This window comes from Ranitomeya imitator, chromosome 2, assembly GCF_032444005.1.
Source record: "Ranitomeya imitator isolate aRanImi1 chromosome 2, aRanImi1.pri, whole genome shotgun sequence".
In the NCBI taxonomy this organism is placed as follows: Eukaryota; Metazoa; Chordata; class Amphibia; order Anura; family Dendrobatidae; genus Ranitomeya; species Ranitomeya imitator.
The window spans coordinates 304524975-304597063 of record NC_091283.1 but is presented as its reverse complement, the minus strand read 5'-3'; the positions used below and the strand labels follow the sequence as shown (position 1 = coordinate 304597063).

General features: G+C 44.3%; 1 protein-coding gene across 1 annotated transcript; it reads right to left on the bottom strand.

Annotated features, from left to right (window-relative positions):
* Positions 1-34760: 34760 nt before the first annotated feature.
* LOC138666949 (oocyte zinc finger protein XlCOF6-like) lies at positions 34761-69498 on the bottom strand. Its single transcript, XM_069755150.1, has 8 exons — positions 69379-69498; positions 69198-69295; positions 49064-49213; positions 48755-48934; positions 48555-48681; positions 48377-48471; positions 48083-48173; positions 34761-37335 (listed from the first exon to the last, which is right to left on the bottom strand). The coding sequence occupies exons 1-8, from the start codon at positions 69461-69463 to the stop codon at positions 35846-35848; spliced, it is 2316 nt and encodes a 771-aa protein (XP_069611251.1). The 5' UTR covers positions 69464-69498; the 3' UTR covers positions 34761-35845.
* Between the last annotated feature and the right edge of the window lie 2591 nt (positions 69499-72089).

Sequence of the window (72089 nt, the reverse complement as noted above, 5' to 3'; positions counted from 1 at the left end):
CACCATCATTAGGTAATTCCAAATCATTGTCCCAGCACAGCGTTCAGCCAGGTTTGGCAGAGCCTCTGATCAAGGTATACTGCATCAGTTCCCATTTCCGCAAGCCTGTTACAGTTGCTGCCACTCTTGCGGTGCTGCTGCAGTGAATGCAAATGCCAGCTCACCGACTGGTATACGACATTAGCACGTGCAGAAACTCCACGTGGCACATACTTGGAAGGTTTGTGAGCAGCAGAGGCCAGTTGTGCAATACTGGCTCCAACACACCCTTTGGGACAGTAGTCAGACTCTGCATGTAACCACTAAAGAATGGGCATGGATGTCTGACATTTGTGTGGTTCTCAAAGACTTTGAGGAGTCCACAAAGATGGTGAGCTGTGATGATGCCATAGTCCGTGCAACGATCCTGCTTCTGTGCCTACTAGTCGCTGCTAAAAATTAAATATGAGCTATGCATGTGGACCCAGTGGAAATGGAGGAAGACATGAGACAGGGAGATACTACCCAGCCCAGCCTCATTCCATCAGCTCAGCGCGGATTGGATAACAGAAGAGCAGGAACAGGATCTGGTTGCTAGCACAACATAGGCTAGTGCCCACACATGTTTCGTCCTGTTTCTCCTATGTGGATAGGCTGAGGAGGAAGAGAGGGAGGAGGAGATGGAGAGCAGTCATCACGGTAGTGACAGAAAAATGTTGGCTCTAGGGAGCTTGGTACAAATGGCCGATTTATGTAGCGCTGCCTTTACTTTGACCATCGCGTTATATTTACCTTGGCCAAAAAGAGTACTGGTTGTTTTCCCTGCTAGATCTACACTACAAGGAGAACTTTGCATCTCTCCTTCCTGAGGCGGAGAGGTCTTCTAAAATGCTGCTATATCAGAAGGCCATTGTGGAAAATATGTTGAAAAAATTCCCATCAGACAACGATAGCGGCAGGAGGCAAGCTTCCTTGCCCAACCAGGGAAGAGAGGCTAGGGAGACACACAACAGAGGCAAGGGTACACTGTCAAAGACCTGGTCCAATTTCATTACACCATCCTAGCATCCAGGGCCCAATGATCGAGTATTTTTGACAAGGAGGGAAATGTTTTTGAAGATGGTCAAGCAATACCTGGCTGACCAAACCAGTGTACTCCCTAATTCCTCTGCGACCTTCAACTTGCGCAAAGCCTTTATAAGTGTAGGAGTAAATCAACTACACTTTAATTTTTTTACGAGGTACTCCACTTGGTGCCTTCAAGGGTGTTTTGAAGACACAGTATTTTATCTTAATTAACCATACGTTAATTTACAGTAAGCCAGGAGGCATTTAAGGTACCGTCACACTAAGCGACGCTGCAGCGATATCGACAACGATCCGGATCGCTGCAGCGTTGCTGTTTGGTCGCTGGAGAGCTGTCACACAGACAGCTCTCCAGCGACCAACGATCCCGAGGTCCCCGGTAACCAGGGTAAACATCGGGTTACTAAGCGCAGGGCCGCGCTTAGTAACCCGATGTTTACCCTGGTTACCATCGTTAAAGTAAAAAAAACAACCACTACATACTTACCTACCGCTGTCTGTCCCCGGCGCTCTGCTTCTCTGCTCTGGCTGTGAGCGCCGGGCAGCCGGAAAGCAGAGCGGTGACGTCACCGCTCTGCTTTCCGGCCGCTGTGCTCACAGCCAGAGCAGAGAAGCAGAGCGCCGGGGACAGACAGCGGTAAGTAAGTATGTAGTGGTTGTTTTTTTTACTTTTAGGATGGTAACCAGGGTAAACATCGGGTTACTAAGCGCGGCCCTGCGCTTAGTTACCCGATGTTTACCCTGGTTACCAGCGAAGACATCGCTGAATCGGCGTCACACACGCCGATTCAGCGATGTCAGCGGGAGAGCCAGCGACGAAACAAAGTTCTGGACTTTCTTCCCCGACCAGCGATATCACAGCAGGGGCCTGATCGTTGCTGCCTGTCACACTGGACGATATCGCTAGCCAGGACGCTGCAACATCACGGATCGCTAGCGATATCGTCTAGTGTGACGTACCTTAACTGTTACGTTCAGGGTCGGACTGGGGCACCTGGACACCAGAGAATCCTCCGGTGGGCCCGCCCCAGCTCGTGCCTTCTCCATTCATGTCTGCCCTGCTTGCTAATAGCGTGTGCCAAGCGATGCACATTTTATACTATAGCCGGCATCGGCTGGCAGGCTGCACAAGTGATTTGATGTGAAGTGCAGGGGCAACGCCTTCACATCACCTGCCGCCGCTGCCGGCTTCAATTACTCTGCAAAGAGAGCTGTGTTTGCGTGGGTGCCGACCCTCACTTTAGCCAGCAGAGTCAGGTTCACTCACAGAGTCTGAGAGGAGACACGCACACACGCAACAACTGACCGGCCGCAGTCACCTGTTTCCTGTGCTGCTGCGTCTCTTGGCTCCTCTTCCACAAAGCCCTGGACAGCAGTGTAAAATGCTGATTGGCTGCAATTCAGCCAATCAGCGTTAGTTTTCATTGTGTGACCTCACAGCACAGCAAGAAGGCAAGAAGCTGTGCTGTGATTGGTCAAGGTACTGAAAAAGCAGCACAGCCATATATTGTACAGAGGATCAGAGGGAGCCTGATGGCTGCAGTCCGTGTGAGTGTAAGTAAATAAATATGATGTCTGCAGCCTGACTAGTTCTCCAGCCACTGAGGCAGCTAAGGGAGGAGCAATCACGCAATCTAAAGGTGACAGCAATCTAAAATTCTAATTTCCTGTGGGCCCCCTCCCCCATTGTGACAACCACCTCTATTTTACTGTGGGTCCCCTTACACCCTCTGAGCAGGCCCACAGGAAAATAGAGGTGAAACAGTGTGGGAGGGGACTCACAGGAAAATAGGTGACACAGTGGGGGAGGGGGCCCACAGGATATTGGTTACAAAGTGGGGGAGGGGGCCCCCAGGAAAATGGAGGTGAAGCAGTAGGGGCTCACACGATATTGGGTGATACAGTGGGGAAGGAAGGGGATCCTCATGTATTTAAGACCTTTACATGTATGGCACATGTTAAATGCCACTGTCAATCTCTGACAGCGGCATTTACCGTAACATGTGCTAAAATGCATGTGCATCATTCTCTCACTCACTGGTGCGCCCATGACGTCGCTGATGGGTTGTCATGACAGCCGGAGGTCAGCTTCCTGTGGCCTGGCTTTAAAGATGCGCGGGATTTCTGCTCTATGCAGCAATGCTGTGGCATCACTGTATATAGTAGCACATGTGATTGGATGATCGCATCTTCATGTGTCCCCAGAGGTGTAGCTAGGGTTTTGGTTCAGGGGGAGCGAAGCTTCTGAGTGGGCCCCAAACCAGGTAACCTTGATAACAACTGGGTGACGCACCCTAATAGTGGAGGAGGACCTCAGCAAATGACAGCGATGTTACTGAAATCTCTATATAAAGACCAATATTGATATTACCGCCATATGATCAGTGGTAAATACCAGTCCTACAGAACATATAACAGATCACTGCACAGTTATAGATAATGACTTACCGCTGACGTTCTTTCTGATGGAGTCGTTCATTTTTCCCGTCTTTTCCATCTGGCCCAGACCGACACGACAACTTCTTCCAGCCACGTCTCGGTTGCAGAGAAAATAACAAAAACACGTTTCGTGCCTCATATTTTCAGCCATCACCATCTATTCCCAACCTGCACAAACTCCTCATTGTGCTAATACCCCAATACTGAGCCGCTGCTGCCGTATGTGACCCTCTTACTGCACCTGATACCCCAATACTGAGCCGCTGCTACCGTATGTGTCCCTATTACTGCCCCTGATACCCCAATACTGAGCCGCTGAGGCCGTATGTCTCTCTATTACTACACCTGATACCTCAATACTGAGCCGCTGCTGCCGTATTTGTCCCTATTACTGCACCTGATACCCCAATACTGAGCCGCTGCTGCCGTATGTGTCCCTATCACTGCACCTGATACCCCAATACTGAGCCGCTGAGGCCGTATGTCTCTCTATTACTACACCTGATACCCCAATACTGAGCCACTGCTGCCGTATGTGTCCCAATTACTGCACCTGATACCCCAATACTGAGCCACTAAGGCCGTATGTGTCCCTATTACTGACCCTGATACCCCAATACTGAGCCGCTGCTGCCGTATGTGTCCCTATTACTGCACCTGATACCCCAATACTGAGCCGCTGCTGCCGTATGTGTCCCTATTACTGCACCTGCTGTGTGGTTCTCTGCCCTCTAAGGCTATGTGCACACGTTGCAGATTAGGCTTAGGAATTTCTGGTGCGGATTCTGCCTCTCCTGGCAGAAAACGCACCTTCGGATTTGTCGTGTTTTTTGTGCGGTTCCGCAGCATTTTTTTGTGCATTTTTGCTGCGGTTTTCTGGCGGATTTGCTGCGTTTTTTATCCCTGTGGTTTTCTATAATGGAATGGGTACAAAAACGCTGCAGATTCACTGAAAAGAAGTGACATGCTACTTTTAAACTGCAGCGTTTCCGCAGCGGATTTTCCGCAAAGTGTGCACAGCATTTTTTTTTCTCATTGATTTACATTGTACTGTAAATCAATTGCGGATCTGCAGCGTGTCTGCACCTCAAAAAACGCTGCGGATCCGCAGAGAATCTGCAACATGTGCACATACCCTAAATTCTAAAGCAACCCTCTATAGTATAGTAATGCCTCGTGCAAGTACCCTAGAAAACAGTGCCCATATTTTGCCCCTAGAAAGTAATAATGCCCTGTGTACCCTTTGATAGCCACAGTAACCTGAGTTCCCATATAACAATAAGTGCCCACTTAACATTGAATAATGTCCCGAATCTCCTCCCCCTTACAGCTCCCCTATACACAGTATGATGCTCTTTTATACACAGTATAATGCCCCCTCACTGTATAGTATCACCCACACAGTATACAAGCCCCTTAGTAGCCCTCAATCGGTTTCATGGCTCCAACACTGTAAGATGACCCCCTGTTATGATGCGGTGGTTTAGGAGCAACATGGAACGAGCTCTGAAGGAAGTGTTATCTATACTGACCGCAGTCCCTAAGCTCAACACAACACTGGAAGTAGCAGTGGGATGCTCCTAACTCTCCCTAGGCACCTCGTCACAGCCTAAGAGCTAACTACCCCTAAAGAGAGAAGCAGGAAAACTATCTTGCCTCAGAGAAAATCCCCAAAGGATAGATTAGCCCCCCACAAATAATGACTGTGAGTGGAGAGGGAAAAGACATACACAGAATGAAACCAGGATGAGCACAGGAGGCCAGTCTAGCTTGATAGATAGGACAGGATGGAATACTGTGCGGTCAGTATAAAACCCTACAAAAATCCACACAGAGTTTACAAAAAATCTCCACACCTGACTAAAGGCGTGGAGGGCAAATCTGCCTCCCAGAGCTTCCAGCAAGACAGAATTAATTCATACTGATAAGCTGGACAAACATAGAAAGCACAGAACGGATAAGTCCACAATCTGTGGACAGAACAGAGCAAGCAAGAACTTAGCTTTGCTGAACTGGTCAGGATAACAGGGAAATCCAAAGAGATGTGAATCCAATCAGGAACCATTTACAAGTGGCACTGGCTGAAGAAAGAGCCAGGCATAAATAGCCGAGCAGAAAAGACGATCAGTGGAAGCAGCTGCTGACAGCTAAATCCAAGGAGCAGCCATATCACTTGAAACCACAAGAGGGAGCCCAAGAGCAGAACTCACAAAAGTGCCACTTACAACCACCGGAAGAAGCCCAAGAGCGGAATTCACAACAGTACCCCCCCTTGAGGAGGGGTCACCGAACCCTCACCAGAGCCCCCAGGCCGATCAGGACGAGCCAAGTGAAAAGCACAAACCAAATCGGTGGCATGGACATCGGAGGCAACAACCCAAGAATTATCCTCCTGGCCATAACCCTTCCACTTGACAAGATACTGAAGCCTCCGCCTCGAAAAACGAGAATCCAAAATCTTCTCAACCTCATATTCCAACTCTCCCTCAACCAACACCGGGGCAGGAGGGTCAACCGAGGGAACAACGGGCACCACATATCTCTGCAACAAAGATCTATGGAAAACATTATGAATGGCAAAAGAGGCTGGAAGAGCCAAACGAAAAGACACCGGATTAATAATTTCAGAAATTTTATAAGGACCAATAAACCGAGGCTTAAACTTAGGGGAAGAAACCTTCATAGGAACATGACGAGAAGACAACCAAACCAAATCCCCCACACGAAGCCGGGGACCAACACACCGACGGCGGTTAGCAAAACGTTGAGCCCTTTCCTGAGACAACGTCAAATTGTCCACCACATGAGTCCAAATCTGCTGCAGCCTGTCCACCACAGAATCAACACCAGGACAATCAGAAGGCTCAACCTGCCCAGAAGAAAAACGAGGATGAAAACCAAAATTACAAAAGAAAGGTGAAACCAAAGTAGCCGAACTAGCCCGATTATTAAGGGCAAACTCGGCCAATGGCAAGAAAGACACCCAATCATCCTGATCAGCAGACACAAAGCATCTCAAATAGGTCTCCAAGGTCTGATTAGTTTGCTCAGTTTGGCCATTAGTCTGAGGATGAAATGCCGAAGAAAAAGACAAATCAATGCCCATCCTAGCACAAAAGGCCTGCCAAAACCTAGAGACAAACTGAGAACCTCTGTCAGACACAATATTCTCCGGAATGCCATGCAAACGAACCACATGCTGAAAAAACAATGGAACCAGATCTGAGGAGGAAGGCAACTTAGGTAAAGGTACCAGATGGACCATTTTAGAGAACCGGTCACAAACAACCCAGATAACAGACATCTTCTGGGAAACAGGAAGATCCGAAATAAAATCCATGGAAATATGCATCCATGGCCTCTCAGGGACCGGCAAAGGCAAAAGCAACCCACTAGCACGGGAACAGCAAGGCTTGGCTCGGGCGCAAGTCCCACAGGACTGCACACAAGCACGGACATCGCGCGACAAGGAAGGCCACCAAAAGGCCCTAGCAACCAAATCTCTGGTACCAAAAATCCCAGGATGACCAGCCAACACTGAACAATGAACCTCAGAAATCGCCTTACTTGTCCATCCATCAGGAACAAACAGCTTCCCCACAGGACAGCGGTCAGGCCTATCAGCCTGAAATTCCTGAAGCACCCGGCGCAAATCAGGGGAGATGGCAGAAAGAATCACCCCTTCCTTAAGAATGCCAACCGGCTCAAGGACTCCAGGAGAATCAGGCGAAAAACTCCTAGAGAGGGCATCAGCCTTAACATTCTTAGATCCCGTAAGATACGAGACCACAAAATCAAAACGGGAGAAAAACAGGGACCATCGAGCCTGTCTAGGATTCAGCCGCTTGGCCGACTCGAGGTAAATCAGATTCTTATGATCGGTCAGGACCACAACGCGGTGCTTAGCTCCCTCAAGCCAATGTCGCCACTCCTCAAACGCCCACTTCATAGCCAACAACTCCTGATTGCCGACATCATAATTGCGTTCCGCAGGCGAAAACTTTCTGGAAAAAAAAGCACACGGTTTCATCAAAGAACCATCAGACTCCCTCTGAGACAAGACGGCCCCTGCCCCAATCTCAGAAGCGTCGAGCTCAACCTGAAAAGGAAGAGAAACATCCGGCTGACGCAACACAGGGGCAGAAGTAAATCGGCGTTTAAGCTCCTGAAAGGCCTCAACAGCCGCAGAGGACCAATTCGTCACATCAGCGCCTTTCTTCGTCAAATCAGTAAGGGGCTTAACCACACTGGAAAAGTTGGCAATGAAACGGCGATAGAAATTAGCAAAGCCCAAAAATTTCTGAAGGCCCTTCACAGATGTGGGCTGAATCCAGTCATGAATAGCTTGGACCTTAACAGGATCCATTTCTATAGACGAGGGAGAAAAAATAAAACCCCAAAAAGAGACCTTCTGAACTCCGAATAGGCACTTAGACCCCTTCACAAACAAAGCATTATCACGAAGGATCTGGAACACCATCCTGACCTGCTTCACATGAGACTCCCAATCATCGGAAAAAAATCAAAATATCATCCAAATATACGACCATGAATTTATCAAGATAATTGCGGAAAATATCATGCATGAAAGACTGGAACACAGATGGAGCATTAGAGAGTAGAGTTGAGCGACCTTGACCTTTTTAGAGTCGAGCCGGGTTTTGCGAAACCCGACTATGTCCAAAGTCGGGTCGAGTGAAATCGGCCGATTATGACGTAAAGTCGGGATCGACCGAAACACGAAACCCAATGCAAGTCAATGGGGCAGCATAGTCGGCAGTGAGTGGGGGCCAGGAAAACACCTAGAGTGGCCATTTTAATGTCAAAACCATCCATTCTTCTTAATGAAGCTTGTCAAGCGTAATTTACCTTATAATAATTGGAAGGCATTTGAAATTGGGGGTCATTTGGCTAAAGTTGTGGGGGGTAGGGCTGGTTCAAGTAATTAGTGGGCCCAGGAAATCTGGACCACGTCACGGCAGTGGAGCAGGGAGAGGTAAGTATTTCAACTTTGCAAGTGCTGTGAACCTGAGCAAGCAGGGGGGGCCCACTCGTTGGCATTGGCACTGGCACAGGGCCCCTCAAAGTACAGCGGTGTGTTTGCACGGCGGGGGCGCCTCCCACCGGCAGCAACACTTTTGCGTACTATGAGAGGCCCTGTGCCAGTGACGTCGCCAACTAGTATTCCTCCCCCCACCTGATGAAGGAACCTGCACTTTCATCTGCACCTTCCTCTTTGTCCCCGTGTAAGGTGGTATGGTATGCGGGAAGAGCAACCTGACTTTCAGCAGGGTCACAATGTTGTTGTGTAGCGTGCACGGGGAATGTTGCGTTATGGGTCAATGTACCAGCAGACTCATCTATCACTGGCTGGGCAATGGGCACGATGAAGTGGAAACACAGATATAGGCCCAAAGAAGAAAGTGGGCTAAATGCAGTTCAAAATTGGTAACACAGGAATAACCAGGGGGCATTGCAGTGGAGGACAACTGGAATGAGAGGCTGACACAGAGAGTAGGGCCAAATCAGTAAGTAGTCGAAATGCAGTTCAAAATTGGCAACCGTTTTAAACAGGCGGCACAGCTTTGTTCAGTGGAGGAGAACAGCAAGGAGTGGCAGACACCGATAGTAGGCCCCAACCCAACTAGTAGGCCAAATGCAGTCTAACATTAACAACTACTTAACGAGAGGCTGAAAATGGTATTTCAGGACAGGAAACCAGGAGAACAGCAAGGAGTGGCAGACACCGATAGTAGGCCCCAAACCAACTAGTACGCCAAATGCAGTTGTTCCATTTAACCACAATTTAATGAGAGCCTGAAGATAGAAGCTCAGGAAAGGCAACCTGGGGAACACCTTGGAGGGTAACACACCATCTCTCTCCACCCCATACCCATTTTGTAGGCCTAATGCTGTGTACTTTTCTACAACTACTAAACGAGAGTCGGAAGACCGAAGCAATGGCAAGGAAACCTGGGGAACACCTTGGAGTGTAACACACCATCTCTCTCCACCCCATACCCAATTTGTAGGCCTAATGCAGCCTACTTTCCGACACCTACTAAACGAGAGCATGAAGATCGAAGCTCAGGAAAGGCAACCTGGTGAAAACCTTGGAGTGTAACACAACCTGTCTCTACACCCCATACCAAATTTGTAGGCCTAATGCAGCGTAGTTTCCACCAACTACTAAACGAGAGCCGGAAGATCGAAGCTCATGAAAGGCAACCCGGGGAACACCTTGGAGTGTAACACAACCTCTCTCTACACCACGAAAGGGCTGATTCTTAGGAAGGAAGGCTGTTGTAAATAAGCATTGCGCGTCCGAGGGTGATTATATTCTTATTCGGTATCTACTCACCCTCGGACGCGCCATGCTTCTTGATTTGTAATTAATGTTTATTTGCAATGTGCTTTTGACTTACTCAATTATTTTTTTAATTATTGATTTTATTAAATTAATAGTTTAACATCTTATTGGAAATAATTTAAAGGAGACGCGACAGGACAACACTCGGTGGATGCCATATCTGTGTTAACAACTCCAAAAAACTTTCAGTTAACTTCTTGCAGGAGAAAGAAATTGTAGCTGTTGGACCTTTGTAGTACAGTTCCAGATATTTGTTGTGTGTTTGTTTTGATTGTTAAAATGTCTGCATTTGAGATCTCAACACGATCTTATTTTTTATAATCAAATTAATTTTTTAAATATTTTATTAGGTTGGTTCAAGGGGTACACGGGCCGCAGTAGACAGGTCAGTGGAGGCCTAGTGGAAGGAGGGACCGCAGATGCGCCACTGTTTCACCCATACACAATTAGTAGGCCTAATGCAGCGTAGTTTCCAACAGCTACTAAACGAGAGCCGGAAGATCGAAGCTCAGGAAAGGCAACCTGGGGAACACCTTGGAGTGTAACACAACCTCTCTCTACACCACGGAAGGGCTGATTCTTAGGAAGGAAGGCTGTTGTAAATAAGCATTGCGCGTCCGAGGGTGATTATATTCTTATTCGGTATCTACTCACCCTCGGACGCGCCATGCTTCTTGATTTGTAATTAATGTTTATTTGCAATGTGCTTTTGACTTACTCAATTATTTTTTTAATTATTGATTTTATTAAATTAATAGTTTAACATCTTATTGGAAATAATTTAAAGGAGACGCGACAGGACAACACTCGGTGGATGCCATATCTGTGTTAACAACTCCAAAAAACTTTCAGTTAACTTCTTGCAGGAGAAAGAAATTGTAGCTGTTGGACCTTTGTAGTACAGTTCCAGATATTTGTTGTGTGTTTGTTTTGATTGTTAAAATGTCTGCATTTGAGATCTCAACACGATCTTATTTTTTATAATCAAATTAATTTTTTAAATATTTTATTAGGTTGGTTCAAGGGGTACACGGGCAGCAATAGACAGGTCAGTGGAGGCCTAGTGGAAGGAGTGACGGCAGACAGGCATCAAAGGCCTAACATTGGGCTGGCTGTAGGCAAGTTAAAATTGGTTCCAGGGGAACACGGCCATCAGTGGCCTGGTCAGTGTAGTTGTAGTTGAAAGAACGGGACGCAGACAGGCTTCGAAGGCCTAACATAATAACATAGGGCTGGCTGTAGGCAAGTTAAAATTGGTTCCAAGGGAACACGGCCATCAGTGGCCTGGTCAGTGTAGTTGTAGTTGAAAGAACGGGACGCAGACAGGCTTCGAAGGCCTAACATAACAAACTTGGGCTGGCTGTAGGCACTTTTAAATTTGTTCCAGGGGTACATGGGCAGCAGTGTATGATCAGTGGAAGTCTAGTGGAAGGAGTGACCGCAGACAGGCTTCCAAGGCCTAACATAACAAACTTGGGCTGGCTGTAGGCACTTTTAAATTGGTTCCAGGGGTACACGGGCAGCAGTGGTCTGGTCAGTGGAAGTCTAGTGGAAGGAGTGACCGCAGACAGGCTTCCAAGGCCTAACATAACAAACTTGGGCTGGCTGTAGGCACTTTTAAATTGGTTCCAGGGGTACACGGGCAGCAGTGGTCTGGTCTGTGGAAGTCTAGTGGAAGGAGTGACCGCAGACAGGCTTCGAAGGCCTAACATAACAAACTTGGGCTGGCTGTAGGCACTTTTAAATTGGTTCCAGGGGTACACGGGCAGCAGTGGTCTGGTCAGTGGAAGTCTAGTGGAAGGAGTGACCGCAGACAGGCTTCCAAGGCCTAACATAACAAACTTGGGCTGGCTGTAGGCACTTTTAAATTGGTTCCAGGGGTACACGGGCAGCAGTGGTCTGGTCAGTGGAAGTCTAGTGGAAGGAGTGACCGCAGACAGGCTTCCAAGGCCTAACATAACAAACTTGGGCTGGCTGTAGGCACTTTTAAATTGGTTCCAGGGGTACACGGGCAGCAGTGGTCTGGTCAGTGGAAGTCTAGTGGAAGGAGTGACCGCAGACAGGCTTCCAAGGCCTAACATAACAAACTTGGGCTGGCTGTAGGCACTTTTAAATTGGTTCCAGGGGTACACGGGCAGCAGTGGTCTGGTCTGTGGAAGTCTAGTGGAAGGAGTGACCGCAGACAGGCTTCGAAGGCCTAACATAACAAACTTGGGCTGGCTGTAGGCACTTTTAAATTGGTTCCAGGGGTACACGGGCAGCAGTGGTCTGGTCAGTGGAAGTCTAGTGGAAGGAGTGACCGCAGACAGGCTTCCAAGGCCTAACATAACAAACTTGGGCTGGCTGTAGGCACTTTTAAATTGGTTCCAGGGGTACACGGGCAGCAGTGGTCTGGTCAGTGGAAGTCTAGTGGAAGGAGTGACCGCAGACAGGCTTCCAAGGCCTAACATAACAAACTTGGGCTGGCTGTAGGCACTTTTAAATTGGTTCCAGGGGTACACGGGCAGCAGTGGTCTGGTCAGTGGAAGTCTAGTGGAAGGAGTGACCGCAGACAGGCTTCGAAGGCCTAACATAACAAACTTGGGCTGGCTGTAGGCACTTTTAAATTGGTTGCAGGGGTACACGGGCAGCAGTGGTCTGGTCAGTGGAAGTCTAGTGGAAGGAGTGACCGCAGACAGGCTTCCAAGGCCTAACATAACAAACTTGGGCTGGCTGTAGGCACTTTAAATTGGTTCCAGGGGTACATGGGCAGCAGTGTATGGTCAGTGGAAGTCTAGTGGAAGGAGTGACGGCAGACAGTCTTCGAAGGCCTAACATAACAAAATTGGGCTGACTGTAGGCACTTTTAAATTGGTTCCAGGGTAACACGGCCAGCAGTGGCCTGGTCAGTGTAGTAGTTGTAGAAAGAAGGGACCGCAGACAGGCTTCGAAGGCCTAACATAACAAAAATGTCAAAACAATGGTATTGTCAGTGCCAGGCATTGAAGGATGTCAGCGCCTAGACTACACATTGGTGAAGCTGTGAGAGATAATTTTGCTAGTGGTAGAGCACTGTTTGAGCTGGGGGGGGGAACTGTCTTGTGGCCGGCGGTACAGGCACAGGGCCCCTCATATTACAACGGTGTGTCTGACGTTGGGTGCGCACCACCACCGCCAGAGACACTTTATTGTACTATGAGGGACCCAGTGGCAGTGCCGTCGACCAAAAGCGGCCACACCCACCTCTTCAGACAAACAGCACTCTCAAGGGTCCAAGCGCAAAGTGGCGATAGCACGGCCCCGTGTGGGGAGTTTGGCCATTTCGTGAGGTGGAAACATGTCGTATGCTGGACAATCAGGTGAAGAAAATTACGAGATTGGAAAAGTCATTCAGAATAGTCCACAGGCAAGACCTTTTCATAGGAAAGCTAGGTGTCAGCCGGGCAGGGTGGGGCAAAAGATTTTGAAATCCAGTTGTGGTTCATTTTAATGAAGGTTAGATCATCTACATTTTGGGTAGCCAGACGAGTCCTTTTTTCTGTTAGTATTGAACCTGCAGCACTGAATACTCTTTCTGATAGGACACTAGCTAGGCAAGCAAGCTCCTGCAATGCATATTCTGCCAATTCTGGCCAGGTGTCTAATTTGGATGCCCAGTAATCAAATGGGAATGACGGTTGAGGGAGAACGTCGATAAGGGATGAAAAATAGTTTGTAACCATACTGGACAAATGTTGTCTCCTGTCACTTTGAATTGATGCTGCAGTACCTGTCCTGTCTGCGGTCATAGAAAAATCACTCCACAACCTGGTCAGAAAACCCCTCTGGCCAACGCCACTTCTGATTTCTGCCCCTCTAACACCTCTGGTCTGCTGGCCCCTGGAGCTCGTGTGAGAACGATCACGGGCGCTGTGTGCAGGGAATGCCAGAAGCAAACGGTCAACAAGAGTTGATTGTTTTGTTGCTAATATTAGTTCCAAGTTCTCATGTGGCATAATATTTTGCAATTTGCCTTTATAGCGAGGATCAAGGAGGCAGGCCAACCAGTAATCGTCATCGTTCATCATTTTTGTAATGCGTGTGTCCCTTTTGAGGATACGCAAGGCATAATCCGCCATGTGGGCCAAAGTTCCCGTTGTCAAATCTGCGGTTGTGCTTGGTTGAGGGGCAGTTGCAGGCAAATCTACGTCACTTGTGTCCCTCAAAAAACCAGAACCCGGCCTTGCCACGCCACCAATTTCCCGTGCCCCCGGGAAAGCTTCCTCATTAAAAATATACTCATCCCCATCATCCTCCTCATCCTCCACCTCCTCTTCGCCCGGTACCTCGTCATGTACACTGCCCTGACCAGACAATCGCTGACTGTCATCAAGGCTTTCCTCTTCCTCTGGTGCAGACGCCTGATCCTTTATGTGCGTCAAACTTTGCATCAGCAGACGCATTAGGGGGATGCTCATGCTTATTATGGCGTTGTCTGCACTAACCAGCCGTGTGCATTCCTCAAAACACTGAAGGACTTGACACATGTCTTGAATCTTCGACCACTGCACACCTGACAACTCCATGTCTGCCATCCTACTGCCTGCCCGTGTATGTGTATCCTCCCACAAAAACATAACAGCCCGCCTCTGTTCGCACAGTCTCTGAAGCATGTGCAGTGTTGAGTTCCACCTTGTTGCAACGTCTATGATTAGGCGATGCTGGGGAAGGTTCAAAGAACGCTGATAGGTCTGCATACGGCTGGAGTGTACAGGCGAACGGCGGATATGTGCGCAAAGTCCACGCACTTTGAGGAGCAGGTCGGATAACCCCGGATAACTTTTCAGGAAGCACTGCACCACCAGGTTTAAGGTGTGAGCCAGGCAAGGAATGTGTTTCAGTTGGGAAAGGGAGATGGCAGCCATGAAATTCCTTCCGTTATCACTCACTACCTTGCCTGCCTCAAGATCTACAGTGCCCAGCCACGACTGCGTTTCTTGCTGCAAGAACTCGGACAGAACTTCCGCGGTGTGTCTATTGTCGCCCAAACACTTCATAGCCAATACAGCCTGCTGACGTATGCCAGTAGCTGCCCCATAATGGGAGACCTGGTGTGCAACAGTGGCAGGTGCGGATGGAGTGTTTGTGCGACTGCGGTCTGTGGACGAGCTCTTGCTTCTGCAGGAGGACGAGGAGGAGGAGGAGGAGGAGGGGGTGCGAACGGCTACAGACAACTGTTTACTAGACCGTGGGCTAGGCAGAACTGTCCCAAACTTGCTGTCCCCTGTGGACCCTGAATCCACCACATTTACCCAGTGTGCCGTGATGGACACGTAACGTCCCTGGCCATGCCTACTGGTCCATGCATCTGTTGTCAGGTGCACCTTTGTGCTCACAGATTGCCTGAGTGCATGGACGATGCGCTCTTTAACATGCTGGTGGAGGGCTGGGATGGCTTTTCTGGAAAAAAAGTGTCGACTGGGTAGCTCGTAGCGTGGTACAGCGTAGTCCATCAGGTCTTTGAAAGCTTCGCTTTCAACTAACCGGTAGGGCATCATCTCTAACGAGATTAGTCTAGCTATGTGGGCGTTCAAACCCTGTGTACGCGGATGCGAGGCTAAGTATTTCCTTTTTCTAACCATAGTCTCATGTAGGGTGAGCTGGACTGGAGAGCTGGAGATCGTGGAACTAGCGGGGGTGCCGGTGGACATGGCAGACTGAGAGACGGTGGGAGATGGTATTGTTGCCGCCGGTGCCCTAGATGCAGTGTTTCCTACTACGAAACTGGTGATTCCCTGACCCTGACTGCTTTGGCCTGGCAAAGATACCTGCACAGATACAGCAGGTGGTGCGCTAAATGGTGGTCCTACACTGCCGGAAGGGATGTTGCGTTGATGACTAGCTTCATTGGCCGAGGGTGCAACAACCTTAAGGGACGTTTGGTAGTTAGTCCAAGCTTTCAAATGCATGGTGGTTAAATGTCTATGCATGCAACTAGTATTGAGACTTTTCAGATTCTGACCTCTGCTTAAGGAAGTAGAACATTTTTGACAGATGACTTTGCGCTGATCAATTGGATGTTGTTTAAAAAAATGCCAGACTGCACTCTTTCTAGCATCGGATACCTTTTCAGGCATTGCAGACTGAGCTTTAACCGGATGGCCACGCTGTCCTCCACCAGGTTTTGGCTTTGCCACGCGTTTTGGGCAAGATACGGGCCCGGCAGATGGAACCTGTGGCGATGTTGATGCCTGCTGCGGCCCCTCCTCCTCCTCTGCTTCAGAACTGCTGCCGCCTGCACCCTGTTCCCCCAATGGCTGCCAATCGGGGTCAAGAACTGGGTCATCTAATAACTCTTCTTGTACCTCCTGCGCAACTTCGTCTGTGTCACCGTGTCGTTCGGTGGTATAGCGTTCGTGATGGGGCAACATAGTCTCATCAGGGTCTGATTCTTGATCAGCACCCTGCGAGGGCAATGTTGTGGTCTGAGTCAAAGGACCAGCATAGTAGTCTGGCTGTGGCTGTGCGTCAGTGCACTCCATGTCAGATTCAATTTGTAATGGGCATGGACTGTTAACTGCTTCACTTTCTAAGCCAGGGACGGTATGTGTAAAGAGCTCCATGGAGTAACCCGTTGTGTCGCCTGCTGCATTCTTCTCTGTTGTTGTTTTTGCTGAAGAGGACAAGGAAGTGACTTGTCCCTGACCGTGAACATCCACTAACGACGCGCTGCTTTTACTTTTACCAGTTTCACGAGAGGAGGCAAAAGAGCTAGAGGCTGAGTCAGCAAGATAAGCCAAAACTTGCTCTTGCTGCTCCGGCTTTAAAAGCGGTTTTCCTAATCCCAGAAAAGGGAGCGTTCGAGGCCTTGTGTAGCCGGACGACGAACCTGGCTCCACAGCTCCAGACTTAGGTGCAATATTTTTTTCCCCACGACCACCTGATGCTCCACCACTACCACTACCCTCATTACCAGCTGACAATGAACGCCCCCGGCCACGACCTCTTCCACTAGACTTCCTCATTGTTTTAAAAACGTAACCAAACTAACGTTATTTGTTGCAGTCACACAACTTACACGGTGAGCTATAACTTCAGTATGATTTAGCTACCCCTTTACAGGTTGGTGAGACCACAGCGAAAATCAGGCCCAATGTTACACACTCTTTTTTTGGTGGCTGCAAATTAGAGAGATGCCCCACACGCAGGACTGTCACTGAAGCACAAATGTTAATATTAATGTCACACTATTATTTTTTTTTTATTTTTATTTTTTTCAGGAACACTTTAGAAACCCCCCAAAAAAAAAAAAATAGATTTTTGCAGGGAGAATTTAGAAAACAAATGTAACAAACTATATGCTTTCTATGGGCCACTGAGTGAGAGATGACGCACACAGGAATCAGGAGTGGCACACAAGCCCAGAGGCCAATATTTTTCTACCAATGATTGATGGAGTTATTTTCTCTGGTAGATTTTGGAACCCAAATCAAGGAAAAAAAATATAGGCTTTCTATGGACCACAATTGGAGAGAGAGAGAGAGATGGCACACCCAGGAGTCAAGACTGGCACACAAGCAGAAAGGCCAATATTAATCTCCCACTGTTTTTTTTGTTTGTTTTTTTTTTTTTTTTTTCAGGGAGACTTTAGAAAAAAAAATAATAAAAAAAATATGATTTTATCAGGAAGAATTTAGAAACCAAATAAAATAAAATGATTTTTTCAGGGAGAATTTATAAAACAAATAAAAACAAAAATAGGCGTTCTATGGCCCACTGACTGAGAGATGACGCACACAGGAGTCAGGAGTGGCACACAAGCCCAGAGGCCAATATTTTTCTACCAATGATTGATGTAGTTATTTTCTCTGGTAGATTTTAGAACCCAAATCAAGGAAAAAAAATATAGGCTTTCTATGGACCACAATTGGAGAGAGAGAGAGAGAGAGAGAGAGAGAGAGAGATGGCACACCCAGGAGTCAAGACTGGCACACAAGCAGAAAGGCCAATATTAATCTCCCACTGTTTTTTTTGGTTGTTTTTTTTTTTTTTTTTTCAGGGAGACTTTAGAAAAAAAAATAATAAAAAAAATATGATTTTATCAGGAAGAATTTAGAAACCAAATAAAATAAAATGATTTTTTCAGGGAGAATTTATAAAACAAATAAAAACAAAAATAGGCGTTCTATGGCCCACTGACTGAGAGATGACGCACACAGGAGTCAGGAGTGGCACACAAGCCCAGAGGCCAATATTTTTCTACCAATGATTGATGTAGTTATTTTCTCTGGTAGATTTTGGAACCCAAATCAAGGAAAAAAAATATAGGCTTTCTATGGACCACAATTGGAGAGAGAGAGAGAGAGAGAGAGAGAGAGAGATGGCACACCCAGGAGTCAAGACTGGCACACAAGCAGAAAGGCCAATATTAATCTCCCACTGTTTTTTTTGGTTGTTTTTTTTTTTTTTTTTCAGGGAGACTTTAGAAAAAAAAATAATAAAAAAAATATGATTTTATCAGGAAGAATTTAGAAACCAAATAAAATAAAATGATTTTTTCAGGGAGAATTTATAAAACAAATAAAACCAAAAATAGGCGTTCTATGGCCCACTGACTGAGAGATGACGCACCCAGGAGTCAAGACTGGCACACAAGCAGAAAGGCCAATATTAATCTCCCACTGTTTTTTTTTTTTTTTTTTTTTTTTCAGGGAGACTTTAGAAAAAAAAATAATAAAAAAAATATGATTTTATCAGGAAGAATTTAGAAACCAAATAAAATAAAATGATTTTTTCAGGGAGAATTTAGAAAACAAATAAAACCAAAAATAGGCGTTCTATGGCCCACTGACTGAGAGAGAGAGAGAGATGGAACGCTTAGTACTGGCACACAAGCCCAAAGGGCAATATTAATCTCCCTTTTTTTTTCCAGGGAGAATTTCTAAAACCCAAAAAAAAAAAAAAATAGGCTTTCTATGGCCCACTATTTGTGAGAGAGATGGGACGCTCAGGACTGGCACAGATGGCACGCTCAGGACTGGCACAGAAGCCCAGAGGCCAATATTAATCTCCCTTTTTTTCTGGGAGAATTTATAAAACCAAAAAAATATTTAAATAGGCTTTCTATGGCCCACTATTTGTGAGAGAGATGGCACGCTCAGGACTGGCACAGATGGCACGCTCACAACTGGCACACAAGCCCAGAGGCCAATATTAATCTCCCTTTTTTCAGGGAAAATTTATAAAACCAAAAAAAAAATTAAATAGGCTTTCTATGGCCCACTATTTGTGAGAGAGATGGCACGCTCAGGACTGGCACAGATGGCACGCTCACAACTGGCACACAAGCCCAGAGGCCAATATTAATCTCCCTTTTTTCAGGGAAAATTTATAAAACAAAAAAAAAAATTAAATAGGCTTTCTATGGCCCACTATTTGTGAGAGAGATGGCACGCTCAGGACTGGCACAGATGGCACGCTCACAACTGGCACACAAGCCCAGAGGCCAATATTAATCTCCCTTTTTTTCAGGGAGAATTTATAAAACCAAAAAAAAAATTAAATAGGCTTTCTATGGCCCACTATTTGTGAGAGAGATGGCACGCTCAGGGCTGGCACAGATGGCACGCTCAGGACTGGCACACAAGCCCAGAGGCCAATATTAATCTCCCTTTTTTTCAGGGAGAATTTATAAAACCCAAAAAAAAATAAAATAGGCTTTCTATGGCCCACTATTTGTGAGAGAGATGGCACACTCAGGACTGGCACACAAGCCCAAAGGCCAATATTAATCTCCCACTGTATTTTTATCAGGGAGAATTTATACACCCCACAAAAAAAAAAACAGAAAAATGAAAAGGCTTTCTATGGCCCACTATGTGAGAGAGATGGCACACACAGGGATGGCACTCTAGCAGAAATGCCAAATTGCCAATCTTAATCTCCCACCAAAAAAAAAAAAAAAAAAAAAACAGGGAATGTCCTACAATTACTATCTCCCTGCCTGCAGTAATCTCAGCCAGGTATGGCAGGCAGCTACTATCTCCCTGCCTGCAGTAATCTCAGCCAGGTATGGCAGGCAGCAATAAGGAGTGGACTGATGCACAAATGAAATAAAAAGTGTGGACAAACAAAAAAGATAGCTGTGCAGAAAGGAAGGAACAAGAGGATTTGTGCTTTGAAAAAAGCAGTTGGTTTGCACAGCGGCGTACACACAGCAATGCAGCTATCAGGGAGCCTTCTAGGGCAGCCCAATGAGCTACAGCGCTGAGGGGAAAAAAAAAAAAAAAAAAACTTCCACTGTCCCTGCACACCGAGGGTGGTGTTGGACAGTGCAAATCGCTGCAGCACAAGCGGTTTTGTGGTTAATGGACCCTGCCTAACGCTATCCCTGCTTCTGACAAAGCGGCAGCAACCTCTCCCTAAGCTCAGATCAGCAGCAGTAAGATGGCGGTCGGCGGGAACGCCTCTTTATAGCCCCTGTGACGTCGCAGACAGCAAGCCAATCACTGCAATGCCCTTCTCTAAGATGGTGGGGACCAGGACCTATGTCATCACGCTGCCCACACTCTGCGTTTACCTTCATTGGCTGAGAAATGGCGCTTTTCGCGTCATTGAAACGCGACTTTGGCGCGAAAGTCGCGTACCGCATGGCCGACCCCGCACAGGGGTCGGATCGGGTTTCATGAAACCCCGACTTAGCCAAAAGTCGGCGACTTTTGAAAATGTTCGACCCGTTTCGCTCAACCCTATTAGAGAGCCCAAATGGCATCACAAGGTATTCAAAATGGCCTTCGGGCGTATTAAATGCAGTTTTCCATTCGTCACCCTGTTTAATACATAGATTCACTCAAACCGGCAGGCGTAGGAAAGCCCACCATAACATCTTTAAGGTCTCCAGAAAGACCTTTTTTGAAAATTGCAGCCAGAGCCTCCTCATTCCATTTAGTGAGCACAGACCATTTTCTAAATTTCTGGCAGTATAATTCTGCCGCTTCCTGACCTTGACACAAGGCCAACAGGGTTTTTTCTGCATGATCCACAGAATTAGGTTCGTCATACAATAATCCGAGCGCTTGAAAAAATGCGTCTACATTCAATAATGCCGGATCCCCTGTTTCAAGAGAAAAAGCCCAGTCTTGAGGGTCACCACGCAGCAAGGATATGATGATTTTTACTTGCCGAATGGGATCACCAGAAGAACAGGGATTCAAAGCAAAAAACAATTTGCAGTTATTTTTAAAGTTCAAAAACTTGGATCTGTCCCCAAAAAACAAATCAGGAGTAGGAATTCTAGGCTCTAAAGCAGGAATCTGGACAACATAATCTTGGATACTCTGTACTCTTGCAGCAAGTTTATCCACACGAGAAAACAAACCCTGAACATCCATGCCAGAGCATATATCCTGAACCACCCAGATATCAAGAGGAAAAAAGAGACAAACCAGAGCACAGAAAAAAAAATGGTTCAGAACATTCTTTTCCTTCTTTTGAGATGCATTTAATTCATTTTTGGCCACTTGTAGTGTTATGATGCGGTGGTTTAGGAGCAACATGGAACGAGCTCTGAAGGAAGTGGTATCTATACTGACCGCAGTCCCTAAGCTCAACGCAACACTAGAAGTAGCCGTGGGATGCTCCTAACTCTCCCTAGGCACCTCGTCACAGCCTAAGAGCTAACTACCCCTAAAGAGAGAAGCAGGAAAACTATCTTGCCTCAGAGAAAATCCCCAAAGGATAGATTAGCCCCCCACAAATAATGACTGTGAGTGGAGAGGGAAAAGACATACACAGAATGAAACCAGGATGAGCACAGGAGGCCAGTCTAGCTTGATAGATAGGACAGGATGGAATACTGTGCGGTCAGTATAAAACCCTACAAAAATCCACGCAGAGTTTACAAAAAATCTCCACACCTGACTAAAGGCGTGGAGGGCAAATCTGCCTCCCAGAGCTTCCAGCAAGACAGAATTAATTCATACTGATAAGCTGGACAAACATAGAAAGCACAGAACGGATAAGTCCACAATCTGTGGACAGAACAGAGCAAGCAAGAACTTAGCATTGCTGAACTGGTCAGGATAACAGGGAAATCCAAAGAGATGTGAATCCAACCAGGAACCATTTACAAGTGGCACTGGCTGAAGAAAGAGCCAGGCATAAATAGCCGAGCAGAAAAGACGATCAGTGGAAGCAGCTGCTGACAGCTAAATCCAAGGAGCAGCCATGCCACTTGAAACCACAAGAGGGAGCCCAAAAGCAGAACTCACAAAAGTGCCACTTATAACCACCGGAGGGAGCCCAAGAGTGGAATTCACAGCAACCCCCTTACTGTAATCTCCACACTGTATGATGGCCCGCTAGATAGCCTCCATATAGTATAATGCACCAGATAGTCCTCAATATAGTATAATGCACTCCCCATAGCCCTCCATATAGTATAATGCACTCCCCATAGGCCTACTCTATATTGTATAATGCACGTCAATAGGCAGACTCTTTAGCATATGGCAGCTCCCATAGCCAGACTGTAGTATGACAGCACCCCATAGGCAGACCCTGTAGTATAAGATAGCACCCCATAAGCAGACCCTGTAGTATAAGGCATCACGCCATTGGCAGACCCTCTAGCATAAGGCAGCACCCCCATAGGCAGACTGTAGTATAAGGCAGCACCTCATAGGCAGACCCTGTAGTATAAGACAGCACCCCATAGGCAGACCCTGTTGTATAAGGCAGCACCCCATTGGCAGACCCTGTCGTATAAGGCAGTACCCCATAGACAGACCTTGTAGTATAATGCAGCACCCCCCACAGGCAGACTCTGTAGTATAAGGCAGCTCCCCCCACAGGCAGACTCTGCAGTATAAGGTAGCGCCCTTCCCTGAAGCAGACCCTCTAGTATAAGACAGCACTCCATAGGTAGACCCTGTAGTGTAAGGTAGAACCCCATAGGCAGACTCCGTAGTATAGGGCAGCACCCCATAAGCAGACCCTATAGTACAAGGCAGCACCCCATAGGCAGACTCTGTAGTATAAGGCAGCACCCCATAGGCAGAACCTGTAGTATAAGACAGCACCCCATAGGCAGATCCTGTAGTATAATGCAGCAACCCCATAGGCAGACTTTGTAGTATAAGCCATCACCCCATAGGCAGACCCTTCTAGACCCAATCATGGCTTGCTCTTAGCAACTGTCAAGAAGCAAGAGAAAAGGGAGACATACACAAGACCGGGGATCACCAAAAGAGAAACAATAATAATTATACTAAACAATTTTATTAAGGTAAAAAAAAAGACATAGCACACAATAAAAACATTTAAAAACCAAACAGGTACATCCCTAGATAGGGAATACCCCCCAAGACCAGATCAAGGCTAATTCTGTAATTTATAGTACAAGTATATCATAGCCGATACATAACATGACAAACAGATGGTATATAAAAAAGCGCATAGAAAATGTACAAACAATTGCTGAGGAGCAGAATAATACAATCTGCCCTACAGACACAGAATTGTTATGGCCATAACAAGAACAATAATAAAATTCAGTAGATGACCAATTGCACTGTTATTAGTATACATACATGCACCCTATGTGCTAGAAAGGGCCCCATATGGGAGGTGCTATATGCAAGGTGTACAACGTCTGTAATGTGGGGGAAAAAAAGACAATACTAAACCCCACAAACATGGGTGTAGACCCACAAGAAGGAGTATGTAGGTATCGCACCGGCCTATCAAAAATAGCTAGATGGAGGAGGGGATGTGTATACACACAATATCCAATGGCTGATTAAGCAGGTGCTAATATATGCAAAACAAACCTGTACCCTGCATAAGCCCGATATATAAGTGTCATATACCAGATAACATAGTCTATAGTGTAGGATAAAGGAAAATGCCTAAACCCCATAGACTAAATGTAAGAACCATATAGGTCACAGATAAAGGAAGCATATCACTATCATAGCTGCCTGCAGGCAGTGATTGAATGGAGAGAAAGAGGCATACAGGTACGCACAAAGGTAAGCAGAAGAAAGGGGGCCATATGCGCCAAAAATAGCTGCCCAGAGCTGAAACCGGCGCTAGAACAGCATACCACTGGTCATGGGGGGCAAAAAGAGCCCAGCGCGTGTCGCCACAGCGTGGCTTCGTCAGGAGCAAGATAGTGATATGCTTCCTTTATCTGTGACCTATATGGTTCTTACATTTAGTCTATGGGGTTTAGGCATTTTCCTTTATCCTACACTATAGACTATGTTATCTGGTATATGACACTTATATATCGGGCTTATGCAGGGTACAGGTTTGTTTTGCATATATTAGCACCTGCTTAATCAGCCATTGGATATTGTGTGTATACACATCCCCTCCTCCATCTAGCTATTTTTAATAGGCAGGTGCGATACCTACATACTCCTTCTTGTGGGTCTACACCCATGTTTGTGGGGTTTAGTATTGTCTTTTTTTCCCCCACATTACAGACGTTGTACACCTTGCATATAGCACCTCCCATATGGGGCCCTTTCTAGCACATAGGGTGCATGTATATATACTAATAACAGTGCAATTGGTCATGTACTGAATTTTATTATTGTTCTTGTTATGGCCATAACAATTCTGTGCCTGTAGGGCAGATTGTATTATTCTGCTCCTCAGCAATTGTTTGTACATTTTCTATGCGCTTTTTTATATACCATCTGTTTGTCATGTTATGTATCGGCTATGATATACTTGTACTATAAATTACAGAATTAGCCTTGATCTGGTCTTGGGGGGTATTCCCTATCTAGGGATGTACCTGTTTGGTTTTTAAATGTTTTTATTGTGTGCTATGTCTTGTTTTTGACCTTAATAAAATTGTTTAGTATAATTATTATTGTTTCTCTTTTGGTGATCCCCGGTCTTGTGTATGTCTCCCTTTTCTCTTGCTTCTTGACAGTACTTTTGTTTGACATACCCCGGGTAGATCCCAGTTTGTTATAAGGATGATGGTGCCCTCCACCCTTCTTACTTGCTCTTAGCAACTATTACCCCTGATCCCAACTATTCAAAATATTTGTGACTTGTGCACCTTACTAGATAAGATTTACCTCCATTCAGTGTCTCCATCATTATGGCTACTTACGGCCACATATAAGGGTTTTTTCACAGTGGTGCTTTCTATATTTTTGCAGGGTCTATTAGGGCCAGTGAGGGCAGCGCTGACATCGCGTGGAGCTGCCATATCACGGCAAGGTGGGGTAACCACTAGGTCACAAGTAGGGCCCCTATTGCTCCCGTGTGTCTCCTCTCTGCTCTATCATTTAGAAGCCCCCATTTTAATTATTTGTGAATAAAAGCTTTGTGTGTATAGTGGGTGGGTCTTTTTTAGTGTTACGTTCGCCTACTTCCATTCATTCCCCACTTTTTACATTCTGGAGCACAGCAGGCTCCTGGCTGTAAAATTATTTAACCCCTTCAGATGGATTTACTGCGTTGGACATGACTGAACGACGGAAGGTATGGGATATTGTTGATTTTTTTATTTTAACTTTGTTTCAGGTGACAAGGGTCTTCAATTGGATTAAGAGTACAATAAACTATTACAACACCCTGTGTGTTGATTGCAATAAAATACTTTATTCTCAATGTGTGTGTGTGTGTTTTATTAACCAATAGCAAGGTGACATTAACGCTTTATTACCCCATATCCTACCGCTACAGGGGAGTGGGAAGAGAGTGGCCAAGTGCCAGAATAGGCGCATGTGTTGATTGCAATAAAATACTTTATTCTCAATGTGTGTGTGTGTGTTTTATTAACCAATAGCAAGGTGACATTAACCCTTTATTACCCCATATCCTACCGCTACAGGGGAGTGGGAAGAGAGTGGCCAAGTGCCAGAATAGGCGCATCTTATAGATGTGCCTTTTCTGGGGTGGCTGGGGGCAGATGTTTTTAGCCAGGGGGGGCCAATAACCATGGTCCCTCTCTAGGCTATTAATATCTGCCCTCAGTCACTGGCTTTACCAATCTGGTGGAGAAAATTGCGCGGGAGCCCATGCCAATTTTTTCCATGATTTAACCCTTTATTTTAACAGCTAGAGCCCCCAAATTTTACACACAGACACTTCTTACATTAGTAGTGAGGAATATGTAATAAAATAAGGGATATGAAATGGTTTACTGTATGTAAACCATGTCTCATATCCTGTCGGGTTTGTGAAGGAGATAGCAAAAGCCGGCCATTGAATTACCAGCTTTTAAGCTATCTAGCGCTGTATTAAATAAATAAATAAATATATATATATATATATATGTCTCACTGACACACATATATATGTATATATCTATTCTGTGTGTATATATCTACTCTAACCTGCCAGTGTGATTTTACTGTACACTGTGCTGAATTACCGGCTTTTCAAAGGACACCGGTGCGTAAAAATCGGACAGCAATACAGATGTCATACGAATGTTGCGATAAAAAAATCGCATGACAATCGCATGATTTTCCTCCGTTTTTTCAGTCCTAAATCAGATTGTTTTTTTTCTCGCAAGTGGAAATGAGTCCTAATTGTAATATCCGGAACAATACACAGAAGCTGAATGTCCTTAATAGGCCCTGCTCATCTGGCTCTCAGCTTCTATGTATTGTTCCTGATATTACAATTAGGCCGGGGACACACAAAATGTATAAAAATACGGTCCGTTTTACACGGACGAGAATCGCACAAATGTTTACAAAACAGTGATCGGTGTGCAGTGCGAGGATGCGATTTCCTCGCATCAAATTATCCGTGTGACATCCATATGGCATCCGTATGGCGAGCTTTTCTCGCCGGCTTGCAAAACGGACATAGAATGGATCCATGGCCTCAAAAATTAGTAAAAACATATATACAGTCTAAATATATATATATATATATATATATATATATGTATATATATATATATGTCTGTGAGACACATATATATACGTATATCTATATTTCATACAGCGCTAGATAGCAAAAGCCGGCAATTGAATTGCGGCTTTTCTGCTATCTCCTTCCCAAACCCGACAGGAAATGAGACATGGTTTACATACAGTAAACCATTTCATATCCCTTATTTTTTTACATATCCCTCACTAGTAATGTTACAAGTGTCTTTGCAAAATTTGGGGGCTCTAGCTGTTAAAATAAAGGGTTAAATCGTGGAGAAACTGGCGTGGGCTCCCGCGCAATTTTCTCCGCCAGAGTGGGAAAGCCAGTGACTGAGGGCAGATATTAATAGCCTAGAGAGGGACCATGGTTATAGGACCCCCCTGGCTAAAAACATCTGCCCCCAGCCACCCCAGAAAAGGCACATCTGTAAGATGCGCCTATTCTGGCACTTGGCCACTCTTTTCCCACTCCCCTGTAGTGGTGGGATAAGGGGTAATAAAGGGTTAATGTCACCTTGCTATTGTAAGGTGACATTAAGCCAGGTTAATAATGGAGAGGCGTCAATAAGACACCTATCCATTATTAATCCTATAGTAATAAAGGGTTAATAACACACACACACATTAGGAAAAAATTATTTTAATGAAATAAAGACACGGTGTGTTGTAATAGTTTATTAAACGCTCAATCCAATTGAAGACCCTTGTCACCTGAAACAAAGTTAAAATAAAAAAATAACAATATCCCATACCTTCCGTCGTTCAGTCGTGTCCCACGCTGTAAATCCATCAGAAGGGGTTAAATAATTTTTCTAGCAGGAGCCTGCTAATGCAGCCGCCCCTGCCTGTAAAATCTGGGGAATGAATAGGAAGCAGGGGAACGTAGCTACCAAGACTTGCGGTGCTGCGCCCCTGCTGGTATAACCTCAGATAAACTCGAGCGTGGGAACTTTTCAGAATATTTTCCCACGCTCGAGTTCATATGAGGACATCCAGCAGAGGGCGCATCACCGCGACTCGAGGTAACTACAGGTAATTCCCCTGCATTCCATTGATTCCCTGGGTTTTTACAGCCATGAGCACAGCTGCATTAGCAGAGCTCCTAGGTGTAAAATGATTTAACCCCTTCAGATGGATTTACAGCGTGGGACAAGAATGGACGACGGAAGGTAAGGAATATTGTTGTTTTTTTTAACTTTGTTTCAGGTGACAAGGGTCTTCAGGTGGATTTAGAGTATAATAAAATATTAAAACACCCTGTGTCTTTATTTCATTAAAATACTTTGTAATAATGTGTGTCTGTTTTATTAACCATTTCATACTATTGGATTAATAATGGATAGGTGTCATAATTGACGCCTTTCCATTATTAATGTGGCTTAATGTCACCTTACAATAGCAAGGTGACATTAACCCTTCATTACCCCATATCCCACCGCTACACGGGAGTGGGAAGAGAGAGGCTAAGTGCCAGAATAGGTGCATCTTCCAGATGTGCCTTTTCTGGGGTGGCTGGGGGCAGATGTTTTTAGCTGGGGGGGGGGGGAGGGGCAATAACCATGGACCATCTCCAGGCTATTAATATCTGCCCTCAGTCACTGGCTTTCCCACTCTGGCGGAGAAAATTGCGCCGGAGCCCATGCCAATTTTTTCTGCGATTTAACCCTTTAATAGCTAGAGCCACCAAATTTTACATCAAGACACTTCTTACATTACTAAAGAGGAATATGTAATAAAAGAACGGATATGAGATGGTTTACTGTATGTAAACCATGTCTCATATCATGTCGGGTTTGGGAAGGAGATAGCAAAATTCGGCAATTGAATTACCGGCTTTTCAGCTATCTAGCGCTGTATGGAATAAAAAAAAATAGTGAGGAAAGAATGGTTGTAGATGACGAGGAAAAAGCTAACATATTAAACACCTTCTTCTTAACGGTATTCACGGTGGAAAATGAAATGCTAGGTGAAATCCCAAGAAACAATGAAAACCCTATATTAAGGGTCACCAATCTAACCCAAGAAGAGGTGCGAAACCGGCTAAATAAGATCAAAATAGATAAATCTCCGGGTCCGGATGGCATACACCCACGAGTACTAAGAGAACTAAGTAATGTAATAAATAAACCATTATTTCTTATTTTTAGGGACTCTATAGCGACGGGGTCTGTTCCGCAGGACTGGCGCATAGCAAATGTGGTGCCAATATTCAAAAAGGGCTCTAAAAGTGAACCTGGAAATTATAGGCCAGTAAGTCTAACCTCTATTGTTGGTAAAATATTTGAAGGGTTTCTGAAGGATGTTATTCTGGATTATCTCAATGAGAATAACTGTTTAACTCCATATCAGCATGGGTTTATGAGAAATCGCTCCTGTCAAACCAATCTAATCAGTTTTTATGAAGAGGTAAGCTATAGGCTGGACAACGGCGAGTCATTGGACGTGGTATATCTCGATTTTTCCAAAGCGTTTGATACCGTGCCGCACAAGAGGTTGGTACACAAAATGAGAATGCTTGGTCTGGGGGAAAATGTGTGTAAATGGGTTAGTAACTGGCTTAGTGATAGAAAGCAGAGGGTGGTTATAAATGGTATAGTCTCTAACTGGGTTGCTGTGACCAGTGGGGTACCGCAGGGGTCGGTATTGGGACCTGTTCTCTTCAACATATTCATTAATGATCTGGTAGAAGGTTTACACAGTAAAATATTGATATTTGCAGATGATACAAAACTATGTAAAGCAGTTAATACAAGAGAAGATAGTATTCTGCTACAGATGGATCTGGATAGGTTGGAAACTTGGGCTGAAAGGTGGCAGATGAGGTTTAACAATGATAAATGTAAGGTTATACACATGGGAAGAAGGAATCAATATCACCATTACACACTGAACGGGAAACCACTGGGTAAATCTGACAGGGAGAAGGACTTGGGGATCCTAGTTAATGATAAACTTACCTGGAGCAGCCAGTGCCAGGCAGCAGCTGCCAAGGCAAACAGGATCATGGGGTGCATTAAAAGAGGTCTGGATACACATGATGAGAGCATTATACTGCCTCTATACAAATCCCTAGTTAGACCGCACATGGAGTACTGTGTCCAGTTTTGGGCACCGGTGCTCAGGAAGGATATAATGGAACTAGAGAGAGTACAAAGGAGGGCAACAAAATTAATAAAGGGGATGGGAGAACTACAATACCTAGATAGATTAGCGAAATTAGGATTATTTAGTCTAGAAAAAAGATGACTGAGGGGCGATCTAATAACCATGTATAAGTATATAAGGGGACAATACAAATATCTAGCTGAGGATTTGTTTATACCAAGGAAGGTGACGGGCACAAGGGGGCATTCTTTGCGTCTGGAGGAGAGAAGGTTTTTCCACCAACATAGAAGAGGATTCTTTACTGTTAGGGCAGTGAGAATCTGGAATTGCTTGCCTGAGGAGGTGGTGATGGCGAACTCAGTCGAGGGGTTCAAGAGAGGCCTGGATGTCTTCCTGGAGCAGAACAATATTGTATCATACAATTATTAGGTTCTGTAAAAGGACGTAAATCTGGGGATTTATTATGATGGAATATAGGCTGAACTGGATGGACAAATGTCTTTTTTCGGCCTTACTAACTATGTAATATATATATATATATATATATATATATATATATATGTGTCTCATTGACATATATATATATATATATATATACAGTATATGTTTTAACAAATATTTGAGCCCATGGATCCATTGTATGTCCGTCTTGCAAGCCTGCGAGAAAATCTCGCAGTAAGGATTACATACGGAGGATGACATGCGCAAAATACGCTGCCACACCCTGCCTACGGATGACATACGGATCACTATTTTGGGGACATTTGTGCGTATTACGGCCGTAAAAAACGGACCGTATTTTCATATGCTGAGTGTGACGCCGGCCTAACATATCATCCTCTCACCTACCATGGAAACCTTCAAAAGGAACCTGAAGAAATGCCTCTTCCGACAAGGGAAATGCCTACACTTACCATGGCTCCACCATACCGCTCTACTATCACCTATTGTATCCTCACCCATCCTTTGTAGACTTTGATCCCTCACGGGCAAGGTCCTCTCTCCTCCAGTAGCAGAGTGACTTGTAATATTTAAGATTATTGTACTTGTTAGTATGTATACTCCTTTTCTTATAAATGGCTGTATAACAATAAATAATAATAATACATCTGTGCGGCTGCCAAAGAAAGGGAGTCGAGTAGACCGTATAGTAATAGAAGTTTAAAAAAAGGGCACAATTATATTTTTACTTTGGGAAATTAATAACACTTTAGTGGTGTGTGTCAATTTTGGGAAATATGTGTACTCCAAGTTGGGTCTTCTTTATGTGTGCTGCCTCTATCAGTAGGGCTCCCATACAGGCAGGCCTGTACTTAGTTTCCGTCAACTACCTGTGTTACTATACTTAAATTTTATAACATTTGTGGTATACCAAGCTGATATTTGTGCCACCTGAGTGTGGCTGATCAAAAATCACATTTAAGCTGTTTCCTGAAGCATCAGGACTCTCTGCATCAGGACTCTCTGCACTCATGGATATGCGGCTCCACCTCCCATAGGGGTGGAGCCGCATATTCATTACTGTAAATGAGCGGCCCCACGTGACCGCATACAGGAGAAGATGCGGCCAGAACAGGAAGCAGCGACAGCCAATGAGGGAGCTTGGTGAGTATTTTCAGAATAGCGGGTGTGGGGGGGGGGGGCGCACAAGGGGTGGGGGGGCACACAGGGGGTGGGGGTCACATAGATCTTTATTTTAAAGGGAACCTGTCACCTGAATTTGGCGGGACTGGTTTTGGGTCATATGGGCAGAGTTTTCGGGTGTTTGATTCACCCTTTCCTTACCCGCTGGCTGCAATATTGGATTGAAGTTCATTCTCTGTCCTCCATAGTACACGTCTGCACAAGGCAAGATTGCTTTGCGCAGGCGTGTACTATGGAGGACAGAGAATGAACTTCAATCCAATATTGCAGCCAGCATGCAGCCAGCGGGTAAGGAAAGGGTGAATCAAACACCCAAATACTCCGCCCATATGACCCAAAACCAGTCCCGCCAAATTCAGGTGACAGAGTCCCTTTAAACACTATTATTCATACCTTCTCTACAGCAAACGCTGCTGCAGGGAAGATATGAATCGCAGCTTCAGCACCAGTGGGGGGGACAGAGCTTAATGTAGCGCTGTCTCCTGCACGGCACACGGACTGCACACGGACAACGTCCGTGTGCGGTACGTGTTTTACACGGACCCATTGACTTTAATGGGTTCGTGTAATACGTGCGCTCCCACGAACACTGACATGTCTCCGTGTTTGGCACACGGAGACACGGTCCGCAAAAAATCAATGACATCTGCACAGATGCATTGATTTTTATGTGTCTACGCGTGTCATTGTCTCCGGTACGTGAGGAAACGGTCACCTCACGTACCGGAGACACTGACGTGTGAGACTGGCCTTAGTTTCAGTAAACTACCTGTGTTACTATCTCTACATTTTTATAACATTTATGGTCTACGAAGCTGATATTTGTGCCACCTGAGTGTGCTTGTGCAATAAAAGCAGTGTGAGCTGTTGCATAAGGTATCAGGGCTCCCAGCACAGCAGGCTTACACTGGTCCCACACTCACCTCATTTTAATTTAAACTTAAATTCAAAGCTATAAATCCTGACCCAGACCCCAATGTCTCATTATGGCCCATGGATGGCTGCTGCTGTGCCATTATCAAATTTGTACTGTGGGTCAATTGATACCAAGAAGTTATCATCCAAGAAGGATGATGGATTCTTTGCCCTGGAGTCAGTTGGTACGAGTACGATGGATTGTCTCTGATGATGAAATATGTGACATTAGATTAGATGAAATGTGCAATAAATTTGTCCATAGAGGTTACCCTAGGAAGAAGGTGATTGGTCATAAAAATAGGGTGACCAATTTGACGGATGAGGAGCTGCAAGCTCATAGAAATAGGGTTAAACAGAGACGTGTTCCATTTGTTTCAACATACTGCCCAGCTAGTAATCGTATTGCAAATATTCTGAATAAACATTGGGGTATTCTCAACAGAGGTTTGCCGCAAGTTCAAGATTTTTGTTCACGTCCTATTCTTTCTTATAGGTGTGGACGAAATCTGACGGATAGACTAGTGAAATCAGATGTGGGTACAAGAAAGGTTGCCCTACAAAATACCTTGTGTCCACCTCGGATGGGCAATTTTCCTTGCCTTAATTATGACAGTTTTTATCACCCTCGAACTGGAAAAAAAAATTTTGATCAGAGAACGCTATACGTGCTCTTCCAGTTTTGTTATCTATTTGGTAGTATGTCCGTGTGGACTTATGTATGTAGGTGAAACGACCATGGAGAATAGAGCACGTATTAGCAAGCACAAGAGCACCATTAGGACTAAATTACTTGAATTGCCGATCCCCAAACATTTTGATGAGTGTAGGCACTCTGTGAACCAATTAAGATTTAGAGTTATCGATGGGGTCACTATGCCAAGAAGAGGGGGTAATAGGATACAAAAATTAAAACAGAAAGAACTTAGATGGATCTCTTTATTGGAGACTTTACAGCCGAAGGGGCTTAATATAGAGTATAACCTTCAGATATGTATGTCCTGATCCCCCTCTTTATATAGGTTGCGTCTGATTCTGTATTTTAAATGTGCTAATATTTGTTTTTGTCTTTCCCCTCTTTTTTGTTTTTTTCCTACAGTATATCTGGGATTTGACATCCAGGGAGATTTGGAAGCTAAAGAGGTTGTGGTCTTCTTTTTCTTTATTAACTGTTAATACTGTATGTGCCTTTTCCCTTCCTCTTCCCCTTGTGTGCCAAATCGCTATGCACGTGATGCTTTTTTTGTACCTGTAAACAGATTGGTTGCCATGGAGCTGGCTGGGTCCGGGTCCTCCACGTGAGCGTGAGTCTTGTGCGTCCTGTGGGCAGTCAGGGGGTGTGTCTGGGCGGTCTCTCGCTCAGGCTCCTCCCTGGTACTCACGTGGACGCATTGTGGACCTATTGTCTCTGGGGGTGACGTGCAGCTGTGTACCACCGGCGCGTGCGCTGTGGGCTACATCAGTGCTGCGGTCATGTGACCGCACGCACGTGATGTGTCTTGTGCGCACACGCTGGCGTTCTCTGGCCGGCGGATATAGTGATTCAGACATATGTTGTTATATATAGGGTGATTGGCTGGAGCGGGCTGAAGCGCCGACATGAAGACCTCCTTGGATTGGATAAGAAGTTTGTTTACAAATAAGGAACTGCTTATTGGTGGAATGTTACCATGACAGACAGCCATGTTATGATTGGTGCACTTTTTGGGGAATTATATGCATCTTGGATGTTGTATATATTTTCTATATGTCACATATTGTATTGCTTGTTATATTGCGCAAATTTTAATGTTGATATATATTGCACATGTATTGTTCTGTTTTTTTAAACAATTTAATAAAGGCCGCCCCTTGATGGTGATTGGTGCTTGATTTGGCTCCACACTATTTAAGGTGGCCATTTGAACCATATTGTATACTTGGCAAAGGCCATGTTTGGTTGAAACGTTGTATTATATGATGGCAGAATAAAGACTTTTTGACACTTTCTTCACCTGGAACGGATGCTGCTTCTTTTTCTATATTTGTGAGTATTAGTCCAGTGGGATCCGCGGACTTTGGAGCGTGCATCCCAGTCATCTGAGTGCTGTCGGTTGTTGCTTTTCTACAACCGTTTTTCCAGGTGTCTGCCTCTAATTTGGGCATTTTGGGCAACTTCACCCCCAATCCCCTGAAGGTGTTGTCTATGCGTTTGGATTTGTACATCATTGAATTCAATGAGGTTTGGTTACATTTGACGAACATTATTCCACTTGACCAAACCGAACCGAACCTTGAAAGGTTTGCTCATCTCTATTAGCAAGATTTTTTCTTGATAAAAGTGTGTCCAAGAAATGCAGTAAGTGCTAAAGTAATTTCACATTTTCATTTAATTAAACAACTGTTATATGTTTTTCTACAATTTGTCAATAACACATGTAGTTTCTTCCCATCTGAATTATTTTTGATGGTCACCAAAATACGATTTTCCAGTAATTCATTTTTCACTCTCTATATATAATAATGGCTTCTCACTGTGTGGTATTTTTGATGTTTAAAAGGTTGTCCACTACTTGGACACCCCCTTCTCATTCCTCATGTTTGGTCCTGTTAAAAAATAAAAACAACTACAGTACAGACCAAAGGTTTGGACACATCAAAAGAATGTCAAGAGTGTGCAAATCAGTCATCAAAGCAAAAGGTGGCTACTTTGAAGAACCTAGAATATAAGACATAATTTCAGTTGTTTCACACTTTTTTGTTAAGTATATAATTCCACACGTGTTATTTCTCTAGTTTTGATGCCTTCAGTGTGAAGGTACAATTTTCATAGTCATGAAAATACAGAAAAATCTTTAAATGAGAAGGTGTGTCCAAACTTTTGGACTGTACTGTATACAAACCTCCCACGCTAGTTCTGTTCCAGCAGTGTCGGCACTTGTGTTCCCAGGGCTCATGCGAGGTTGTTACGTAATGTGATCCCTGCGCCCATTCAGCGCTGTCATCACTGTCCCCACTTTCGGACAAATTGAACAAGAAGAGGAAATCAGAGTACAGCCTGGCTTACTGTTAATGTTCAATACATCCGAAGGCAGGAACAGTGAAGCTGTGGCTGATTGGTCGCAGGGCTCGTGTTATGTAACAACCTCACATGAGCACTGTGAACGTGAGTGCCAATAATGCTGGAATGGTGCTGGCCTAACATGAGGAATAACAAAGGGTTGCCATAGTAATAGACAGCCTCTTTAAGAAAATACTATTTTCAGTTAAAACATTCCCAACATTCTGAACATGAAAAAGGGTTCTGCCCTGTGTAACTTCTCTGATGATTAATTATTAAGAGTTCATTTATATGTAAAACATTTCCCACATTAAGAATATAAAAAGCCTTCTCTGTGTGCATTTTTTGGTGACCAAGAACTGATTTCTTCACAAACATTTTCTTACTTTATGAACATTAAAAAAGCTTCTCCCCTTTGTGGGTTCTCTGATGGTGTATGACAAGACTCCATTTATGGTTAAAATACTTTCCACATTCTGAACAGGAAAAAGGCTTCTTCTCTGTGTGGGTTCTCTGGTGGCCCTCAAGATGCTCTTTTTGGTTAAAAAATTTCCCACATTCTGAACAGGAAAAGGGCTTTTCTCCTGTGTGTGTTCTCTGGTGCGTAACCAAATCTGATTTACGGTTAAAACATTTCCCACATTTTGAACAGTAAAAAGGTTTCTCTCCTGTGTGGGTTCTCTGATGGCAATCAAGATGCTCTTTTCGGTTAAAACATTTCCCACATTCTGAACAGGAAAAGGGCTTCTCTCCTGTGTGGGTTCTCTGATGGCAATCAAGATGCTCTTTTCGGTTAAAACACTTCCCACATTCTGAACAGGAAAAAGGTTTCTCGCCTGTATGAGTTTTCTGGTGCTTAGCAAGATATGATTTATGGCTAAAACATTTTTCGCATTCTAAACAGGAAAAAGGCTTCTCACCTGTATGGGTTCTCTGGTGCTTAACTGAATCTGATTTACAGTTAAAACATTTCCCACATTCTGAACAGGAAAAAGGTTTCTTCCCTGTGTGGGTTCTCTGGTGGCACTCAAGATGATCTTTTCGCTTGAAACATTTCCCACATTCTGAACAGGAAAAGGGCTTCTCTCCTGTGTGGGTTCTCTGGTGGACATCAAGATGCTTTTTTTGGTTAAAACATTTCCCACATTCTGAACAGGAAAAGGGCTTCTCTCCTGTGTGGGTTCTCTGGTGGACATCAAGATGCCCTTTCCGATTAAAACATTTCCCACATTCTGAACATGAAAAAGGCTTCTCCCCTGTGTGGGTTCTCTGATGCGTAACAAAATATGACTTATCGTTAAAACATTTCCCACATACTGAACATGAAAATGGCTTCTCCCCTGTGTGACTTCTCTGGTGGCTAACAAGATTTGATTTCCATAAAAAACATTTCCCACATTCTGAGCACGAAAATTGCTTCTCCCCTGTGTGAACTCTTTGGTGTCTAAGAAGACATGATTTCTTCACAAAACATTTCTCACATTCTGGACATGAAAAAGGCTTCTCCCTTGTGTGAGTTCTCTGGTGCTTAACAAGATTTAATTTATGGTTAAAACATCGCCCACACTTGAAACAAGAAAATCTGTTCTGCGCTGTATGAATTTTGTTATGTGTAAGAAAAGACTTTTTGAGGGGAAAACAATTTCCACATTCTGAACGTGAAAATGGCCTCTTTGATTTAGGAGCAGTTTGTTTTTTAATGCTTATTTTGTGACTTTGATTTTTCTTAGTAGCCAGTAATGAATCAGAAGACAGGACTTGTTCCATAGGATCAGATGATAGTATATCTGGAGTAATGGAATTCACTTCAGTTGTGTCCTGTGGGATCTCAAGATCATCTGATTTAGAAATTGAAGATGTCAGCTCTGATCTCTTGGTACAGTTATCTGCCAACAATAAAACCAATTATTTTTTAACCCTCCGTCACATACAACTGATCTGACAGGCGCTTCTCTTTTACTTTCATTTCTCCTTCCTCACCAGATTGTGAGGAAACCCCCTCCCTCCAGGTAGTCTCCTGTCTCTTGAAGGTCTGTGAAACCTGATATCACAGTTGGATTTCAGAGCTTCAGGGGAGAGGATATAGCTGCACAGATCTCTCAGGCTCATTGTATGTGAATACGTCACATTCAGTAAGGTTGGTATTTTATGTTTTTATTCATCACAATAGTTTATTTATCTTGTTTTATGAATGTATAGCACAAAATGTGAGGATATTTCATAGAAATAAGGGAGATTTTATAAAAGAAAGTGTGCTGCTCAGGCATATACAGTAGTTCCCTAACATATTCCTTCTCTTGCTTCAGATTATCTGCTGAAATGGAGACGAGAATGTACAATTTATCCAAACAACTTGATGTTGAGGAAGTAACAAACATGCTGTTAGATGATAGAGACCTCACACTGAATGAGGATTTAGGAGAGGAAAGTGAGATTGATTCTCATGATGAGGTGGAAGAATGTGTCCTGGATTCTGAAACAGAGCAAGATGGTGACAGTGGTGAGGATGAAGAAGTTGGATCATATTATATTGGAAAAGATAAAAATACTAAATGGAACAAGAAGCCATTCCAGAAAAAACGTAGGGAACCTTTAAACATTATTACTCACCTTCCTGCAGTAATAGGAACTGCACGAAATGCAAAAACTGCAGTTGAATGCTGGAACAGTATATTTACAGATGACATTCTGGACTCTATTGTCACATATACCAACCAATATATAGACATTATAAAGGACAAGTACATCTGCAACAGAACCATCAAGCCCACAGATGAAATAGAACTGCGTGCTTTTTTGGATTACTGTACCTTGCAGGAGCTTATAGGGCAAATAGACAAAGTTTGGAGGAACTTTGGGGTAAAGATGGGGATGGAGTTGAAACATTTAGCCTTGTTATGTCCATAAACAGATTCAAGATTCTAATTCGTTGCCTTCGGTTTGACGACAGAACTACCCGAACCGAACGCAAAACACATGACCGACTTGCTCCAATTCGTGATATATTTCAAAGATTTGTTGTAAACTGTAAACAAAGTTATTACCCTGGAGAGAATCTCACTATTGACGAAATGCTCCCTGGTTTTCGTGGTAGATGTGCCTTTCGTCAATATATTCCATCAAAGCCAAACAAATATGGAATAAAAATTTATGCCCTTGTTGATGCCAGTAAGACCTACACTTACAACCTGGAAGTTTATGCAGGAAAACAACCAGAAGGTCCTTACTGTGTGAGCAACAAACCCATTGATGTTGTAAAAAGACTGTCTGAACCCTTATTTGGATCGGGTCGCAATATTACAGCTGACAATTGGTTTACAAGTTGTGATCTGATTGATTATCTGAAAATTCAGAAGCTGTCATATGTGGGAACTGTAAGAAAAAACAAAAGGGAATTGCCGCCACAGTTTGTAAGTGTGAAAGAGAGACAACAGTACAGCAGTATGTTTGCATTCCATAATGGAAAGGCTTTAGTTTCCTATGTACCACATGCCAAAAAAATCGTACTTCTTTCAACACTTCATGATGATGCTGCCATCGATCCTGGGACTGGGGCAGAAAAAAAACCGGAGATAATTACATTTTACAATGCCACCAAAGGGGGTGTGGATACAGCAGATCAGATGTGCTCCACTTTCAACGTCAGCAGAAACATCAAACGCTGGCCAATGGTCATATTTTTTGCTATGTTGAATTTGGGTGGTATAAATTCACAAGTAATTTATCTTGAAAACAAGCTTGAACCACTCCGTAGACGATTGTATCTGAAAAAATTGGCCCATGAACTAGTACTTGGAGAGCTACGCAGGAGAAACGTGAAAACAATCGGTATCCCCTCTCGCCTTCAAGTTCAGCTCAAAAGGTTCCGCCCAGAAGATGATGGTGAAAAGTCACCATCTGCACCACCTCACAAAAGAAGGAGATGCACCACCTGCCAAACGGAAAGCGGAACCAGAAGGCTTTCAAATTATGAATGTCTCAAATGTCATAAAGCAATTTGCCTGACACATGCAAAAATGGTGTGTAATTCTTGCTATTTGCTCTGCAAGTGTGACTTTTCTGGGGAAACCTCAGCATCTACTTCTGATTGAATATGTTTTTTAATAGTACTTAAGGTACCTTAAAATTAAGTTTGTGTTCAAAAATTTTCTTTGTACATTTTTTTGAGAGAGTCGAACTGGGGACTATTTGGCGGGAGTTTTGAAAAGTTTGTATTTCATAGTTATTAGTTTTATGTTAAGTAAATGGTTTTTTTTGCAACTGATTATGTGTAGTCTCTTTTATTACATCCCTATGAAGGTCACTGATCACTTTTAGAGCACTGAAATTGCAAACATTAGATATTATAGGTATTTTTCCAGCAGGCGCCTGACAGGCACATTGTATGTGAACTCGTTAGTCCGAATATTGTATGTGACGGAGGGTTAATAAAATATTCTTGAAATTTATATTTTTGAACATTTCTACTTAAAATGTCTGTAGAAATCTCAAGTTATGTAGCAAAATTGTTATTCACTAAGACAATGAAATTTCACAGTCTAATAGAAAACCTCATAGAATGAACCAGTAGAGCATGGCGTTCAACCATTTGTTAATTCTGCCTTTACTCATCTTATAAAAAAAGTCTTCACTGAAGTCCATCATCTGTCAATGGAAAAACAAAGGTGTCCACATTATTGGTAGCTCAAATGCTTTTGGAGAGCAACATGGCTTCCATAAACCAATCCAGCAATATTCACCTTCCCAAAGTCAAATCTCACCCCTCACTTCTGAGCCTTGCAGTGTGCCCAAACCACATCTAGCATACATGTATTTGGCATTACTATAGTGACAAAAACCTACTTAATGTACGGTGTGTGTGTGTCTCCTGGAGCACAATCTGGGCACTATGTGTTGGGTAATAAAATGGAAACTGTGCAATTTTCATTCTCCAACATCAAGTGTGTACTAATTTCAGGAAAGTGTCTGTGGAGTTAAAATAGTCACTACTCCTATAAATTAATTCACTAAGTGTTATAATTACCAAAATTGAGTTACTTTATGGAGATTTCTACTCTGGTTTTCTGCCATTCTGTCATTAGGGCTTCTGCAAATGGTGTGTCCCATCTTCTCTGGGATCTACTCCTGCGATGTCTGATTCTGATCCCAGGTGCAGTCTTATTTATTCTACAGGTAGCGCTGGTAATGGAGGAGATGTTGGAACCAGAAGCTCTGGGTGGCACAGGCTCTGTCCAGCCACTAAGATTAGGGTGCCTGGGATCAGTAGTAACATCCAGTTTGGCAGTATCAGAGTGTGTGCTGTCCAGCTGAAGTAATCTGCTCCCTGCTTCAGTCAATTGGAAAGCACCACACCCTACTAACCTTCAAAGATATAACTGTAGAAAAAGCTCTATTCAACAGCAGGAGACTGCAAGGGGGGTTCCGCCTATTTTTCCCCTCAGTTCACAGTCTGAGAGCTTGTGCAAGATGAGTTTTTACATCTATTCACCTTGTGTTGGTGTTGTGTGGTGGCCATTCGTGCTGTGGTTTAGTGCCTGTGGGGTCGCGAGGTCTGGACTCATGAAGATTCAGTGTACTGGTGCGCTGTCGCTATGATGGTGGATAGCACACAACGCTGCACCTTTTAGGCTAGAAACCCACTAAGAGGTTCACCGTGACGTGGCATTGCACTTCATACAGTCTGATCAGAATTTTAAATTAACCCCTTCAAGACCCAGCCTATTTTGACCTTAAAGACCTTGCCGTTTTTTGCAATTCTGACCAGTGTCCCTTTATGAGGTAATAACTCAGGAACGCTTCAACGGATCCTAGCGGTTCTGAGATTGTTTTTTCGTGACATATTGGGCTTCATGTTAGTGGTAAATTTAGGTCAATAAATTCTGCATTTATTTGTGATAAACACGGAAATTTGGCGAAAATTTTGAAAATTTCGCAATTTTCACATTTTGAATTTTTATTCTGTTAAACCAGAGAGATATGTGACACAAAATAGTTAATAAATAACATTTCCCACATGTTTACTTTACATCAGCACAATTTTGGAAACAAAATTTTTTTTTGTTAGGAAGTTATAAGGGTTAAAATTCGACCAGCGATTTGTCATTTTTACAACGAAATTTACAAAACCATTTTTTTTAGGGACCACCTCACATTTGAAGTCAGTTTGAGGGGTCTATATGGCTGAAAATACCCAAAAATGACACCATTCTAAAAACTGCACCCCTCAAGGTACTCAAAACCACATTCAAGAAGTTTATTAACCCTTCAGGTGCTTCACAGCAGCAGAAGCAACATGGAAGGAAAAAATGAACATTTAACTTTTTAGTCACAAAAATTATCTTTTAGCAACAATTTTTTTATTTTCCCAATGGTAAAAGGAGAAACTGAACCACGAAAGTTGTTGTCCAATTTGTCCTGAGTACGCTGATACCTCATATGTGGGGGTAAACCACTGTTTTGGCGCACGGCAGGGCTTGGAAGGGAAGGAGCGCCATTTGACTTTTTGAATCAAAAATTGGCTCCACTCTTTAGCGGACACCATGTCACGTTTGGAGAGCCCCCGTGTGCCTAAAAATTGGAGCTCCCCCACAAGTGACCCCATTTTGGAAACTAGACGCCCCAAGGAACTTATCTAGATGCATAGTGAGCACTTTGAACCCCCAGGTGCTTCACAAATTGATCCGTAAAAATGAAAAAGTACTTTTTTTTCACAAAAAAATTCTTTTAGCCTCAATTTTTTCATTTTCACATGGGCAACAGGATAAAATGGATCCTAAAATGTGTTGGGCAATTTCTCCTGAGTACACCAATACCTCACATGTGGAGGTAAACCACTGTTTGGGCACATGGTAAGGCTCGGAAGGGAAGGAGCGCCATTTGACTTTTTGAATGAAAAATTATTTCCATCGTTAGCGGACACCATGTCGCGTTTGGATAGCTCCTGTGTGCCTAAACATTGGCGCTCCCCCACAAGTGACCCCATTTTGGAAACTAGACCCCCCAAGGAACTAATTTAGATGCCTAGTGAGCACTTTAAACCCTCAGGTGCTTCACAAATTGATCTGTAAAAATGAAAAAGTAATTTTTTTTCACAAAAAAATTCTTTTCGCCTCAATTTTTCATTTTCACATGGGCAGTAGGATAAAATGGATCATAAAATTTGTTGGGCAATTTCTCCCGAGTACGCCGATACCTCATATGTGGGGGTAAACCACTGTTTGGGCACTCGGCAGGGCTCGGAAGAGAAGGCGCGCCATTTGACTTTTTGAATGGAAAATTAGCTCCAATTGTTAGCGGACACCATGTCGCGTTTGGAGAGCCCCTGTGTGCCTAAACATTGGAGCTCCCGCACAAGTGACCCCATTTTGGAAACTAGACCCCCCAAGGAACTTATCTAGATGCATATTGAGCACTTTAAACCCCCAGGTGCTTCACAGAAGTTTATAACGCAGAGCCATGAAAATAAAAAATAATTTTTCTTTCCTCAAAAATGATTTTTTAGCCTGGAATTTCCTATTTTGCCAAGGATAATAGGAGAAATTGGACCCCAAATATTGTTGTCCAGTTTGTCCTGAGTACGCTGATACCCCATATGTGGGGGTAAACCACTGTTTGGGCGCACGGCAGGGCTCGGAAGGGATGGCACGCCATTTGGCTTTTTAAATGGAAAATTAGCTCCAATCATTAGCGGACACCATGTCACGTTTGGAGAGCCCCTGTGTGCCTAAACATTGGAGATCCCCCAGAAATGACACCATTTTAGAAACTAGACCCCCAAAGGAACTAATCTAGATGTGTGGTGAGGACTTTGAACCCCCAAGTGCTTCACAGAAGTTTATAACGCAGAGCCATGAAAATAAAAAAAAAAATTATTTTCTCAAAAATGATCTTTTAGCCTGCAATTTTTTATTTTCCCAAGGGTAGCAGGAGAAATTTGACCCCAAAAGTTGTTGTCCAGTTTCTCCTGAGTACGCTGATACCCCATATGTGGGGGTAAATCACTGTTTGGGCACATGCCGGGGCTCGGAAGTGAAGTAGTGACGTTTTGAAATGCAGACTTTGATGGAATGCTCTGTGGGCGTCACGTTGCGTTTGCAGAGCCCCTGATGTGGCTTAACAGTAGAAACCCCCCACAAGTGACCCCATTTTGGAAACTAGACCCCCAAAGGAACTTATCTAGATGTGTGGTGAGCACTTTGAACCCCCAAGTGCTTCATAGAAGTTTATAATGCAGAGCCGTGAAAATAATAAATACGTTTTCTTTCCTCAAAAATAATTATTTAGCCCAGAATTTTTTAATTTTCCCAAGGGTAACAGGAGAAATTTGACCCCAATATTTGTTGTCCAGTTTCTCCTGAGTACGGTGATACCCCATATGTGGGGGTAAACTACTGTTTGGGCACATGCCGGGGCTTGGAATTGAAGTAGTGACGTTTTGAAATGCAGACTTTGATGGAATGCTCTGCGGGCGTCACGTTGCGTTTGCAGAGCCCCTGATGTGCCTAAACAGTAGAAACCCCCCACAAGTGACCCCATTTTGGAAACTAGACCCTGAAAGGAACTTATCTAGATGTGTGGTGAGCACTTTGAACCCCCAAGTGCTTCATAGAAGTTTATAATGCAGAGCCGTGAAAATAATAAATACGTTTTCTTTCCTCAAAAATAATTATTTAGCCCAGAATTTTTTATTTTCCCAAGGGTGACAGGAGAAATTGGACCCCAAAAGTTGTTGTCCAGTTTCTCCTGAGTACGCTGATACCCCATATGTGGGGGTAAACCACTGTTTGGGCACACGTCGGGGCTCAGAAGGGAAGTAGTGACTTTTGAAATGCAGACTTTGATGGAATGGTCTGCGGGTGTCACGTTGCGTTTGCAGAGCCCCTGGTGTGCCAAAACAGTAGAAACCCCCCACAAGTGACCCCATTTTAGAAACTAGACCCCCCAAGGAACTTATCTAGATATGTGGTGAGCACTTTGAACCCCCAAGTGCTTCACAGACGTTTACAACGCAGAGCCGTGAAAATAAAAAATCATTTTTCTTTCCTCAAAAATTATGTTTTAGCAAGCATTTTTTTAGATTCACAAGGGTAACAGGAGAAATTGGACCCCAGTAATTGTTGCGCAGTTTGTCCTGAGTATGCCGGTACCCCATATGTGGGGGTAAACCACTGTTTGGGCACACGTCAGGGCTCGGAAGTGAGGGAGCACCATTTGACTTTTTGAATACGAGATTGGCTGGAATCAATGGTGGCGCCATGTTGCGTTTGGAGACCCCTGATGTGCCTAAACAGTGGTAACCCCTCAATTCTAACTCCAACACTAACCCCAACACACCCCTAACCCTAATCCCAACTGTAGCCATAATCCTAATCACAACCCTAACCCCAACACACCCCTAACCACAACCCTAACCCCAACACACCCCTAACCCTAACCACAACCCTAATTCCAACCCTAACCCTAAGGCTATGTGCCCACGTTGCGGATTCGTGTGAGATATTTCGGCACCATTTTTGAAAAATCTGCGGGTAAAAGGCACTGCGTTTTACCTGCGGATTTTCCGCGGATTTCCAGTGTTTTTTGTGCGGATTTCACCTGCGGATTCCTATTGAGGAACAGGTGTAAAACGCTGCGGAATCCGCACAAAGAATTGACATGCTGCGGAAAATACAACGCAGCGTTCCCGCGCGGTATTTTCCGCACCATGGGCACAGCGGATTTGGTTTTTCATATGTTTACATGGTACTGTAAACCTGATGGAACACTGCTGCGGATCCGCAGCCAAATCCGCACCATGTGCACATAGCCTAATTCTAAAGGTATGTGCACACGCTGCGGAAAACGCTGCGGATCCGCAGCAGTTTCCCATGAGTGTACAGTTCAATGTAAACCTATGGGAAACAAAAATCGCTGTACACATGCTGCGGAAAAACTGCACGGAAACGCAGCGGTTTACATTCCGCAGCATGTCACTTCTTTGTGCGGATTCCGCAGCGGTTTTACAACTGCTCCAATAGAAAATCGCAATTGTAAAACCGCAGTGAAATGCGCAGAAAAAAACGCGGTAAATCCGCCATAAATCCGCAGCGGTTTAGCACTGCGGATTTATCAAATCCGCAGCGGAAAAATCCGCAGAGGACCAGAATACGTGTGCACATTCCTAACCCTAACCCTAGCCCTAACCCTAGCCCTAACCCTACCCCTAACCCTACCCCTAACCCTAGCCCTACCCCTAACCCTATTCTAACATTAGTGGAAAAAAAAAATTTCTTTATTTTTTTATTGTCCCTACCTATGGGGGTGACAAAGGGGGGGGGTCATTTATTATTTTTTTTATTTTGATCACTGAGATAGATTATATCTCAGTGATCAAAATGCACTTTGGAACGAATCTGCCGGCCGGCAGATTCGGCGGGCGCACTGCGCATGCGCCCGCCATTTTGGAAGATGGCGGCGCCCGGGAGAAGACGGACGGGACCACGGCTGGATCGGTAAGTATGATAGGGTGGGGGGGGACCACGGGGGGGGGGGATCGGAGCACGGGGGGGGGAATCGGAGCGCGGGAGGGGTGGAACGGAGCGCGGGGGGCGTGGAACGGAGCACGGGGGGGCTGGAACGGAGCACGGGGGGGTGGAACGGAGCACGGGGGGGTGGATCGGAGTGCAGGGGGGGTGATTGGAGCACGGGGGGGTGATTGGAGCACGGGGGGAGCGGACACGAGCACGGGGGGGAGCGGAGCACAGGGCGGAGGGGAGCCGGAGCAGTGTACCGGCCAGATCGGGGGGGTGGGGGGGCGATCGGAGGGGTGGGGTGGGGGCACACTAGTATTTCCAGCCATGGCCGATGATATTTCAGCATCGGCCATGGCTGGATTGTAATATTTCACCCGTTATAATGGGTGAAATATTACAAATCGCTCTGATTGGCAGTTTCACTTTCAACAGCCAATCAGAGCGATCGTAGCCACGAGGGGGTGAAGCCACCCCCCCTGGGCTAAACTACCACTCCCCCTGTCCCTGCAGATCGGGTGAAATGGGAGTTAACCCTTTCACCTGATCTGCAGGGACGCGATCTTTCCATGACGCCGCATAGGCGTCATGGGTCGGATTGGCACCGACTTTCATGACGCCTACGTGGCGTCAAAGGTCGGGAAGGGGTTAAGAGCTTCAGGTTCAGTTTGTAAATTTTTGCCTAGAGACTTTAGATAAATTAGATCATATGAATTTTGTGATATGCGTTCTCAGTGCCTCTGGGATGCAGTTACTGACAGCTCAGCCATCCTATCTGGTACAGGGACATGCTGAGCTGTCAGTGCCTTGATTGACAGCCTGACTATACAATCTGAGACCTGGATGTGTCGACTGTCACCAAATGTTCATTATCACAAGACATTGCCATGTTACTTAACTGAGATGTTTCTCCCAGACCTCTGCCAGACATACATTCAGCTAGTGAGGTTTGTGTTCCCTGTGCCTTGAGTTCTGTATGGTTGATCTTTTGTTGCCTGACCTTAGACTTCGTTCTGACCATTCATCTGTTTAACCTCTTCTGCTCTGATCTGTTATGTTCCTGGTATTCTGACCTCAGAACGCTACCTGACAACGCTTTGGTCTCTTCCTTCTATTTATGACGCACCCTCCTGGCTTCTGACCTGGGACTTTTTGACTATTCTGACTGAGAAGTCACTGGCATCACATATAGCTACTACAGCTCCAAGCATATTGCTGGAAGCTACCAGATACAGCCTTGTTTTCTAGTTCAGTTCTCTGTGCTCTGCTCCTGACTTGTGTATTTGTTTATTGTTTATATATTGGCCATTTGAGTCAGTAAGGTACAAGGGTTGCCATCAACCAGGTAAAGAGAACAGACAAAAAGCAGCAGCATTGATGGTGATCCGGCAGAGAGCAGGTGCCTGCCGGAGGGTCTCTTTTTGATATGTGCTATCTCTGTTGGCTTGGGTTTGTGCTGTGGATCTTCAGCTCTAGCACTCTGTAGACACACTTTCACAGGGCGGTGGAGGTAATCTTCTTTATACCTCGCCTTTGGGCGAGAGTGGAACGGCCAACAGGTTCCAGCACTGGAGACAATGGATTTAGGTTCAAAGCAGAATATGTTGCGGCCATAGCTCCCTTTACTAGGTGAGGAGCATCCTGACGGTTGAGCTGGAACTGAGGCAGCTGGTCATATTGTTGTTGATCATAAAAGCAAAGTTTGGTCAGAAAGACTGGACCTGGTCTTGTAGGGACCATATGAGCACATTCAGCAGCACAGAAGGGAGAGAAGGTAGATTCATCCAACAAGATATCAGGGTTCTAGGAAGTCAACAGCATCATTACCCTCCGCTATCTCCAAGAGGACCATCATAATATTTTTCTTCAAGTGATTTTCTAACTTGTCAGCACATTCTAGATACAATGTCATTAAGCTTTGAAGTTTAAAGATCTGGACAGGTAAGGGTTATCATCTTCTAATTTCCTTTGATAACTAGATCCTACTGGCTGTAAGTTCTATAGCAAAGGGCTTTCGATACCCAAAGCCATTTGAACAGTTTTGGGAGGAGGAGAAAATTGTGGTCCACAGGCAAAGGACTGAGAAGAATCTGTTACTTCTCAGCATTTAGTAATTATTACTCACCTAGGCAGTTATCTGTAGGAATCTCCTCTTTACACCAGTCATCACCCCTCACATATGTCTCTGTAGTATTAATATGGGTCAGATCTTCACCCTGAAACATATATTGTAAAAGTCACAGAGAGATGGAGAAGTCACATCTATGATCAGCTCTAATCCTGCCATCTCCACCGTTCTTAGTACACAAGAATAAACCATGTAATACTGGTGGATAAAACAAGACTGAGAACACGACCTTCACAGCCGTCTGCACATCATAGGGGAGATCTCATGTCATGACACCTTATCTCCATCTACCTGATGATCCTGAGGAACAGCGGGATCTTCTTGTTTACAGTCATGTGGAAGAGGACGGGGACATCTCTCTGGTGTCGTCCTCTTACTGTATAGAACTGGAGGAAACACATACAGGGACTGAATTCATTCTTTACATACAGATAATTATAGGCCGTGTGTATTTAGTCCTGTCTATTACCTGGTGATGTGAGGAGCTGAAGAACCGCCATCATCATGACGTCCTTGTAAAGCTCTTTGTGTCCTTCTAAATACTCCCACTCCTCCAAGGAGAAATAGACGGCGACTTTCTGACATCTTATAGTAACCTGACACATGAAATGATACTGTCATCCCCCAATCCCTTCATAGTGTTACTGTATAGTTTCCCAGCAGTGTCACCTCTCCAGTCAGCAGCTCAATCATCTTGTAGGTGAGTTCTAGGATCTTCTGGTCTTTTATGTCCTCATGTATCAGGGCTAGACGTGTAGGTCCTTTGATTGGGCTCAGGTGTCTTCCCCATCCCTCAGACACAGGGTCCTGACAGCGTTCACTAGAGGTCTTCTTCACTACTGTGTAATCCTGGTAATGGAGAGACACATTAATAAATCTCACTACAGACATTTCCAGAGTCCTCACCTCTCCAGTTCTGTCCATCTGTTATTCCCATAGATAAGAATGATGTAATGTGACGTCATCAGAATCTCTCACCTCTCCAGTAAGCCGGAAGAGGATCTCTAGGGTGAGGTGTAATATCGTCTCCGCCATCTTGTCTCTGTCCATATCCCTCTTAGATGGGTAATTCAGGAACAATTTCTTGTACAGAAGATCTTGACTGAGAGGATCCGATATTGTAGAGACCTGAAAGGGAAGATGAGCGAGCCGATGTAACATCATAAAAATCCTGTGTAATAATACAATTACTGGAGATAATAAGGGAAACATATGAGGAGGTTTATTATTTTACTGTATTTAGTTTTCATCTCAACATCTACTAATAAAACCTATATATTTAGGCCACAGACAACAAGCAGTTTCTTCCTCGGAGTCGGCAGCTGAATACGTTCCTCATAGACTCATCTTCCATAACGCTAATTTTCATCTCATTTACTGACACTGGAATCGGCATTATCAATACTGCAGGAGATATTTATTATCGTTAAACATTTGTTTTAAAACAAGATTAACCCTTTTGGATACCAGAACTTAGATGTAAACCGCAGGGATGGCACAGGTGCGGCTACGACAAAAACCCTGGCAGTTTAACCACTTGCTGCTGTGAAAAGCAAACATAACATGTAAGAAGGTGTGACAGAGTTTGGCTGAATGCCCCCCGCCCCCAAGTACTCGATAGTAACTAGGCCGCCCCATACTACGATACTTACATGCCTAATAATGGTGTCTGAGCTGCAATGCACAAAGGTCTATTAGGCCGTGCCAGAGGCAGCGTCCAATAAGTTACCTTTTAACGCCCCAATACACGTTAGACTAAAGTTACATGAAAGCACTGATTTCGGAGGGTTTGGGTGACTATATAATATATTTGGGGGTCTCCTACAGATGATGTCAGGGTAGAAAAGGATCTGGCATCCTGAATTTCAGAGACTAATCCGTTTGTTCTTCCTGTAGATAATCCTCCGCTAGAGGAGTCTGGAGGTGACTCTCTCATACAGACCACAGGAAAGCTGGAATATTTGTGTGTATGGGGGAGTCGGGACAGATAGCCATCTGCCAAATGACCGTTCTGCCAACTCTTATCTCATGTGTATGGGGCCGTTAGTATTACACTGACGGGCAGTGATGATACACGGCACTACAGCAGTACAGGGCATCACCGGAGCAATCAGATGCTTGTATGATCACACTAATGAAAGATGTTTAAAAAAAATGTACAGAAAAATTTAATGTGAAATAAAAAATAAATAAAAATAATATATATATATATATATATATATATATATATATATACATATATATATATATATATATATATATATATATATATACACAGTGGGGCAAAAAAGTATTTAGTCAGTCAGCAATAGTGCAAGTTCCACCACTTAAAAAGATGAGAGGCGTCTGTAATTTACATCATAGGTAGACCTCAACTATGGGAGGCAAACTGAGAAAAAAAAATACAGAAAATCACATTGTCTGATTTTTTAACATTTTATTTGCATATTATGGTGGAAAATAAGTATTTGGTCAGAAACAAACAATCAAGATTTCTGGCTCTCACAGACCTGTAACTTCTTCTTTAAGAGTCTCCTCTTTCCTCCACTCATTACCTGTAGTAATGGCACCTGTTTAAACTTGTTATCAGTATAAAAAGACACCTGTGCACACCCTCAAACAGTCTGACTCCAAACTCCACTATGGTGAAGACCAAAGAGCTGTCAAAGGACACCAGAAACAAAATTGTAGCCCTACACCAGGCTGGGAAGACTGAATCTGCAATAGCCAACCAGCTTGGAGTGAAGAAATCAACAGTGGGAGCAATAATTAGAAAATGGAAGACATACAAGACCACTGATAATCTCCCTCGATCTGGGGCTCCACGCAAAATCCCACCCCGTGGGGTCAGAATGATCACAAGAACGGTGAGCAAAAATCCCAGAACCACGCGGGGGGACCTAGTGAATGAACTGCAGAGAGCTGGGATCAATGTAACAAGGCCTACCATAAGTAACACACTACGCCACCATGGACTCAGATCCTGCAGTGCCAGACGTGTCCCACTGCTTAAGCCAGTACATGTCCGGGCCCGTCTGAAGTTTGCTAGAGAGCATTTGGATGATCCAGAGGAGTTTTGGGAGAATGTCCTATGGTCTGATGAAACCAAACTGGAACTGTTTGGTAGAAACACAACTTGTCGTGTTTGGAGGAAAAAGAATACTGAGTTGCATCCATCAAACACCATACCTACTGTAAAGCATGGTGGTGGAAACATCATGCTTTGGGGCTGTTTCTCTGCAAAGAGGCCAGGACGACTGATCCGGGTACATGAAAGAATGAATGGGGCCATGTATCGTGAGATTTTGAGTGCAAACCTCCTTCCATCAGCAAGGGCATTGAAGATGAAACGTGGCTGGGTCTTTCAACATGACAATGATCCAAAGCACACCGCCAGGGCAACGAAGGAGTGGCTTCGTAAGAAGCATTTCAAGGTCCTGGAGTGGCCTAGCCAGTCTCCAGATCTCAACCCTATAGAAAACCTTTGGAGGGAGTTGAAAGTCCGTGTTGCAAGCGAAAAGCCAAAAACATCACTGCTCTAGAGGAGATCTGCATGGAGGAATGGGCCAACATACCAACTACAGTGTGTGGCAACCTTGTGAAGACTTACAGAAAACGTTTGACCTCTGTCATTGCCAACAAAGGATATATTACAAAGTATTGAGATGAAATTTTGTTTCTGACCAAATACTTATTTTCCACCATAATATGCAAATAAAATGTTAAAAAAACAGACAATGTGATTTTCTGGATTTTTATTTCTCAGTTTGTCTCCCATTGTTGAGGTCTACCTATGATGTAAATTACAGACGCCTCTCATCTTTTTAAGTGGTGGAACTTGCACTATTGCTGACTGACTAAATACTTTTTTGCCCCACTGTATATATATATATATATATATATATATATATATATATGTATATATACACACACATAGCGGAGTTATAGCTCCCCCGACTCTGCAGATCGCATGCTTCCGTTGTACCTGGCAGGCCCGATAAGACAAAATGGTATGAAGATGAATGAGGGAGAACAAAGTCGGAAAGTAAACTCTTCTTTACTTAAAAGAACTTGACAAAAAGTATATACATCAGATAGCAGGCACAACACTTTCTGAATCAGGAATTTATCGGTTACATGTGGAGGTACATAACTTTTGTTACAGGCTACAGCAGTCCAGTAAATCATTATGGGAAGGCCCATCATCTTCTTTGGGGACCATACGGGACAAGATGTATCGTTGTAGCCCCTCAGAGCTTCTAGTCACCCAACCATGTTCCCAAGGTGCGCTGCTCCAGTCTGTACAGTAAGTATTGGGGCTCCATACAACAAGTGTGATGTAGAGACATCATTGTGCCTGTAGTGTACGGACTCTCAGACTCATAGACAAAGGCTGAATGATGGATCAGGAGCTTCTGACTCCCTGATTCTCTATTCAATGTTTCCCCATCATGGGAATGTGGATATTGTTGAAAATGTGATGATGGGGAAGAAGAGAGTAACTGGTGACAAGCCGCACAGAGCCCTCTCAATTCACAGGCACCATAGCAACCGCTTAGGCTGTCGCTGTGGATGATACACCCCTGGTTATCCAACCATCATCTGCTAAATATCTCATAGGTCCTGAGGTTATTAGTATCTGCACCAAGCTTGGGGCTATGTGAGTATTCATTAATTAGCCGTGGGGTAGTCGATGGGGTGGATGGTACCATATTGTGTGAGTAGGTGTGCTGTATTATATATTTTTTAATGTGATTTCAACACTCCAATTAATTAATACAAATGATAGAGATATTGATTGGTTTTGTTATTAGTATATATATACATATGTATTTTCAATGGAGTCCACAGAAAGCTAATTGAAAATTTGTCTAGCCACATGTCAATTGTTCCAAATGGTCAGTCTAAGCAAAGTGAATGTAAATGACCCAGTAATTTACATTTAGAGTACACTTTACACTTATCTTCAAAGATGAGAACCAAGGGAATATCATGTAAATGCTAATTAGACAGATACTTGTTAAGCCCCCAGGGAATGCCAGGTGGTGTTCTTATCTATTTGGCCTGAAGGCTTCAGTACACATACCATGATATAGAACAAAGCCTGACATAAGATTCAAAAGACAGTGTTTTAAGATATAAATGTGAGTTATTGCCTGACATGAAGAGACAGACAGATTTGGATGAGCGAGGACACAGAAAGCGGGCTGAATTGACTCCTACCATTTCCAATGTAATGTATGACTTATGACTTTATTGAGTATTTGTTATTTTGAGTGACTGTATATATTTATTATCTTTTATTATGTAAATTCATTTTTTGTCTTATTCAATTTTCGTGTGAGAATTTATTTATTCATCACAATTTTTGGAACCAAACAAAACATTAGGGGACAGTACTGTGGGAACATTACAAAGTGGGGGATAGCAGTCCTGTGGGAACATTATCCTGTGTGTGGGGGGAAACCAGTACTGCAGAACATGACATTGTGTGTGGGGGGATGACAGTACTGTGGGATCATTATACTGTGAGTGGGGGATGGCAATCCTGTGGAAACACTATGATGTGTGTAAGAAGGGCAACCAGGGGAGGGTAGTCAGAACCGGGTTCTTAAAGGCACAGTACAGGAATAGAGTCCACGGAGCCAACTGTCAGCGAGCAATCCCTTGGTCCCTTGCACTTAGATAGTTAGGTCCACACAATCTTCCTTACAACGTACCCTGTTCTTGCTCCAGCCGCAGTAATCCAGGAAACAAAGGATCCAGGAAGGCAGCAGCTTGCCAAAGGGGAAAAATAACTTTTATTGGACGGTGGTAAAATAGGAAGAACACATGAGTACAATACTTGTTTTTCTGCTCTGTCCCTGTCACACTCTACAGCTGCACCCACAGCAGCTAAAGCAGCCAAAGTTCAGGAGAATTCCACACGCCGGGATTAACCCTTCAGAAGCGGGAGCCCTTGCAGTCCTTAGCCTTCCTTATTCCGTAGTCCTTGGGAAACCAGGGCAAAAGTTTGCTCCTGCCCAGAGGCCTGGCAGTGCCCTGTGACATGCACGTCTGATCTGTTCAGCATCTCAGGCAGTTCTGGAGGGAAACAGCAGCTTCCCTTCACCTTGTGGCTGCAAGTCCAGCCCACATCTGTTAACTGCTTCTGTCCATGCCTCTATTAAATACATTACAGACATGGCAGACACAGCACATTAAAGGGGAACACCAAGACAGCATATATTACATTAACACTGTAACGCATTACTTAAACTGCACAGGGGTGATATGAAAGAAGAAGAGGGCGCAACTGAGAGGACCGGCCACCTCCTTACACTCCCCCCCCTTTAGCATGGCCGTCCCCAGCCATGGCAAACTGGGCAAAACATAAAACAACAGTTCATAAAGAGTTCTCTTATGGCCAGTCAACCCTTTAACACATGCGGCCACAGTCCTTTTTTTCCTATGTGAGGGTTCACGTGACCCTGGTCCTTCTGAGGATAGTCTCCCCCTCCCTCCTTTCAGCTTATCACAGCCCCTTTTTTTTTTAACAATGGTGGACTGTTTGAACATGGAGCCAGTGAAGGGCAAGAATGGGGACAAATTTCAGGATCAGTTAGTAGGAAATTGAATACTTAAAAGCTTTAAACTGCAACAAGAGATTGGATTGCCTCACGGTTTCTTCTTTCGATACCTACAACTTAGGCATGCATATCTGACTCAGTTTAGCGCTGTGGCACTGGATATACAGAAAAATTATTTACTAGATGTGGAACTGGAGATGCACATTTCTAACATATGTTCTGGGAGTGCAGGAGATTGGGCTTCTACTAGAAAAACACAATATCTATAATAAAAAGGGTATTTGGTGTGTTAATCCAGCAGACCCCAAAATATGCATATTGGGATATTCGGGAGAATCGATAGATCTCAAATCCATCCCCGATGACTGTAGGTCTTTCGCGCAAACTTATTGCACAATAGTGGCCAGATGCCAAAAACACAGACCGTTAATGAGTTAATAAAAAAGCTAAACAATATTATTTAGTTGGAAAAATGGGTATTTAGAAAGAGAAATCAATCAAGAAATTTGACAACATTTGGGCACCCTGGTTGAATGTTCCAGACCTACCATCTTGAGAACTCCTGGAACACTTGTGGTTTGAGCATTCCATGTTAAATTATAGAGGTATGGTCATTACACATGCAAACTAATTATTATAGCTGAATGGCAGATATTCTAATGTATACACATCATAAAAAATATATATAGCATGAATACAGATTTTTCTGGAGTGTTATCGGGTGGGATGGAAGTTGTATTAGCTTGCTTGAATCAACAATATTGAATCCTTGGAAGATGACAACTTTATTGTATTTTATGTATAACAATCTATATACATAAATGTCTTAAGGGGTACTTCCGTCTGTCTGTCTGTCCTTCTGTAACGGTTATTCGTTCGCTGATTGGTCTCGGCAGCTGCCTTTCATGGCTGCCGCGACCAATCAGCGATGCGCACAGTCCGGAAGAAAATGGCCTCTCTTTACTCCCCGCACTCACTGCCCGGCGCCCGCATACACCCCTCCAGTTTGCCCTCACACAGGGATAATGGCAGCGGTAATGGACCGCGGTGTAATGCAGTCCATTACCGCTGCTATTAACCCTGTATGACCAAGTTTTTTACTATTGACGCAGCCTATGCAGCGTCAATAGTAAAAACATTGAATGTTAAAAATAATTTAAAAAAATAAAAAATGATTATATACTCACCTACGCTGCCTTTCCCGCTCCTCGCGATGCAACCGGCACGTTCCGGTCGCACGGATGGTCTGGCAGAAGGACCTGCCATGACGTCACGGTCATGTGACCGCGACGTCATCACAAGTCCTGTGCGCCTGCGCGAACAGGACCTGCCGTGACGTCACAGTCATGTGACCGCTACACGGTCATGTGACCGCAACGTCACGGCAGGTCCTGCACGACAAGGACCTTGCCGAGCGGTACCAGGAGCGTGGAGAGGAGCGAGAAAGGTGGCGGAGGGTAAGTATAGCAGGACTTCAACGGGCTATAGGTGAGAATGTTGTTTTTTTTGTTTTTTTTTAAGTCTCTATACTACGTGGCTCTGTGCTGGGCAATATACTACACGACTGGGCAATATACTACTACGTGGCTGGGCAATATACTACGTCACTGGGCAATATACTACGTAGCTGGGCAATATACTACTAAGTGGCTGGGCAATATACTACATCACTGGGCAATATACTACGTGGCTGGGCAATATACTACGTGGCTGGGCAATATACTACGTGGCTGGGCAATATACTACGTGGACATGCATATTCTAGAATACGTGGACATGCATATTCTAGAATACCCGATGCGTTAGAATCGGGCCACCATCTAGTACTATATAATGATACAATGTAACATTGAAAATATCTTTGTTCTACTGATGTCTATTTGTAAAAACTTTATTGTATGATTTTCTTAATAAAAATGTTCTAATTATAAAAAAAAGTGTGTCTTATCCAAGAAATGCGGTAAGTTCTGAAATATTTTCCCTTACTCATTTAATTATATGTATGTCGGTTATATGTTTTTGTACAATTTATCAATAACGTATATAGTTTGAGTTATTTTTGATGAATATACTATTTTCCAATAATTCATGTTTTGCATCTAGGTATGATAATGGCCTATCTCCTCTGTGTGGGATTTTTGACGTTTAAAAAGGGTTGTCCACTACTTGGACAACCCCTTCTCATTCCTTAAGTTTGGTCCTGTTAAAAAACACTTATATAAACCTCCCATGTCGTCATGGTTACAGCACTTCGGGGGGGGGGGGCTCATGTAAGGTTTTTATGTTGTGAGCCCTGCATCCAATTAGTGCTGGCGTCACAGTTCTCACCTTTGGACAAATTGAACAATAAGTGGAAGTCAGAGAGAAGTTGCAGCCCTGGCTTCCTGTTCATGTTCAATATGTCTGAAGGCGGGAACAGTAAAGCCAACAATGAGTGGGCACAGGGCTCATGTCATGTAACAACCTCATATGAGCCCCGGAAGGTGAGTGCCGACACCACTAGAATGGCACAGGCATGGAAGAAGAGTACGATTTTTTTTCTTTTATCGAAGTCAAACATTAGGAATGACAAGGGGCTGAAATAGTAGTTCACAACCCTCTTTAGGAAAATAACTTTTCGTTTAAAACATTTCCCACATTAAGAACATGAAAAAGGCTTCTCCCCAGTGTGAGTTCTCTGGTGCTTAACCAAATCTGATTTCTGTATAAAACATTTTCCACATTCTGACCAAAAAAAGGCTTCTCCCTTGTGTGAGTTCTCTGGTGCTTAACCAAATCTGATTTCTGTATAAAACATTTCCCACATTCTGAACAGGAAAAAGGCTTCTCCCCTGTGTGCGTTCTCTGATGGTTCAAAAGACTTGATTTCACTGTAAACCACTTCCCACATTCTGAACATGAAAATGTCTTTTCCCCTTGTGTGAGTTCTCTGGTGTATACTGTACATGTATATTGCATGTACTGTATGTATGTTTACATGTATGTACTGCATGTCTACATGTATGTACTGTATATATGTATGTTGTATGTACTGTATGCATGTTGTATGTCTATTTGTATGTACTGTATGTCTATATGTATGTTGTATGTCTATATGTATGTTGTATGTCTATATGTATGTACTGTATGCCTATATGTATGTACTGTATGTCTATATGTATCTTGTATGTCTATATGTATGTTGTATGTACTGTATGCCTAGGTATGTTGTATGTCTGTATGTATATACTGTATGTCTATGTATCTTGAATGTCTATATGTATGTTGTATGTACTGTATGTCTATGTATGTTGTATGTCTATATGTATGTTGTATGTACTGTATGTATGTATTGTATGTATGTTGTATGTACTGTATGTATGTTGTATGTCTATACGTATGTTGTATTTCTATATGTATGTTGTATGTCTATATGTACTGTATATACTGTATGTCTATATGCATGTTGTATGTCTATATGTATGTACTGTATGTCTATATGTACTGTATGTATATATGTATGCTGTATGTCTATGTATGTTGTATGTACTGTATGCATGTTGTATGTACTGTATGTCTATATGTATGTTGTATGTACTGTATGTATGTTGTATGTACTGTATATGTGTATGTGCTTATTTTTTTTTTTTTACATTCAACACATTAGCTGGATGATGGGACTACTACTGTCCCATCATTGGCTAATGTGTCAATCACTGTCACTGTAGCAGGCATGGCCAGATGGGACTTGTAGTCCCATCAGACGATGCCTGCACACAGACACACACCAATGACCCCCCAGCCCCGCTTGAAGCAGACCCCAGCACCGCACCGCCAGCAGATCCCAGCACAGCCAGCAGACCCATCGCACAGCCCCACAGACCCTAGCACCGCACCACCCGCAGATCCAAGCACAACCAGCAGACCCATCGCAAAGCCCCACAGACCCCAGCACTGCCCGCCCGCAGCATCGCCCACAGCCCAGTCACTCTTGATGAGTGACCACTGTCTGTGGAGGCTGGGTCATGCCTGCTGATGACGTCACGTCAATTTCCAGAGTCAGGAAATTGACGTGACATTGGCGGATATTAGCGGCAGCTGTAGCCTGAGGGTCACGTGACCCGGACTCAGCCGCTGGCATAGCGCCGCTCACAGGCTAAAACGGCAACAGAAGGTACGGTATTTACAAAATTCATTAGGGGCCCCAGGGGGATAATTAAAAGTAGTTGACAACCCCTTTAATTATTGCTATATTCCACATCCGTTCTGGGGTGTGCTTGTGGTTGTCCCCTTTCTAGAATCTACTCAGGTTGTCTCCGTTGCTGGGCAGATAGGGGAGATGTGACTGGATTGGTGGAGAGCAGTTTGAGCGGGAAGATTTGAGTGTTTATAAAGCTCATCTCACAGCGCAGTCAGCTGTTCGTTGTGTGAAGAAGCAGTAGAACTATCCCTTCTAATGTCTAAAAAACATGAGTTTTATTTGGAAAACCTAGACCCTACACTCTTAGACCACAGGCCGAACAGATCTGAATTCAAGATTTTCAAACGGACACTGTTTATATAGCTGTTTGTTTTTTTAAAGTATGGCCCCATTGAGAGCCCAACTGGGATTTTGGTTCAGATGTGGCTATATAAACTAGCTTGGAGGATACCCTTATAATAAAACTTAACTTTTAATAAAACACATAAAATCTAGACAACTCAACTAACAAAAACCAAAAAGTGCTCATGTGCTCGAGAGATAAAAATTGGTTGGATCTCACCAATGATAACAGAGCGGTGTGCCTCTCCAGAAGTAGCAGACATATGGTCACCATAAAGTGCCTCCCAGTATCCTTGACTGGAGGTCCGTAGTCCACGCATAGGGATAGGGGCTGGGGTGGGGTGATATCTTTCCTTCCCTGTTATACCCGTTCGAACTCCTGTCCTAACAAGGACAGGCCCCAAGTGATCCCTAACTATGGACACAACCAATACATGGACAATCACAGATTCTCCCAACGCGTTTCATATCCAATAGCGGAGACCCATCAGGGGAGCAAGCAAAATATACGTGCCAGTGGGATCTGGCCAATAGTCCAATAGAAGTACAATAAAAGTCCTTTTAGGTCTAGGGACCCGCAGTGGATAGGTACCCATAGAGCGCAGTCAGCCATCTATGTTCACGGTAACAATCCTTACCCCCACTCAGTGAATGTATCCTTATATAGCTGCCAGATTAAGGTCGGCCTCTGCACCTGTGTTATAATTAACTAGTCCCTCCACGTGTCCCTATCACGGGTACCGTATAGGGAGGGGGTTGGTACAGGGATTGCTATACTTACAGGTAGCAGCGGCGTCATATCCGCCTACCCCGCACACATGTTCATGGCTTGCGCTCCAGACACTGGAACGCTTGCCAACCGGAAGTGTCGCCACCATTTTGTATGCATCACTTCCGGTCGGGTAAGCCTCCCTATCACGCCCCTTCTGTGCGCTCCAACACTGGAACGCAAAAACGTAGGGGGCGGCCGCATAATGATAAGCTATTTGATACTAAATGCTCCATACTGAAAAATAACATACAGAGCGCCCGGTAGCGATACAGCAAAGGGAATGCCCTATTAATAAAGATATGTTCAAACGGAATGGTAATATGTACACCCGCACTAGAAAATATGCATAGTGGTACTATATGGCAGCAGGATTCCAATCATATTATGCAGACAAAGGACAGGGTAACACATGTTTATAAGAATTTCCTTTTCACAGGAGAGAAACGAAAAAAGAGGAGAGGGTGGGGGATTTGGGAGGGGGGAGGGAGAGACCGTGATACAGAGAGTTGACTAAGTGAGAGGCAAGTCATAACAAAGCTGAGTTGCTAAAAGTAGATGTCCCATAACCCCCATTAGTTTTAACCCCCAAATGGGTAGCGGAGTCAGTCATATGGTGGGGAATACTATGTCTGAAAGGGGAACAGGTAGGCCCCTCATCCTGTCACAATCGACCTGTCACGTTTTGTTTTCTTTGGTGGTCCCCTACTTAACCGGTACATACCAAACCAGAAACGGAGAAAGAAAAATATGGATGAATCATATTTAAACAGCAGATATCTACAGTGGTAAAATATCTCATAAAGGAATAACTAGTGAGGACGAAAGAAAAATTAGGATTCCAAGGATAAAAGGGGGAGGAAAGGGAGAACATAGGGGGAGGAAAGGGAGAAAAATGGGGGAGAGAAAAAAAAAACATATTTATAAAGGCACTGATAACCCCATTGAGTTAGAGGAAACATGCGAAGCTGAGTTGGTCATTTAGTCCCCGGGGCTGACATGAGTCCAGGGTGAATATCCATTTCGCCTCTCTTTGTAGGAGTAGCCTATCCAGATCCCCTCCTCTGGAGGGCATACTGATTTTGTCTATTCCCATGAAACGTATCACTTTCGTGTCCCCCCCCCATATATACCATTAACATGTCTGGCAATGGGGGTATCCCTCTTGTTACGTATATCACCCATATGTTCTCCTATCTGTCTCCGAAATTGCCTGATGGGCTTCCCAATATAGGTAATCCCGCATGTACAAATGGCTCTGTAGATGATGCCCGTAGTTTTACAATTGATAAATTCCTTTAATGTGAACGTTTCCTGTGTATTTTCATTAAAGAATTCCTTACCTCTTGGATGAATGCACATGCCATGCAAGTGCCACACTTAAAGCATCCCACAGGTTTTTCAGGGAGCCAAGTCTCCTTTTTAGGAGTGCTAAAGTGGCTATGCACAAGTCTGTCACCCAAGGTTTTACATCTTCGGTAGGCAATCTGTGGCTCCTCTCCACAGCATCCGTGAGATCCTCATCCATCCTCAAAATTCCCCAATGACGCCTCAAAATTTCGTTCACAGAGGATGCACCATTGTTATAGGCACAAATCAATCTTACCTTTTTAAAAAAAAAATGTCAGGAGCATAATATACCTCCTGGTATGTTACAGGACGTACAGCTACTGGCGGGACTGGATAGGCTGCCAGAGACTGATAATACGTTTGGTCTCTTTACCCAACTAAAATATCCAAGCAAAAAAATGGCACCTATTGGAGGGGAACTATCAGCAATAGATGTCTTTTTGAACCTATGCACGAGTGACATTAAGGAACAGGTCCAAAATCAATCGAGGCATAACCTTAATAAGGAACAGATAGATGCCCTCAGGACCTTAGAGATGGATAAAGATATCGTCCTGAAGCCCTCGGTTAAGGGGAGGGAATATCGTTGTGATGGGGACAGAAAAATATAAGGAAATGTGTTACTCACTTCTGAATGATCAGAGTACATATGCTAGAATGATATCTAGTCCAACTGGCAAATGCCTGGGCAATCTGGGAGCTATACTGTTAAAAGCAAGGTCTGACAAATTGATCAGCGATGATGAGTATTCGTTCCTCCTCCCCCGGTTTCCGGTGATGGCCACCTTCTACGCTTTACCGAAAGTCCATAAGGGATTGGACCCTCTTATGGGGAGGCCCATCGTGTAAGGAATAGGGAGCATTGTACAGAACATAGGCATATATATTGATAATGTCTTAAGACCCTTTGTTACCTGGCTTCCATCCTACATCAGGGACACGATGGACCTCCTCCGGAGGATAGAGGGAATCTCACTGGAACAAGGTACTTTTTTTGCGAGCATTGATGTTGAGGCCCTTTACTCCTCGATTCCACATGACTGTGGAATTCGAGGGGTTCAAAATTTCCTCAGCACAAGGGGGGCGACAATATCATGCCCACAACGAGTTGGTTATAACCCTCCTCGACTTCATACTCAGAAATAACTATTTTTGTTTTGATGGCAAGGTCCTCCACCAGCTCAGAGGCACTGCTATGGGTAGCCCCTGTGCGCCAACTTATGCTAACCTGTTCCTGGGCTGGTGGGAGGACAAGATTGCCTTTTCTGAGACCCATGAGGAGTTCATAGCCTCTGTTGACCTTTGAGTCAGATATATTGATGACATCTTTGTATTATGGAAGGGCACCAAGGAGGCTTTTGGGAGATTCATTGCCTCTCTGAACCATAATGAGGTTGGTTTGAAATTCACCTCCGAGATACAGGAGGTTGAAGTACCTTTTTTGGATATCCTGATTATGAAGTCTGAGGATCGGGAAAGCTTACAAACTACCATTTACAGAAAGCCTACAGCAACCAACTCTTTGCTCACATGGGACAGTCAGCACCCCCACCCCCTAAGGAAGGGTGTTCCTAAGGGTCAATATCTGAGACTGAGAAGAAACTGTTCCACTCGCGGGGACTTTAAAACGAAGGCGGATGATCTCAGATAGAGATTTCTGAGTAAGGGCTACCTGGATTGGGTTTTGAGGAGGGCGTTTCAATTTGGCAACAGACAGTGTAGGGTATCTTTCTAACACACTCTACTAGGGAAGGAGAGAAAGAAAAGAAGGTAAGATTGATTTGTGCCTATAACAATGGCGCATCCTCTGTGAATGAAATTTTGAGGCGTCATTGGGGAATTTTGAGTATGGATGAGGATCTCAGGGATGCTGTGGGGAAGGAGCCACAGATTGCCTACCGAAGATGTAAAACCTTGGGTGACAGACTTGTGCATAGCCACTTTAGTACTCCTACAAAGGAGACTTGGCTCCCTAAAAAACCTGTGGGATGCTTTAAGTGTGGCACTTGCACGGCATGTGAATTCATCCAAGGGGGTAAGGAATTCTTTAATGAAAATACACAGGAAACGTTCACATTAAAGGAATTTATCAATTGTAAAACTACGGGCATCATCTACAGAGCCATTTGTACATGCGGGATTACCTATATTGGGAAGAAAATCAGGGAATTTTGGAGACGGATAGGAGAACATGTGGGTGATATACGCAACAAGAGGGATACCCCCATTGCCGGACATGTAAATGGTATACATGGGGGGGACACGAAAGTGATACGTTTCATGGGAATAGACAAAATCAGTATGCCCCCCAGAGGAGGGGATCTGGATAGGCTACTCCTACAAAGAGGCGAAATGGATATTCACCCTGGACTCATGTCAGCCCCGGGGACTAAATGACCAACTCAGCTTCGCATGTTTCCTCTAACTCAATGGGGTTATCAGTGCCTTTATAAATATGTTTTTTTTTCTTTCCCCCATTTTTCTCCCTTTCCTCCCCCTTTTATCCTTGGAATCCTAATTTTTCATTCGTCCTCACTAGTTATTCCTTTATGAGATATTTTACCACTGTAGATATCGGTTGTTCAAATACGATTTATTCATATTTTTGTTTCTCCATTTTTGGTTTGGTATGGACCGGTTAAGTAGGGGACCACCAAAGAAAACAAAACGTGACAGGTCAATTGTGACAGGATGAGGGGCCTACCTGTTCCCCTTTCAGACATAGTATTCCCCACCGTATGACTGACTCCGCTACCCATTTGGGGGTTAAAACTAATGGGGGTTATGGGACAGCTACTTTTAGCAACTCAGCTTTGTTATGACTTGCCTCTCACTTAGTCAACTCTCTGTATCACAGTCTCTCCCCCCCCCCCCCCCAAATCCCCCACCCTCCCCTCTTTTTTTGTTTCTCTCCTGTGAAGAGATAATTCTTATAAACATGTGTTACCCTGTCCTTTGTCTGCATAATATGATTGGAATCCTGCTGCCATATAGTACCACTATGCATATTTTCTAGTGCGGGTGTACATATTACCATTCCGTTTGAACATATCTTTTTTTTTTTATTCAAATAAATTTTTATTAAGAATAACAAGATAAATGACATGTTACATTCTTATTTTCAATACAAAGCTTTTTTCCCCCCCTTCAAACATTCCCCTTCAATCCCACCACCCCCCAACCCCACCCAACAAAGCAGCTCACCTTGCTTAGCACTTCCATCATTAGACAAATATACTATCTAATCCCTCGGCCAATAATATAAGCCACATTTAACATTACCATTAATTAGGAACCTTAATTAACTCTCCCTCTATAATACCCCTATCCCATAGCAATCCACGGAGACCACATTTTATTGAACATTTCGATTTTCCCTCTTTTTTTATAAAACCCCTTTTCCAGTGTCAGGCCCTGCTTCACATACTGGAAGAATTCTCCTCTTGACGGCGGTTCTTCCCTAATCCAATTTCGAGCTATTACCTTCCTAGCCATGTATAACAATCTGGCAATAGCTATCTTCAGGTTGTTATCCACTCCAATCTCATCCACACATCCCAACAAGCACACTATAGGATCCCTTGGCACCTTACATCCATATGCACCTTCCATACGACTCAAAACTACCACCCAAAAAGCAGCCAATCTCGGACACGTCCACATCATATGGAGTATATCAGCATCTGCAGTTTTACACCTCGGGCATTCAGAATCATCACGCAAACCAGCCTTATATAGCACTATCGGTGACTTATAAACCCTGTGTATCACATAGAGCTGTGACAGTCTATACGGTTCACTCAATGACAATCGTGGGACCCATTCTAGCACCGACTCCCAAGTCTCATTCTCCATTGGACCCAGATCCCTCTCCCACTTGGCTCTCGCCATTATTGGAAACCCCAATAGGAAAGTGTGCAACAGATCTTTATACAAAGTAGATATGACTCCCCCAGTCGTCCCTTCATTACACACATACTCCAGTACTATATCCCTCTGAATTCCAATACCTCCGTTTCTACTCTGAGCTCCAAAAGCGTGTCTCATCCGCAAATACTGATACTCCCCTGCAGTCCCAAGACCAAATTCCGCCTGTAATTGGGAAAATGATTTCAATTCACCTCACTCAATTATTTGATACACGTATTGAATCCCTTTGACTTGCCATTCTGTCAGTACCCCCAGTGCCTCAAACTCCTGTAAGTTGCTGTTATGCCATAGCGGTGAGAATCTAGTCAAATCCGTGACCCCCCGTATATGTCTCAACCTACCCCACAGCCTGCGTATCAACAACACAGTCGGGTATAATTTCCCCAGAGCCCCCAGGGATGCATCCTCCAAACATTGTACCACTGGCCTTCTTTTTGTCACCACTTCCATCAGCCGCTGTACCGCCCCAGATGACCCTTCATGCGCCCAGCCTTTTAAATGCTGACTCTGGGCTGCAAGAAAATATATTTCAGGGTTAGGCAAAGCCAATCCCCCATCTTCCTTGGGTCGCTGAAGTGTCTCCAGTTTGATACGCGGATGCTGTCTCCCCCATATCAAATTCCTGAACAGAGAGTTAATCTGTCTAAATCTCCCGCGTGGTATCCAAACTGGCGCATTATGAAGAATATACAGTATTTTTGGCATCAAAATCATTTTAATAAGATTCACCCTACCTACCACAGATAAATGCAGTTTAAGCCAAGCATCCGCTTTCGCTTTAAGAACACCTAAGATTGGAGTCAGATTTCTATGTATATAGTCAGTAACAGGCATAGATACCCATATTCCAAGGTACTTAAATTGGCTAGTCACCTCCAGTCGCCCATCCTCCAGTGGCTCCCCACCATCATCATCCACCTTAAACAAGACAGACTTACTCCAGTTTATCCTAAGTCCCGACACCGATCCGAAACGCTCAATAATCCCAATGGCTCCCTCCAAGGACGTACCCGGGTCAGCCAGAAATAGCAGAATGTCATCCGCATACAACGCCACCCTTTCTTCAATCATCCCATATTTAAACCCAGTCACCTCATCAGACCGTCGAAGGTTAGCAGCCAGTGGTTCCACAGCCAGAGCAAACAAAAGAGGAGAGAGCGGACACCCTGTCTCGTCCCTCTAGCCAGTTGTATGGTCCGTGATAACTCCCCATTTACCCTAACCCTAGCCATCGGCATCGAGTACATCAGTCGAATCCAGGATATGAACTGCGGTCCAAACCCCATACTCCGGAGCACCTGCCAGAGATATCCCCACTCCACACTATCGAACGCCTTATGAGCGTCTAAAGATGCAATAATTCTCTGGCCACAGTTGTCGGATCTGAGTTGCAAATTCATATACAGCCTTCGTAAGTTGATCGCAGTGGACCGATCAGGCATAAAGCCGGACTGGTCTGAGTGCACCAGGCCGGAAATAACACTTGTCAACCTCATCGCCAACAACTTAGCCAGAAGTTTAACATCTGTAGTAAGCAAGGAGATTGGCCGATATGAATCCGGCTGTGTCGGGTCCTTCCCCTCCTTAGGAATCACCACTATTATGGCCTCCCGCATAGATGCCGGTAGACGACCGCCACTCCTAGCCTCCTCCAGAAGTACCCTTAATTTAGGGATCAGCACTTCCCCAAAGTTTTTATAAATTTCAGCAGGAAATCCATCTACGCCAGGTGCCTTCCCATTAGCCATAGACTGCAGTGCCCCACCCAACTCCTCCTCCGTGATGGGTGCTTCCAAATCTTCTCTATCTATGTCACTCAGCCTTGGGAGCTCCAATTCCTCAAGGAACGCCACAGTGTCCTCCACCGACCCATCTACCTGAGAGGAATATAGGTCCGCATAAAAATCCGCAAAAATGTCCAAAATCTCTGAAGTCTCAGAGACAGCCACACCGCTCCCCGATACCAAAGAATGAACAAAGGAGGTGTTTCTCTGGGCAGAAGCCACCATCGATCGCAAATGACCCACAGATTCGCCCTCCTGGTAAAAAGCCAGATTCATGAATTCCCTCTTCCTTTCAGCCTTACCCAGCAATACCTCCTCCAACTGACTCTGAGCTGCCTTTAGCCTCCTCCCAGCCTCCGGAGTACCCATTATTACCGTTTGAACATATCTTTATTAATAGGGCATACCCTTTGCTGTGGCACTACCGGGCGCTCTGTATGTTATTTTTCAGTATGGAGCATTTAGTATCAAATAGCTTATCATTATGCGGCAGCCCCCCACGTATGTGCATTCCAGTGTTGGAGCGCACAGAAGGGGCGTGATAGGGAGGCTTACCCGACCGGAAGTGATGCATACAAAATGGCGGCGACACTTCCGGTTGGCAAGCGTTCCAGTGTCTGGAGCGCAAGCCATGAACATGTGTGCGGGGTAGGCGGATATGACGCGAATGCTACCTGTAAGTATAGCAATCCCTGTACCGACCCCCTCCCTATACGGTACCCGTGATAGGGACACGTGGAGGGACTAGTTAATTATAACACAGGTGCAGAGGCGGACTTTAATCTGGCAGCTATATAAGGATACATTCACTAAGTGGGGGTAAGGATTGTTACCGTGAACATAGATGGCTGACTGCGCTCTATGGGTACCTAGCCACTGTAGGTCCCTAGACCTGAAAGGACTTTTATTGTACTTCTATTGGACTATTGGCCAGATCCCACTGGCACGTATATTTTGCTTGCTCCCCTGATGGGTCTCCGCTATTGGATATGAAACGCGTTGGGAGAATCTGTGATTGTCCATGTATTGGTGGTGTCCATAGTTAGGGATCACTTGGGGCCTGTCCTTGTTAGGACAGGAGTTCGAACGGGTATAACAGGGAAGGAAAGATATCACCCCACCCCAGCCCCTATCCCTATGCGTGGACTACGGACCTCCAGTCAAGGATACTGGGAGGCACTTTATGGTGACCATATGTCTGCTACTTCTGGAGAGGCACACCGCTCTGTTATCATTGGTGAGATCCAACCAATTTTTCTCTCTCGAGCACTGGTTCACATGAGCACTTCTTGGTTTTTGTTAGTTGAGTTAGTCTATATTTTATGTGTTTTATTAAAAGTCAAGTTTTATTATAGGGGTATCCTCCAAGCTAGTTTATATTGTTAACCCTGAGGGTACATTAATAGTGGAGATCATATCACACTATAGCTAATTGTATCTACAGATGTGGCTAGGAGCGTAGGAGGCACGTGTGGATTTTTTGCTCATTTTATTTCACATTGATTTTTCGAAAATGCGCTTTTAAACTTGCCGATTGAATTTGCATGGGGAAAATATTAACAAAAATATGCTTGTGACATATCTGTTAAAAACCTGAACTGTTCTAAGTTGAAGGGTGTTTTTCCCACAAATTCACATTATTTCTACAACTTTGAAAATTAATTAAAAAAACCCTAACATTTATAGAAGTTTTCTTCTTCACATTTTGCATCCTCTAACACAGTATTACCAAAGAACAAATTCTCAAAAGAATTACAAATCTAGTGGTAATATTCATTGGTTCATTTGACTTGGAATAACCTAGAACTAGTGATGAGGGAGTGTACTCGTTGCTCGGGTTTTCTAGACCACGCTCAGGTGGTCTCCGAGTATTTGTTAGTGCTCTGAGATTTAGTTTTCATCGCCGCATCTGAATGATTTACAGCTACTAGCCAGGCTGAGTACATGTGGGGATTCCCTAGCAACCAGGCAACCCCAATATGTACTCAGGCTGGCTAACAGCCATAAATCATTCGGCTGCCGCAATGAAAACTAAATCTCCGAACACTAACAAATACTCAGAGACCACCCGAGCATGCTCTGGAAAACCCGAGCAACGAGTGTACTCGCTCATCACTACCTAGAATCAGACCTTCACAGCCGTCTACACATCATAGGGGACATCTCACGACACCTTCTCTCCATCTACCTGATGATCCTGAGGAACATTGGGATCTTCTTGTTTACAGTCCTGTGGAAGAAGAGGATGCGGACATCTCTCTGGTGTTGTCTTCTTACTGGATAGATCTGGAGGAAACACACACAGGGACTGAATTAATTCTTTACATACAGATAATTATAGGCCGTGTGTATTTAGTCCTGTCTATTACCTGGTGATGTGAGGGACTGGGGAACCTCCATCATGACGTCCTTGTACAGATCTTTGTGTCCTTCTAAATACTCCCACTCCTCCATGGAGAAATAGACGGCGACATCCTGACACCTTATAGGAACCTGACACATACAATGATACTGTCATCCCCCGATCCCTTCATAGTGTCACTGTATAATGTCCCAGCATTCCCAGCAGTGTCACCTCTCCAGTCAGTAGCTCAATCATCTTTTAGGTGAGTTCTAGGATCTTCTGGTCATTGATGTCCTCATGTATCAGTAGGTGAGGTGGAGGCCCCGTGATTGGACTCAGGGGTGTTCCCAATCCCTCAGACACAGGGTCCTGACAGCGCTCAGTAGAGGTCTTCTTCACTACTGTGTAATTCTGGTTATGGAGAGACACATTAATAAATCTCACTACAGGCATTTCCAGAGTCCTCACCTCTCCAGTTCTGTCCATCTGTTATTCCCATAGATGAGAATGATGTAATGTGACGTCATCAGAATCTCTCACCTCTCCAGTAAGCCGGAAGAGGATCTCTAGGGTGAGGTGTAATATCCTCTCCGCCATCTTGTCTCTGTCCATATCCATCCTTGATGGGTAAATCAGGAAAATTCTCTTATATAGAAGATCTTCACTGAGAGGATCCGATATTGTAGAGACCTGAATGAGAAGAAGATACGATGTAACATCATAAAAATCCTGTGTAATAATACGATTACTGGAAATAATAAGGGTATTCAGTTTTCTTCTTTCCATCTACTAATAAAACCTATATATTTAGGCCACAGACAACAAGCAGTTTCTTCCTCGGAGTCGGCAGCTGAATACGTTCCTCATAGACTCATCTTCCATAACGCTAATTCTCCTCTCATTTACCGACACTGGAATCGGCATTAGCAATACTGCAGGAGATATTCATTACACGTGACAGGAGAAATAACTACTTCATGATGAGGACGACATCTTCATCTTCTACTACGGCTCTAGAAACAGATTTGTCCAGAGTCCGTCACTGACTCCATCACCACCGGCCGTCTATATGAAGGTTTCCCGTCTTCCCCGCACTGTAATCTTCTATCACGTTAGATCTCAGCTCTGATTCACACACAGAAGTTTGAGGCTTTTAGAAAAGATTGTTGGTAAGAACAAGACAGGAGATATATGAGGTCAATGTCTCCATGTACTGGGTTTCTTTTTCTCGGGATATGATGGGTTTTCTTTGGTACTTTCCCCCATTAGAAGGGACACCTGTGGATATTGGGGTCTTTACCTGCTACAGTCCTGGTGGGATTTACTCGGTAACGTGGACTTTGGACAAATATCACCATCAATTACCATCAGACTAAAGGAACATCGCTCCTCTATTTGGAGAAAGGAGAAAGAGCAGAAGTTGGGGGAGACCACCATGGCCTGAGATTTCTCCTCTGTGCACACAGGACCTGTGATGAGGTCACTGGAGGGGAGGAGTCAGGGGTCACATGATCAGGGGCCTCAGTGTATGCAGGACTCTGCTGTGCTGGTTGTCATGGTGCTGGATGAGGGGAAGTTTATGTGTGGGGTCAGAAGGGGTTAAGGCTATGTGCACACGATGCAGATTTAGTGCAGAACTGCAGCAGATTTTTCTGCAGCAGAAACGCTGCAGAACTGCACTGTGATTTACAGTACAATGTAAATCAATGTGAAAAAAAAAAAGCTGTGCACATGGTGCAGAAAAATCTGCGCAGAAACGCTGCAGATTTCAAAGAAGTGCATGTCACTTCTTTTGTGCAGTTCTGCAGCGTTTCTGCACCCCTCCATAATAGAAATCCATTGGTAAAAAACGCATAAAAAACGCACAAAAAACGCATAAAAAACGCACCTGCGGATTCTGCCAGGAGATGCAGATTTGGTGCAGATTTTATGCATAAAATTCTGCACCAAATCTGCATCGTGTGCACATAGCCTAACAGTGTGGATGTAGCAGAGCCGCATGTAAAGGGTGTACGGAGCGGAGCCGTGTGTGTACAGAGCGGAGTCGTGTGTACGAGGTGTGCGGAGCGGAGTCGTGTGTGTATGGAGCGGAGCCCTGTTTGTATGGGGTCCTGTGTACTGACCAACCGTATCACCCAGCTTCGGTCACAGACCCCTCTGTGTATGATGTATACACCCGTATACCCCCAGCTTCGGTCACAGACCCCTCTGTGTATGATGTATACACTCGTATACCCCCAGCTTCGGTCACAGACCCCTTTGTGTACGCTGTATACACTCGTATACCCCCAGCTTCGGTCACAGACCCCCCTGTGTACACTGTACACACCCGTATACCGCCAGCTTCAGTCACAGACCCCTCTGTGTACTCTGTATACACCCGTATACTGCCAGCTTCAGTCACAGACCCCTCTGTGTACTCTGTATACACCCGTATACCCCCAGCTTCAGTCACAGACCCCCCTGTGTACACAGTATACACCCGTATACCCTTAGCTTCGGCCGCACACCCCTCTGTGTACACTGTATACACCTGTATAATCCCAGCTTCGGTCGCAGACCCCTATGTGTACTCTGTATACCCCAAGCTTCAGTCACAGACCCCTCTGTGTACGCTGTATACATCCGTATACCCTCAGCTTCGGTCACAGACACCTCTGTGTACGCAGTATACACCTGTATACTCCTAGCTTCAGTTGCATACCCCTCTATGTACACTGTATACAGCTGTATAAC

Bases quoted from the DNA above. Each gene is read 5' to 3' on its own strand.
- LOC138666949 (XM_069755150.1), bottom strand. From the start codon at position 69,463: ATGGAGGAGTGGGAGTATTTAGAAGGACACAAAGATCTGTACAAGGAC. The intron at 69,296-69,378 runs GTAATAGACAGG...TGTTTCCTCCAG, and splicing joins CCAGTCCCTCACATCACCAG to ATCTATCCAGTAAGAAGACA. The intron at 48,472-48,554 runs GTAATAGACAGG...TGTTTCCTCCAG, and splicing joins TCAGCTCCTCACATCACCAG to TTCTATACAGTAAGAGGACG.